Source organism: Pezoporus occidentalis, unplaced genomic scaffold (genome assembly GCF_034315485.1).
Source record: "Pezoporus occidentalis ecotype Australia unplaced genomic scaffold, CSIRO_AGI_Poc_V1 ctg11, whole genome shotgun sequence".
NCBI lineage: Eukaryota > Metazoa > Chordata > Aves > Psittaciformes > Psittacidae > Pezoporus > Pezoporus occidentalis.
The window spans coordinates 10,346,329-10,411,571 of NW_026912886.1; the positions used below are offsets into that span (position 1 = coordinate 10,346,329).

The 65,243-nt window shown below is 51.9% G+C and overlaps 4 protein-coding genes across 7 annotated transcripts; 2 read left to right on the top strand and 2 right to left on the bottom strand.

Annotated features, from left to right (window-relative positions):
• Positions 1 to 8,490: 8,490 nt before the first annotated feature.
• AEN (apoptosis enhancing nuclease) lies at positions 8,491 to 27,052 on the bottom strand. The gene is given in 5 exon segments (XM_062630627.1): positions 8,491 to 9,282; positions 9,623 to 9,823; positions 10,080 to 10,741; positions 26,793 to 26,907; positions 26,909 to 27,052. Coding segments are annotated over 5 exon segments (1,326 nt in total). The 3' UTR covers positions 8,491 to 9,078.
• A 1,250-nt stretch (positions 27,053 to 28,302) lies between these two features.
• Positions 28,303 to 47,074, top strand: DET1 (DET1 partner of COP1 E3 ubiquitin ligase). 3 transcript variants are annotated; one of them, XM_062630722.1, is made up of 5 exons: positions 28,303 to 28,763; positions 31,438 to 32,546; positions 36,730 to 36,920; positions 38,511 to 38,702; positions 42,450 to 47,074. In XM_062630722.1, exons 2-5 carry the CDS (start codon positions 31,464 to 31,466, stop codon positions 42,637 to 42,639), a joined length of 1,656 nt encoding a protein of 551 aa, XP_062486706.1. In that variant the 5' UTR covers positions 28,303 to 28,763; positions 31,438 to 31,463; the 3' UTR covers positions 42,640 to 47,074. The 3 variants fall into 3 exon arrangements, with proteins under 3 accessions (XP_062486706.1, XP_062486716.1, XP_062486700.1); XM_062630732.1 differs by lacking the exon at positions 28,303 to 28,763 and adding an exon at positions 30,698 to 30,777 and having other exon boundaries at positions 45,638 to 47,074; XM_062630716.1 differs by lacking the exon at positions 28,303 to 28,763 and adding an exon at positions 30,700 to 30,777.
• A 6,729-nt stretch (positions 47,075 to 53,803) lies between these two features.
• On the bottom strand, positions 53,804 to 57,244 carry MRPS11 (mitochondrial ribosomal protein S11). Of its 2 annotated transcripts, XM_062630763.1 has the most exons (6): positions 57,127 to 57,244; positions 56,576 to 56,680; positions 55,973 to 56,062; positions 55,121 to 55,250; positions 54,414 to 54,479; positions 53,804 to 53,999 (listed from the first exon to the last, which is right to left on the bottom strand). In XM_062630763.1, the coding sequence occupies exons 1-6, from the start codon at positions 57,177 to 57,179 to the stop codon at positions 53,892 to 53,894; spliced, it is 552 nt and encodes a 183-aa protein (XP_062486747.1). In that variant the 5' UTR covers positions 57,180 to 57,244; the 3' UTR covers positions 53,804 to 53,891. The 2 variants fall into 2 exon arrangements, with proteins under 2 accessions (XP_062486747.1, XP_062486740.1); XM_062630756.1 differs by lacking the exon at positions 57,127 to 57,244 and having other exon boundaries at positions 56,576 to 56,765.
• MRPL46 (mitochondrial ribosomal protein L46) lies at positions 57,219 to 59,770 on the top strand. The gene is made up of 4 exons (XM_062630773.1): positions 57,219 to 57,451; positions 57,806 to 57,995; positions 58,490 to 58,663; positions 59,324 to 59,770. The coding sequence occupies exons 1-4, from the start codon at positions 57,242 to 57,244 to the stop codon at positions 59,572 to 59,574; spliced, it is 825 nt and encodes a 274-aa protein (XP_062486757.1). The 5' UTR covers positions 57,219 to 57,241; the 3' UTR covers positions 59,575 to 59,770.
• Positions 59,771 to 65,243: the final 5,473 nt, after the last annotated feature.

Below are 65,243 nucleotides of genomic sequence, written 5' to 3' on the forward strand. Positions count from 1 at the left end.
GCTGGCTAATGATGGAGCTAAAGGCAGGCACCTTGCAGCTCTGATTCCTGATCCTGCTCTGAAAGTTCTTCTCAAATTCTTTCCATTACTTTAGCTCCATCCTCAGCTCAGGCTTTCAAAGCTGCCTCTCACACTGCATCTGAGGGCTGATCTAACATCCCTCTCAATGTGTCTCCTCTCACCCCTGCTTAGTTGCTTTTGCCCTTAGGAAAACAAGGGGGGGAATTGTAAACCCTGTAAGTGAGGATCTCGGAGCAGTTTGCAAACCCCACTGTGATGCTGCTTGTTCTGGTGGTGGGAAAATTGCGTCAGGAAGCAATAATGGGGTCATGCGCACTTCTAGCATCAAAAGCATCTGCTGGAGCAGAACCCCCAGGACTTCTGGTGCACATCCTGCCTTTCTACCTGCCTGCTTTACCCCCTCAATACAGAACGGGCTGTGGTTGGCAGCTTTGCACTGGAGCCTTGTGGGGCCAACCCCTGGGATGCTGAGGGATGGTTCAGGCGGGGAGGGGGGACACAAAGTGAGGAGGAAGCTCTTAAAATGCTGTGGGGGGAGGTTGGCACAAGGCAAAGAAACGCAGCAGCGAGAAGGCTCTTTTCCAAACTTCTATATATGATTTAAGGAATAAAACCCCGCTAAAATCAACCCCAAAAGCTGGAGCTAAAAGGAACGAAGCTGCTGGAGTTTTCCGAGAAGGCTCCCAAGATGCACAATGGGAACATCTGTACCTCGGCCGGCGCCTTGGAAGGGTCTCAGGCCGCAGAGCGGGGCTGGCGTCAGCCGGCTACAGCCCTGCCTTGGTGCCGTGCTCTTCCCCCCGCAAGCCCTGCCTCGGCACGGCTCCTCCTGCCGCCTCGCAGCAAGCCGTAAATCCCCCCCTTCCCACCTCTCCTCCTCCGCGGCTCTGCGGGTTTAGAGCAGCCGCGCATCCCGGGGCCGGAGCCGGGGAGAGGTTGGCCCTGGGAACAACCGTGCTCTGTGCTGCCCGTGAAAGGCAGCTTCATGAGGCTCCGGCTCAAAACAGCCTCTTATCGGGGTCGGCCCGGCTCCTGGGGACCAGGAGAGGCCAAATAGGTGCACACACGGGTAGTAGCTTGGTCCTGGCACGGGTGCGTTCCAGCCTCGGGGGATGCAGCTGGGATGGATCCTGATCCTGGGCTGTGAAGGCTGTCAGGGAGTTGGGAGATGGCCGAGTATCCCCTTGCCTTCATACCTGGTGCTTGCTCCCAGCAAAGGGGTGAGCCTGTGTACCCAAATCCCTTGGCGAAGCCCGTGGGTTTCTGCTACAGCAATTCCCATGCATGGAGCTGTAGGGAGATGAAATGAGCCCCCTAGGGAAGACAGAAGTAGCTTGAGATGTGGGATGCATTTTGAGGCAAGTCAAGGGAAAACTCCCTTGCCTTAAGCCCATTCACCATCAACTGCTTCATCTTTCTCTCTCCCTGGACCCAGTGCCTGGTCTCCTCCCAAGGGGCTCAGCGCTTGCCTGGTGCCAACAAAGGATCTTTGAGAGGAGACAGAACCTGCCTGTGCCAGGTTTAGCCCATTTCCTGGCTAGCATCTATGCAGGACAACCTGGGGCAGGGGAGGCTTGGGGACAGAGGAGGGACAACCTTCTGGATGCTCCCCTCTTTGTGCCCATATTCCTTCACCAGAATATGAATTATTCTTTGTTAAATTCTTTGTGGACTTGGGAAACGTGCTGAGACGTGTCAAAACCAAACACCTTTTGTGTCCTGAGCTGCAAGGAAAGATGGAGAACACGTTCATGCTCAATATAACATGGGCTACAAAAATAACTCCTTCATAAGGGAATATTCTGATCTTACACAATGGTAAATCATGGAGATGACAGGGTGTGTAGCTTTAATGCAGTGTTCTTCCTTACACTGGGCTTTTGTGCTAACATGGGTTTTTATTTGCAGGGTTGAAGGCTGTGGATTGTCAGGTCCCTGGGAATGAAGGGGAAGGTCTGTCTCCTCAGAGGTAAAGGTTTCCATTGGGAGGATTCAGCAGGGAGAAAAGGGCCGTTCCTAGAGGTGGGATGAGCATGCGTCTGTCCAAGGCAGGAGCATCATTGAAGAACAGACCCCAGAGAGGTACCTGGGATTGGATTCCCAATATAATGGGTTGGCTTGGCCAAGCTTTTCTCTGATGAGGGTGACCTGGAAGATCAAAAGCAGGCTCTGTAGGCAGTAGCTGTGTTCATGTGCTCATTCTCCACATTCATCCCCCAAAAGAGAGATGCTCTGGAGGCCTCTGAGTGTCATTTTGCCCTCTATTACATCTTTTTATTAATGCCAACGATGCCAGAGGCCAAGAGGATGATTCTTGCCTCCTCTTGATGTTAGCAACTCGAGACTCATTGGCAGAAAGTCCTCCAGGACATTTGGGCTGCTGATGCTGAAAGCAAACATGATTTCTCCCATGTTATTTCCAGGTCAGTCTGCCCGGTATAGATATATGTGTGTGTATATATATATAAAATATAAAAATGAAAAATGAAAATATAAAAATAACAAAATTAGAAGCAGCCCCTGGCCTTTGTGGCTCAGAGCCTGACATCTGGACAGCTCTGCAGGACCTGCAGCAGCATGAGTCCCTGCGCATGGGCAGGACTCAGGGTTTGCCTGGGGCCAAGCAGAGATGAGCAGCAACAAGAAACCATTTTTGAAGCATTTTCCACCCAGAACTGCATATTAATGCCATTTTCAAGGGACAACAAACGCTGCTCTGTGTAGCTCTGCTTTGATCTTTTCCATCATTCTGTTATTTTAAGTTAAGGGGGACACTGGCATGCATGCCCTTGTGTGACTTGGCCCCTGAAGTTGCCACTCGGGGATCCCCATGTTATAAAGGCAGAAGTGGTTTCTAATAAAAGCTAAGTCTCCATGCTGACCAGGTGATGGCCAAATGCAAACAGTGATCTCCTAGGATGGCAGATGGAGCCTGGTGCTGACCTGTAGCAGCACCAGCTGTTCCTGTCCCATTGCATCCTCCTGCCCATGGCAGGGCTTCTGCCTAATGGGGGCAGCTAATGCTGCTTTCTGCCCATTGATTTACATTTCTAAATGAATACATATCCTCCTAGTAATACTCATTTGTGTCTTCCTCCTCTTCCCCCCTGCACCAGAGCTGCAGAGCTGTGTTTGTACATGGGTTGTTAGTGATGGTTGTGGGTGGTTAGTTGCTATTTTACTCAGATGCATTCATTATGGAATTGTCTTTTTGTCCTTCCTATCTTCTCTTCCTGTCTTGGGGATGGAAACCACCTTCACAGTGGTAGAAATATAAAATCCTGCGGGATTCCGAGAGAGCTGGGTTACAGGAGGGAGGCCAGTGCTTGCATTATGTTACCAGATGAGGACCCCAGAACGCTCAGGGATTTAGCTGAGCGATGTAAATGGCTTTCACACCCCTTCTGTGAGTGTGACCTGCCTGAAATACACGCAGGAACCCGGGTCAGGGCCTGGCCCCATCCCGTCGCCAGCCTGCGAGGGGAAACCAGCAGCCCGAGGGCACCATCTAGTGAACAGCCGGGACGAACAGACCTGGAATGGGCAGGAATGGAGTGAAAACCTTGGTCAGAGCAGAGGAATGGAGAGACGCGTTTTGTGCTTTCCCTCCACTCCAGCTACTTTTTAGTGCTCTCCATCAGGTTCCAGAGAAGCGCCTTTTGTGTGCTCCATCCATCGCAGCAGAGATGTTGGCCTGGGGCATAGCATGCTTGCTGCTCTGTGCTGGTCAGGTAGCATTGGAAACATGACCTGATTTTGTTTTGTTGGTTGGGGAAAAAGGTATTAAAGGGTTTATTACTGAGGGCTCTGGGGGTGTGAGCGTGACTGGGTCAGGCAGGTCTGAGCTATAGGCCAGGGCTGTGCTTTCAGCTTCTGAATTAGAGAGTTTAAACCTCACCATAGGTGCTCTACATCTCCCCATCATCCTCAGAGTGAGCTGGTAGGGGGAAAACAGGCTGAAAGACCACAGGTTTGATGCAGAGCTTTAAGCTCCCTGAGATGATGCAGCACCTAGGGATGAAGGCAGCATGGTGCCATGCCACACTGCTGCTGAGCTCAGGCCTCTCCCCACATTGCCTTACTGGATATAGTGCCTTTTCGTCAGCAGAGAGCTGGCCAGAAGTCTGTTCCTCAAGGAAAAGGAATTCCTGCAGCTCAGAAGCTGTACCTCGGTATGCTCTGCCATTGTCCGCAGCTCCCAGCCTGCCTCCTGCAACGTGTCCCATGCTCACTGACCCTCAAACCAGCCCCTTGTCCCCCCAGCCATAAGATCAGTGGCTGCGTTGTGATCTGGCTCGTAAAGGGCTATCGATAAGGCATAGGCTTACGCTCACACGTGTGATCCTACTGTTCTCTGAGCTCTTTCCCTGGGCAGCTGTTGGAGGAGAGAATCCCAGGGCAGGAACAAGGGCAGGTGACATCTCTGAGCGATACCACAGCAGTGACCAACCCCTCAGCTCCTCCTTTACCCGTGTGTCCCCAGCACTGCACCCACAAACCCCTCCTGCCCTAAAGGCGGCATCTTCAGCAGGTCATGATCCCCATGGCCCCCTGGCATCCGCCATCCAGCTCAGGGCAGAATGTATGGTGCCTGTGTCAGGGTCCCCTTGCCATGCATGGGGGTGAGCCTGGCACCCAGGCTGACTGCACAGTGGGATGCAGTCACAGCCGAGTGGGAATAGGGTTCTCCCCAGGGGCTTCCTTGTGTTGTGCCTGCAGCAAACCCTTCCTGAGTATCCAACACATCCGTGGAGCAGGGACCAAGGGGTACTCGAGTCAGGCCACCCCACCCCATCCAGCTCATCCTTTGCATCCCCCTTTGGGGCCAGCTCCCCAGGGAGGATGGAGCGTACCAGGAATTGTGGCTCTTCCTCTCCTATGCAGACAGTCACGATGGTTAAGTGGCTTGTTTTTCATTAGGAAAAGGCTGTTGCTAGGCCACCCTGGTCCCCAGCATTGGTCGGGAAGGGGTTTTGCAGCCAATCCGGGAGGCTGTGCTGGCGGTTCCGCACATATGCACACATGCACACGCACACCCCTCCTGCAGCCGAAGTGCTAAGCGGCTGCCAGATGTGCCTATTCATCCCCACATCACACCTATTCTCTTCTCCTGGCCAAGCAGGTTATTAAGGCTCCTGAGCTTTTAATTGTTAGCTGGCTGTGAGTTTTCTGCCTTCTAATTCAGGCTCGGGTTTTAGAGCAGAGAGTGATGGTGAGTGGGGGTACTGATGGGTGCAGAGAGGCTGGTTATTCCCTGCACTACAACCAGTTCGGTCTCTGATGAGCAAAGCCTCTGGTGTCCGCATGCAAACAAGGTGAATGGTCCCTCTGGATCCCCACAGCGAGGGGACAGACTGCCCCGGGTTAGGGACTTGCTGCAGGCTGGTATTAGGTACCAGCATTGTTCTACCCCAAGACATTTGGGGTTTATGTGGTGCTTCAACCACATGTATTGTGATAACCAGAGCCAGCAGCAAAGCAAACTGGGTGCTTAATATAAGGATGCTGCTCTAAGCAGTGGTGCATGTGCAAATAGCCCCCAGCAGCTGGGAATCAGTGCTGGACCATGCCAGGAGCTGGTGATGCAGGGCAGGAGGGTCAAACACATCTCCTGGTACAGCTGTTGTGTTATGGTGTTATCTCAAGCACCCTATGGGTGTCTGACACCCACCCAGCAGAAGCAGAGCTCTGCGTGCACGGGTAAGGCAGGGTGTGAGCAGAGCCTAGGATGGGAGCAGGATGGGAGCATGCATCCATTCACTTTTCCAGCTACTGATAGGAACAGACACCAAAACATGTGGAAAACCATGAACAATCCACATGAAACCCAGTTTCTGAGTGTCCCACATGAAAACCCCCTTGTAGCAGGAAGGAAGCTCAATAAAAGCAAGGGACAGCATTGAATTCCCATCTGCTGCTCAAGGAGAAGCTGTTGCTAGACAGAAGTAGAAGCCGTCGCCATCAGCTCCCATTGGCTCAGCTCTACTCGAATAATGGGCTTATCAGTTACCTGCTCTTGCAGCTGGCTGGGAAAAAAAAAAACTCATTTGACAATGTTTTCCCTCTGATAAAAAAAGCCCATTGCTGGATTCGTGGGTTTGGGTTAATCATTACCAAGGGTTGGGGAGATAACGGACCAGGTTTCTCCTGATTCTCCCATAATCAGGACATACAGCGTAAATGGTGAGCCAGCCCCGTGCTCCTTTGCCCACCTAAGGATGCTCAGCTTCCTAGCATGAGTGATGGCCCAGGGAGAAGATTGGCTGCTCTCAGCCATAGCCCGTAGGTGAATATTCAGAGCCACCTGTGAGAATCCTGATTAGTTCTTAAAGAGCTCATTGGGTGCAAACAGGGGAATGTGGCTGTTCAGGTTATTCCGAGCAAACTTCATTTCATTGGCAGGAAGCAGACTGACACTACCCCTCATCATCCATCCATCCATCCATCCATCCATCCATCCATCCATCCATCCATCCATCCATCCATCCATCCATCCATCCAGGGGTTTGCTCACCAGTAGCCCTGCTGTGGGGGACTGCAGTGCACAATGTCAGGGGTTTTCCAGCCCCTCAGATCCGATATAAACAGGGATTGACTCCCCAGATTTATTTCAGCTGACCCAAGAGCTGGTGACCATGGCACAGAAGCAAAGCTTGCAGAGCATGAGAGCACCAAAGAGCAGCTGCCCTTTGGGTGCCTTGAAATTCACCCTTAAAACAGAGAGGGTATTTAAACAGACGGGTTAAATCAGTGTGGTGGCAATGGGAACAATCTCTCAGAGGCAGCCTGGGGCTTTCCAAGCATCTCATTCCACTGTGCAAGCCCAGGAGCTCCATCAAGGGAGAAAGCTGCCCTGGCTCACAGGGGATGAGCGCTTGGAGCCCAGCCCAGGTTTCCTTTTGGAAGCAGGTCTCCTGGAGTGTTTGGATGGTCAAGACTTCAGAAATGAGGTGGGGTTTGTCCTCAACCACACCTTCCCTTTTGGCTGGCTGACGGCAAGGCAGGCTCAGTCATGGCCTGATAAAGCCTCCTGGCCTTCTGTAGCTTTCTCCAGCCTCACCCCAATGCCCATGTCACATCGAGCCACCGATGATGGCTCAGGGCAAGTCAGTGCTACGTGGTGGCAACACAGGGTGGGTTGGGGGGACATCAAGGGGGACTCAGATGGAGCTGTGGGGTGCCCTGTACAAGCTCCCTATATACATACCCCCAAGGGGGTGCACTGATAGTAAAGCATCCCTCTGCTGCGCTCTTCCTCTGGGTTTGTTTTCCCAGGAGCAGAAGACAGTGCCTTGGGATGCCACCATGTTCTGATGGCAGGTCTGCTGAGCTTTCACCTTTCCGACAGCTCTGCCTCCCTCCTGCCACCCAGGGAGAGGTGAAACCAGAAGAGATGAGGAAAGAGAGAGAAACCTGTGCCAGCTCTGCTCCTCCTGCACACCCTGGCCTCACGTCCCTCCCATACCCCACCAGGTCCTGCTGGCATTGCACGGCATCGTGCTGGGGCTTGCACAGGGGGTGGTGGTGTGTTTTGCAGCCTGTTGGATCAGGAATGTGTCTGGAACAAACTGCCACAAGCAGGAGTCAAAGACCTTCCACGGAACCATGTTTCCTACCAGGTCTGCTGCAGTGCCTGGACCACAAGCTCACAGCACAGCCGAGGTTACTGCTATTTCTGTTGCAGGATGGTTGTCCTTGGAGGACAGAGCTTTTCAGACACATCCAACATCATTTGAAGCATTTCTGAGCCACCACCAGCTTCCCCAGCCGGGCAGGGAGGAGTTAAGATGGGAAGTGCAAGTGTGTCTTACAATGGCACTGATGTGTGCGTCAGGTGTGCCTGCGTCACCCAGCTCCTTGGCCGCTTCCCAAGGCTGAGGCTGAGCTCTCCTTCCCTCCCTATGGATGCTGGGAAAAGCTTGGGAGCGGTCTATCCTGGCCATGGGGGACATAGGCTCCATTTCAATGCTGACTGCTGGACCGTGGCTGTCCAGTGCCTCCCCATATCCAACCCCAAACCCCACTTTGGTGCTCCCACAGATACATTTGTGTACCTACATGTGTCACCCATGGAGCATCACCCTGTCCCCACACTGTTACAGCAGCTCACACTGCAGCTCAGCATCATTCCCACCCACTCCTAACCCCTGCGTGCAGGGGTATGGATGTGCAGGCTGGGCAAATCCCAGTACTGCTTCCCCCTTCAGACTGGGAGCTCCCTGAGCTGGGACAGCCCAGCTGCTGCAGGGTGACGACACAGCAGGATGCTTCCTCTTACACTGGGCTTTCTGTAAGCTGAGCCTATTCCCTGCTCCTCCAACCTTTGTAGGGATGCCCTCACAGCAGAGGGCACCAGCCCATACCCCAGAGAGCTGCCACCATGGTACACAGGCAGGTTTCCCAACCTCATCCCTGCCCTCTCCCTCCTGGAGAGCTGCTGGATCAGAACACGCAGCACATACACAAAGGTTTAGCAAGACCACTTTTTTATTCAGAATTGGACAATTACGTGAACAGTCCATTTAAATGAAGTGCATCCTATCCTCTTGTCCAGGCTGGATTAGACCCAGACTTCTCAGGCTTCACTGTGCAAAAAAGTGAGGAGGAAACTGGCTCCGAGCTGTTTGCAGCCTTTGGGCATCAGCAAGGCACCTCAGTCCTCCCACAGGAGGACCTGCCCACCATGGAGTGCCCCTTCCCAGAGGGCACAGGAGGTGCCCTGGCAGCCACAGCCACCACCACAGCCATTGCATGCCCATGGGGGCTCCTCCAGGCTCACACCAGGACCCTGCTCATCCCCGAGCACTAAGTGCCAGATGAACACAGCACAGCCACAGTAAGAGGCCTCAGTGGTTTTGGGAGTTGCTGGTGTCCAAGTGTCACTGTTTCTCTGTTGCAGGGCAGGGCCGGGCTGGGGGTGTCTGAGCCCCCTGTGCAGAGATGGGTACCAGGCAGAACCCATGGGCCACAAGCCCCAGGTAAGGAGATCAGCAGCCACCTCTATCTTGAATAGGCACCAGGATTGCCTGAACCACATGGAGGAGGCGCTGTCCCTCATCATAAGCTGCTTGCCATCAGGTCTGTGGGCCAGTACTGGTCATCCATGTACTGGTTGCTGTCTGCGGTGGGGTCTGTGATGGGGCTGGGGGGCCGGGGGGGCAGGCTACGGGCCAGCTCCGTCTCCCATTGCACCTCCACCAGTCTGTACAGCTCCATGGCTGTCCGAGCATCCTCCACTGACGAGTGCCCTTTGCAGCCAACCTGAGCAAAGGGGAAAAACAACTCATTAGATATAGGGGATGGCAAAAATCCCACGTCATGTTGTCTGCTTGCTTGGAAGGATACAGGTGCTGGGGGTTTGGAGACAGAAAAGGTTTGATGCAGCCATGAAGATGCAGGAATCTCTTAAGCACTTTCTGGAGGGCACAGGTCCTCTCCCTGCTTTTCTGGTCAGTTTGTGAGGTCCTGCACTCCCCCAGCCTGATCCAGCGAGGAGCACAGCATGAACAAGGTTCATCTCCATCTCCCAGACAGCACCCATGGAGATGAGGCCCATGCTGACCACACAGGATGCTTCCATCTCCAGGTTCCTGGTGCTTACCTGGATCTTTTTGTGGAGCAGGTGCCTGGCCAAGGTCTTGAGTGAGACACTGGCCCTGCCAGGCAGCCCTGCCCTCTCGTTCAGCACTGGGATCTGGCTGGTGTCCCGGGTCCTGTCTTTGGGGTGGAAGTACTTCAGGGCTTGGAAGTCATTGTGGATGGCGTGTCCTACCACAACCTTGTCTTTCAAGATCTTCAGGATCTGGAAGCATCAGAAAGGGTCAGACAGGCAGTGCAGCTGAGGAAACACTCCCAACAATTAAGCACAAAATTAACCATTTTGCATTCAATTCAATTCCTTCACTTCTAGTTTTTAAGGTTCCCAGAATGGAGCAGTAACAAGCAAACCAACCCACCACAAAGGCTTGTGCCTCAGAGCAGCTTGGCTCAGACCACCAAACAGCTTAAGGTGTATCTGGCAGGTAACACAAAGACTTTTAATTTCTCTTCCTCCTCACCTCCGCCTGGGCAGCCTTGAAGGGAATCGCTCTCTTCATGTGCTGCTTGGTGATGCCGCTCCAGCGTGTCCGGTAATCCACGATGGGGAGCTCTGGCTGGACGTACTTGTCATAGATGACATCCCCCTCGTAGCTCACCACAGAGCACCGTGCCAGCTCGCTCAGCCTGCCCTGAGGACCAGTACCCACCATCTCACAGTCGATGGCCACGTACTTGCTCGGGCGCAGGAGCGGGGAGGACGTCCGCACCTTCTTGGAGCTGCCATTCCCCTGGGACAGCAGCACGGAGTGGTGCCTGGCTATGCTGTCCGGAGAGGCGGATGGGGACAGGGATGTGGAGACAGCCTGTTCTGGCTTGGGGACCTTCCCACAGTGCGGTGCTGTGGTGCCATCCACCTTGGTGAGCATGCTGTGTGCCTCCAGCCCTGCCATGGGGGTCTGGCTGCCCGGGTGCTTGGGGGGGCTCAGCAGCCCCTTCTGCTCCAGTAGTGCCCGGCGCTCCATGAACCGCTGGTGCTTACGGCTCTTCTTCTTGCTGCGACCCTCGGGGGGCCGAGCGTGGCCCCCTGCAGCGGGGCCATGGGTGCTGCGTGGGGTGGGTGCCGTGGCCTTTGGGGTGGGCAGCAGCGGGATCATCTGCCCTTTGCCAGGAGGCATCCCTGCTGGATGTGCACAGGGGGGGTATGAGCGACACTGCAGCTCCCATACCCCTGTCAAATAAGACTCACACACCATCACCCCCCCTACGGTGTGGGCTGGCATACGGAGTCCAAGCAGGAGCTATGGAGCAGCGGGAACACAGACACGTTGTCACATCCTGTCCCCATGCCCTTGCCTCACTGCCTGGGCCCTGCCTGCCCCATTCCAGATCCCGGGGCCATGCACACCCCCTCCCCGGTCCGCAGCCCCCTGCGCACCCCACTACACACCCCTTAAGGCCCCGTCTGCCCATTACCAGGGCCCTCTCTGCCTCACTCCCGGCCTCAGCGCTCTGCCCACCCCATTCCCGGCCTCAGCCCTCTGCCCGCCCCATTCCCGACCCTTGCCCACCCCATTGCTCGCCCCACTGCCCGTCCCAGGCCCCATTTCCGACCCCGGTCTCCCTCCGGGACGCACCGGGCCCGGTCCCGCTCCCACGTGTCCCGTCCGGAAGCAGCCGTGCTCACATGCCCGGGCAAGTCCCGGCGTGGCCACGCCCTTCACGTCTCCCATTGGCTGAGCGGCGGGTGATTTGCATACAAGGGGGCGTGGCGGTGCCGCTTAAGGAGCCCCGGTTACAGTGCGGGGAGGGCTGGTTGCGCATCTGGGGCTCCACATCTGGTGGTGCACATCTGGTTCTCGCATCCCGGACCTGAGCGCTGCTCAAGGCTTCCACCTCTGGCCCTGGAGGGAAGGGCCCCTGCTGGGTGGTGGGTTTGGGGTGGGGTGGATGCTCACCGGGGAACCCAGCACCAATATACTGTGGTGTCGCTGTGTGTTTGCTGGGGTATACTGCTGACCCAGTTAAGTCGTGCTCAGGCAGCCAAAAAGGCCGGTGGCATCCTGGGTTGTATCAGAAATAGCGTGGCCAGGAGGATCAGGGCAGTGATTACCCTGTGCTCCGCACTGGTGAGGGTGCAGCTTGAATCCTCTGTTCAGTTTTGGACTCATTGCTATCAGAGAGACATCGAGGTGCTGGAGCGGGTCCAGAGAAGGGCAACGAAGCTGGTCAAGGGCCTGGAGTACAAGTGTGATGAGGAACAGCTGAGAGAACTGGGGAGGGTTTAGTGTGGAGAAGAGAAGGCTGGGGGGGACCTTATTGCTCGCTACAACTACCTGAAAGGAGGTTGTAGTGAGGTGGTGTTGGTCTCTTCTCCAGAATAATAAGCGATAGGACAAGAGGAAACAGCCTCAAGCTTCACCAGGGAAGGTTTAGGCTGGATGTTAGGAAAAATTTCTTCAGGCATAGAAACAGGCTGCCCAGGGCAGTGCTGGAGTCACTGTCCCTTGAAGTGTTCAAACATCATGAGATGAGGCCCTCAGTGGCATGGGTTAATGGTGGACTTGGCAGTCCTGGGGTAACGGTTGGGCTTGATGAGCTTGAAGCTCTTTTCCGACCTGGTTGATTCTATGATTCTATGACCCTGTGGATGTGGACATCCCTTCTCCTGCTGGCAACACCTGCTGGCTAGGGTAGCACCACTCCTTGGGGTGTGCTGAGGCCTTGGAGCTTGGGGTTTGCCCCCTCCAGGCTCTCCCATGGTGCTCTGTGGGGGCAGCTCTGGCTGGGACATGGGTGCAGATGGGGTTTCAGACCAGCCCCTCGTTGCTTCACTCTCAAGACTCACAAAAGCAACAGCTGAGGTGGTCAGAAGTGCAGGGCCACGGCAGCCCCAGCCACCAGCTTGTCCCTGTGCCTCCAGCATGGCGAAGAGGCCGTGCGCCCTAGGGCAGACTGTGACTTGTTGTGGTGGGATGAGCCATACAACAACAAAATCACTAGTCTTCCAGAGGGAGCCAGGCACCACGTCGTCCCACGGGGCCCTGTGCTGAGCATCCCCTCTCCCTGCCACCGAAGGGGGGGGGGGTGTGTGCAGGGTAGCAGGACAAGTGTTTTCATGCTCCATCATTCCCCCTTTTCACCACCCATCAGCTGCTTCAGCCTAGGCAGAAAGAAATGGCTTAGATCACCCTGTGATTTATATTTTCCTATTCCTTTAATGTTTTTCTTCAGGCTAGTAAGCCTCTTCCTTAAATCTGTTGCTCTGTGGTTTGCATCTATTGCTTCCGTTCCTGCTGTTCAGCTAATTAATCCCTCCTGTAATGAGAGTCCTTCAAGTGTCCCACAATACCTTGCTAGGGAGCCCTGGCAGGTCTCTGTATAGGAATTTATACCTTTTTCTGGTATTTTTGATGAAACTGGGCATTCCAGCTCTTGAGGGTGTAATGATGTAAACCTCATTGGAGGTTCCTGGGCCTCTTTGCCCCGTTTTTCACCCCTTTTCAAGGTGTGAGTGACTGTCACCACACAAATGGGAGCAAACTCAAGCTCTGGTGTGAGGGAGATGGGCTTGCATTGCTGGTGGCATTTCTCTGCCAGCTCTGAGGAGGTAGCATTGCTGGCTGCTCTTCTCCCTCACACCTTGCAGTGGGACAGGAGGTTCAAGTGCCTGGACCATTCAGTGCTTCTTGGTTGGTAGCTTCTCCCCAGGCACACTTGTTGCACTCATGGGTCTGGTCACTCTTGGTTTGTCCACAACTGACCCATCTATCTCCTCCCAGCTTTGCTTGTAACTCCTTTCTTCCCAGGCTGCATGTTTAGCAAGAGACAAAAGATTCTTTCTGGCAGGACAAAGCTGTGCCCTTATGGTTCCTTGACAGGAGAAATTATGGGCACATAGCGGGGAAAGGAGAAGCTTTTACCCATTTCCCAAGGCCATGGTAGCCCAAGGAAACAGTGGTGTCATTTTTCTTCCTTACCCCAGACTCAAGGATGGAGGTGGGAAAAAGAATAGCTTTGAATGGGTCCATCAGTGTGCCATGGCCTCCTCCGATCCCACCCTCTGCATTGTCAATAGACAGTTCTCACATGGTAGAGGGCTCTCCCTTTGGCGGAAGCCTGGTGCTGAACAGTGATGCCACTCATCTCCAAAGGGTCCTGTGTCCTCTCTGGGGATAGAGGTTTGGTCAGCAGATGGTTGAAATCCTGTTTCAGATGTGGCAGATGAGCCGAGAGCTGAGACGAAGCCAGAGCCCGGGAGAGGTTTCTGTGGTGTTTGCACAATTTGAAATAATGATGAAATCTGTAAAACTCTGGGCAGAGCACGACTACAATAACAGGCTAAATTTGTCAGATGAATAATTTACTAGAAGCAATTGGCCTTGCTCCAAGCGAGACGAGCACCAGGCTGATCTCAGGCTGAGCAGCCCGGCTGGATCTGTCCTGGGAGCTGGTCCCTCTCCGGCCACCTCGTCATTGATCCTGCAATAGAAACAGGTCTCCAGCCAAGGTGCCTGTCCCCAGGTCATCACTGCTGGGGCTACAGAGCATCCTGCATTGCTCCCCTCAAGAAGGAGTCTGTGGTTTGGTTTCAATGCACTGCTTTGCAGAGCAGAGTGGTGGCAGCGGGTGTCTGTTGCCAGCTCCAGGCTCATGGACTCACCCATCCTCTGCCTCTTCCCCTTCTCTAACCACTTCCCTGTCCTTAACCAGGCGGGTGTAGGAGCAGACACACGGTGACATTTGGGATGGGGAGGGAGATGCAGTCCCAGCGCAGGGAGGAGATGGAGGCTGCAGCCACGACAGCCAATTAACGTGATCATGCTGATGAATGCGGATCAGTGATTCCAGGTAAGCTCCCTGTGAGCAGTGCTGCGGGTGAGCCGAGGCTCCTGCACACCCTGAAGCCCGGCAGTGATCCCCAACAATGCCAGCACGTTCCTGCTGTGACTCTAAACCACTTCATTTCCCAGTCCCAGCCTGGACATGGCTTATTTTGTCTCCTATTACTGCTGGTCTTTGCAGGACTGGTTGCACCTCCTGGACATCTCTGCTCCTGCCCTACCCTGGTGTGAATGAGGACCTCAAGGATAAATTTACCCATAGAAGGCAGCAAGGCCCCAGCTTTGCCTCAATAGGTAATGAGGGTCCACTTCACCATCCTGGGCTCTGCAGGCTGCATGGTGCCTCCTCATCACCCACCCCACCAGAGCTCTCCTGAGCTGTTCCCATCACTCCAAATAGGCTTGTGGCAGTGCTGGTTTATGTCCACCAGCATCTAGAAGATCAGATAGGAGCTACAGAAGTAGGTCAGGGCTGTGACCAGTCCTTTGCTTGACCTGGTTTCTTTAGAGAAGTAAAGACTTATGAAGGGAGCACCTGGGAACACCATGACCATCGTTTGGTGCAAGGGACCAGACAGCTGGTGCTGCCTGGCTGCTGTTGTCACCAGCACGAGGACATCAGAACAGACAGGCACCATGTCGCTTCCTGGCCTTTGCCATGATGCGGCTCAGAGCTCTGCAGCCCTCTTGATCCATAGCAGAGGTCCAGCACAGGGCTCCCTGCAGGACCTTCTCCTTTGCCATGCCTCAGTCCCCTCTGAAGAGGGCAAAGTAGTCCTTCCTTCAACACTCAGCCAGTCTTTGGCTCCTCTGCTGAGGGGAGCTGGCCTGGGACTGGGCATGTGTTTCAGCTCAACCACTTTAAACCTGAAGGGCTGCAAGGCAAGATGTCAACATCAGCCACAGACACCAAGGGTTTCTGCAGCTCCCGTTAGCAAGGACCTTTGGAAAGAAGTGAGGAGCGTCCGTAGGGTGTCAGTCAATGAGTGCTTTCCTCATTCCTGCTTTACACATGATTCAGCTGTAGCTGGTCTTGTGAGTTCCTCATCCTGAGCCCACTTGCCCAAAACCTCTGGGAGAACACCCCCATCCTGGCTAAGGACAGGGACGGACTCAGTATAACAGCACCCACCCAGCTTTGAAGCCTTCTCAGTGCTGGAAACTCCTGTTTGGAAGGCAAAAAAACCTTTTCCTTTCCCTTCTGACACCTCCTCCACCACTCTGTGGGAACTGCCTGCATCCCTCCTCCTCAACCATAGCCTGGTGGGTGCTGATGCTCCGGGGATGCTGCTGGGGATAAGGAAGGCTGCTCCCAAAGCAGGAGATGAGGGCTGCTGCTGCCGCCGCACATCTCTCTTCTCACTCCCTGTTTTCTGGCTCGCCCCCAGGAGAGCAGTGAGCAATTATGGGCCATGCGGAAGCTTCATTATCGCCCTGTCGTGGCCTCGTTTGACGAGATGTTTTATTGCCAAACTTATTAAAAGTGAAACGTGCGGTTTCTGCGCAGCAATTTCCTGTCTGCAGCGATAAGCAGGGCTGTGCCCGCTGTGTAATAAACAGTTATTTTTATGTACGGCTCTGGCTGGGGCTATGAAGAGGAGAGAGGGCCTGGCTCGTGTTAATTGCGATGGTTGATGAGATCTATTCTGGGAGCAATGCGGGAGGAGGTTCGTGCCCTCCCCCTGCCATCACTGCGGCAGAGGTGGCCTCAAGTGGCTTCCTGCTTTGGGTGCAGGGTGTCCTCCCTGCAATGCATTGAGGGGGTTTAGTCCAAAACCCACTTGAAACTCCCTTGACACCCCTTTGCCTGCCTCATCCCAACCCTTCATCACAGCTGGGCCTGCTGCACATCCCCACAGTGTGAAACTCCATCCTCTACAAGGGATGTCCTCCCGTGATACGGCCCCAAACCCCATTCAGCCTCCCCAAATCCTCCCATCAGCCTGAGAACCACCGCATCTACAGCAGCATTTGGAGGCAATGCTGGTGTGCAAAGCCCATGTCACTGTCCCTCCTTGGGTGCCTGCAGCAGGCAAGTGCTGGAGAAGAGATAAATAATAACAGCAATAAATTCCAAAGGCAAACTAATGTCACAGCAAACCCGCGTCGCTGCTGGGCTGGGACCAGCAAAAATCTGATGGGTATCAGCAAAGCTGATAAAAATGGTTTCATTTTGTCAGAAACGAACTGCCCTCGTTAGGTGTGCAGTCTGTATTTGGGTTTAATTGTATCTTTTTAATGCATTTCAAAAAGAAACAGCTTTTTTAAATGCACCATGTCAACACTGCATTTCCATAAACCCTGATTGCTTTCTTTTCCCCCTACCCCATACCTGGCCAGGGCTTTTTGTTGAACTCCACCTGAAACTGCATAACTTTTCCCAATAAAGCATCTGTCAGAAAAATTCCTCTTGGCTCTGGGAGACCTCGTAGTTATTTGTCAGCACTCAAAAACCCTGTTGGGCATTTCCCATCTGACTTCTTTTCTTAACAGCAGCTTTATTGGTCTGGGAATTAACGGCGGCAGATGCGATACTTGCTATTCATTGCAGTCATCCCAAATGCCACTCATCTCAGCAGGCCACGGCTCTGCAAAGCAAAAACCCTTCTCTTTCCTCTCATCCACCTCCTTTTTTTTTTTTCTTTTTTGGCAACCATGGGGTATTTTACCCTAAATTTGCTCCCTGCATCCTCCCAGTCCTGCAGCGCACACCGTTAACCCCAGGCTTGGAGCCACATCGCATCCCCGCATCCCATCCCCATCCCCATCCCAGCCTCTCGCTGGGTGAAGACCCCTCTGTCGCCCTCGTTAATCTGTCTTGCAGCGTGTGTCACGGGCTGACGTGTAATTAGAGCTCCTGAAGCCTGTCTCATGCTGTAATTGCCATGACAGGGGCCACAGCATATCCGCTTGTTAATTAGTAAACCACAATATCCCGGGGGCACGTTGAGAGCTGCCTTAATTGTATTTCAGCTGGAACAGAGGGATAATTACCCGGTGGGAGCGATGCCACTTTTTAATTCCTCCGAAAAAAAAAAAAAGAAAAAAGGGAAAAAAAGAAAGAAATCCCCAAATTGAGCTCCTGTTCCACTCGGTGGCCACTGCCTCGGCCACCCAGGGGACTGGGTTTGTCCCTGCGTTGAAGGGGAATGCCTGTGGAGCTCAGGATGCCAAGAGATTTACACAGGGACACGCTCTTGGTCCATCCTTCAAACCAGTGGTGGTGGAGATGCGCCGGCTCTGAGGGTGATTCCTGTGTCGCTGCACATGGAACTCCACCAGAACCCCTGTTTGCAGATGCAGGTTGGTTTGCTGGGAGTCCTGTTTGCTGGGGAGCACATCCTGGATGGTGGGCAGCCCCTGGGCATCGCCACCAGCAACAGCCTGGGTCCAGGGAGGAGAGAGCCAAAGCCTCCAGGCTTCCCATGGGACAGAGGGGCTGAAGTCCCCTTGAAATGCAAGTGTGAGTTGCAGGGAGGAGGCTGTGGATCTGCCAGGAGTGCTCTTGTATTTCACGTCCCCAACACACTCAGAGCACCAGCCTTGGAAGGGATTTCAGTGAGCTTCATGCTGGAGGTCTCTCCTCCTACAAACCCTGCAAAGCATGCCCTCAGCCCGCTTGGCTTTTAAGGACCCTCAAGTGGATCATCTTCCTTCTCAATTCACTTCCTGGCAAAACCTCATCTCATCGGGAAACCAGGAATCTGGGGCCCAGTTAAAAGCTTTTCCCTCCACAGGAATTATGCCCCTGAAGGGTATGAGTGTGCCTGTGTCTCTCATACTGGTCATGGGGGGACTGCAAAGCTTTGGTGTGAGATGACGGAGATGCTAAAGCTCAGCATCACCCTATTACGGGCACCACAGGTTCCAGAGCCCCTCTGTACAGTGCCGCAGGGGAGCTATTGGGTGGTCCAGGATCTTGGGGGAAGGTTAACCTGGGAAGAGACGCACAACATCCATCCCTTTTCCTATGCTTCTCCCTGAACCGACACTAAGAGCTCGGCCACCATCATCCCTGCAGATTCCTGCTGTTCAAAAGATCATATAATGGACAACTGGCCCTTGGGAGCTGGTTTGTGAATTGGTTTAAATAGCAGGCCAGGCTCTCTCTTGGGAAGCTACATGAAGGTCAGCCTTGAAGAAAAGATCAGTGCAGCGGCTGCAAGCATTAGCAAAAAGAAATAACCGAAGCAAAGAGCCTTGAACATAATTACAGCCCTAAGAGCTGCGGTGGGAACTCGGTGACCTGAAGCCATCTCCTGGACTTTAGTGCAATCAACAGATTGACACTGCTGGGTCCTCCAGGCTGGTTTTTTGGAGCCGAGCACCAGGGTTGAATGCCAGAGCAGGCAGAGAAAGCAGCATGGATGCCCATTCCAAAGTCTGGAGCTAGGGAAGTGTCTCAAATGCCATGGAAGAACCAGATGGAGGCAACCACCGGAACGCTCCATGTGTAATTGAGGGCAGCTTCAAGGGTGAGCATAGGTGGCTGCTCACCTCCAGGATGCTCTCCTCTGCTGCCATGCAAGTCAGTGTCATTAGAGCTGGGGATGGAATTTATAGCTGAGTAACCACAACAACTTTACACAAATTAAACAACATACTGCAGGTTAATTAGATTTCTTACCACTGCCTCCATTAACTCAGCCCTGTGGTCTGCTGTCAGAAGTGGATGGAGCCCCTTTGAAATTCACAGGCATTATCCCTGGGAGATGTGGATGGCTAAACCTCTCCCTGGGCAGCCAAACCCGTGTGGGCACGGGTGGGAGATGCCACCTTCTCTTCTCGGAAACCCCTTGGTGCAGCAGACAAGACCGAGTGGAGATGCAGTTGTCCTCCACCAGCACAGGGGCCGGGCTGGATTTCCCCATCATTTCAAACCCACCTTCTCCAAAGATGATCTTTAAGGAAAACCAGGTATTTTTGCAGCAGTCTCTCTCTCATTATTCCACTGGGCGCCGTGTGAATATGAATAAGCACAGAAGACCCCTTCAACAACATCTGAGGACTCGGCTTCATAGTTTTAAACCAATTTCCTTCGACGGTGTCAGGGCCTGTTTTGTGTTTGCCAGGCAATTACGTGGCTAATGAGGACAGCCACGGTTACACCAGGCGGGATTAGGAAGAATAAGGCTACAAATGTTGCAGTGCTTAAGACAACTGCTAACTAATGGGGGCTTGGAGGACATGCCCCAGGGGCAGGCGGCTCCTCGCAGGGCTCCTGGTGCTGTGTTGAAGGAGCCGGAGCAGGCAGCAGGTAGGTTGGGCAGAACATGAGGAAGGCTTCTGGTCCCTGCTGGTGCCCATGGGAAATGAGAGTATTTGTTGGTAATTAGGAGTATTTAGGGAAAGCCGTGCTGAGTGTGTGACCCTGGACTTGTCCCACGGAGGCAGAGCCAGACATGGCTCTGATGGAGCAGCCAGCACCAGCCCTGCGGGCTCAGCACAATGCATTGAAAAGCAACAGGGGAACTAAGCCTTGCAACTGAGATCACTGAGAAACTGGTGTTTCAGTTGGAGCCTTCCCGTCCTGACTCTCTTAAGGTCAGCACGGAGCTTGGTGCAGTGTTTCTGTAGTGAGACCCTGCTCCCCGGATCACCCGGGAGACAGGAGCAGCCAGCAGTGGCTTTCAGATGCCTCCTCCCCGCCACCTCTCCACTGGCTCTCCGGCTTCCCATTCCACCACATGCTGGCTTTCCCAGCAATCCCATCCTGAGAGTCCCACTCTATGGTGCACCACTGTGCCAGTGCTCCCTGCATAAATCACATTCAATGAATTCTTACAACCACAGCATCCCACGAGCTCCACTGGGTGAGTAGCCAGTGTGTCCCTGCCACTGCCCAGGGAGGCTTTGCTTGCTCCCCTTTGAACCTTCCTCCTCCTAAGCTCTTATCCCACATTTCAGCTGCATCTTCTAGAAGACCCTCTTGGCTAAAGCTAACCAGGAGAGGTTCACCTGCAGATGGGTGAACACACAGCCATGACCGCAGCAGAGCTCCATCTTTAGACCTGAGCAGGAGACTATCCAGACCAAACAACTTCAAGATCAAGATGTCAACCACCCTTAAGCCACATTTCTGTGCTGACACTGGTGCACCCTCAGCTTGGATGCTGTCACAGAAGGGCGCAATGCTGAGCATCTCATGTTCAGATCCCTCTTCCTCCCTGTCAGGGAGCTCCTGGCTTTCCTCCTCGGTGTGTGGGCTCAATCCTCCAAGGCTGGAGGAATTCCCTGTCCTCTCTCAGCCTTCCTGCCACAGAGCACAGGCAGATGGTGAGGTCCCTGCAGAAGGACTTGGGGAGCAGCTGGCTCCTTGCTCTTCCTCACACCCTTTCTGTTCCCATTCTTTTGCCACGTGCAGATTATGCAGCATTTAGTCCCAGTGCTTAGTCTCAGAGTCCAGCAGCTCACCAAGTCATGCCAAGGCCGAGCAGGCAAGGAGAAGCACACACAGCTCATGGAGATACCCTAAGCCCTCTTGTTGACTCTGTCCATGTCCAGCCCAGCCCTGTGCTGTTATCACCAGCCACAGACCTCAGCACCCCAAGGACCATGCTTGCCCCTTCCCTGTCCCTGCCATGGTCACCCTGCCTGTCCCTGACACCACCTTTCTGGAAGAAGATGGCACATGTGCTGGAGAGCCTCCCTTGAGCACAGCCACTGAACTGCACTCCTGATGACTAATTTGCACCCTAATTGGTGTGGAAATGAATGCCAGAAAGCGCTGGAATGAAGCTCTCCATCTTGGCTTCCTTCAGGAAAATGGTCTTAATTAAGTGTCTGCCTTGCAAAGAGAGATAATTTCCAGCTACGCCTGTGGCAGGAGAGTTGGAACTAGATGGTCTTTAAGCTCCCTTCCAACCCAAACCATTCTGTGATTCTATGAACCAGGGGTGGAGATTGCGGCTGAGACCAGCATCTTCTCACTGAGTGTACTTGGTTGTTGCAAAGCAGATCTGGGGTGCAGGTTCCTCGGACCTTTTCAGAGCACCTTCCCATGCTTATCCACACATTGGGCCCCACCGGCAGCGGGTCCCATCAGAACTGGTTGCATTAATTGCAGGAGGTCATTTCACCAGCCCAGGCCATACTGGCTGTGGTGGGGTTGGTTCCATGCCTATGATATCCACCGGGATTGCATTATGGTTGTTCAAACTTCATGTCTCTCATTGATTAACCTTGGGCTTTCCATTGAGGCTTCTCCCTGGTGTATTTGCTCTAGGCAAACAGTCGCATACTTGCTCGCCATGGCAGCTGGTCTTGGTGATCCCACACATAGAATCATACAATGGTTTGGGCTGGAAAGGACCTTAAGATCATCTAATTCCAATCCCTGTCTGTCAGCCCTTCCTGCCCTGGCCAACGGGATCATGCCAAGAGGGGTTGCACATGGCAAGCAAACTGGATTGGCCTTGTGCTGCTTTGCTGGAGCTCATTGCACCATGCTGGCACTGTGGGAGACACCCTTGAGCCCTGTCACTGGTGGGAAGGGGACCCTGGAGATACAGGCTGCCATGCCGAGCCACTGGACCTGCCTTGAGCGCACGCCTGGCACAGAGATGCCCCAACCTCTTCCCCTTCCCCATGGCCTCACCGTGCACAGCTGTTCCCTTAGAAATAGCTGTTGCCATGGTTTTTCCCAAAGAAAACACATTCCCCCCCCCCCCCCATTCCCCACCACCACCACTCCTCACCGCCTTAACCTTGTGACAGCAGTGATGACGCGGCTCCCTGAGAAAGGCCACTTCACGTAACTATGGTAACAATTAGCTTTTCCTTGATTTTACCTCCCGGGGTGGGGGGGATGCTGGGGAGAGGGACCCAGAGATGCTCTCCCAGAGGAGCGGGTGCTTCCCTCGGCCTTGAGCCGGATGCCGCACTTGGACATAGGGATGTCTGCAAATCCCCTTTATCTCAGGTGGTAGGGACAAGCCCCCTGTGTCCTGTATAGTGGATGCCCTAAGCATCTTCTGCTGGCCTCCAGCAGCAGGGAGCAGCAGGGGAGCATCCCTCAAGGCATGGGGAAGGGTGGGAGCATCTGCATCCCTCACACCAGAAACATGGGAAAAGGAGGAAGGGAAGCAGCTGGGTGTGCTGGAGAAGGGTTGGGAGCCAGCCAGGATGGGGTTGGGAGCACGGAGGGGACATCCATAGCCTGGATAAGTGGTCTGCAACGGTGCCTCTGCTCCCAGTAGCGGGTGAGTAAACACGGTGTGAAGCAGCTCCTTGGGTACATCAGAGCCACAGCTGCCGACTGCAGCGACTAAAATAAGCATTTGCCTGCTTTTTATTCCTCCGAGCCCAGCAGAGCCCACTCAGCGCCAGGAGCGGAGCTGGAGTCTATTCTTAGCCCTGCAGGGAAGGGAGTGGGAGTCCCTGCGCTGCCACCGCACAAGGATGGAGGCTGCTGGGTCCCATCCCTTCATGGTCACCAGGAGCCTGTCCCGACCGCAGGTGGGCATCAAGGCAGGAGGGACTGTGCCCCAATGGGGACAAAGTCCTACTTTTTGGCCAAGGAGACAGTGGGAGGGGGGGGATGTCCCAGCATCTCTCTCAGCATCACTGTAGGATTCGGCATCCCTAGGGAGAGGCTTCGGCAGGGGTCCCCCCTCTTGTAAAGCTGCTTTTCTGCTTGGGGGAGGGGGAGACCTTGACTCACAGCTCCCATTGCCTCCAGGGATGGGAGGTTTAAAGGGGAGTTAAGGCGTGTGAGCTGAGTCACCCTTTGCCCCATGCTGTGCTGGTTTCTGCTTTACCCAGCCCCAGCCATGAGATGCTGCTGCTGCTGCTGCGCATCCCAACGCTTCCCAGCAGTTCCAATGTGTGCCGTAGACCAGGGAGCTACTGTCCACCAGCATCACACCATCCCCACACTGCACTGGGGATCCAGGTCTGAAATGTGGGGAGATTTGGGGTGACCTTCAAACAAGTCTGGGTAAGGAACAGGAACAGTGCGGGGATGAGCACACCATGGCCAACCCAGCGCTCAGTGCTACTCTCCATCCCACCCCTGTGAAGATGAGGGCAGGATGGGGCTCAAGCAGGGATACAGCCGTGCACGGGGGGCTGTGGGGAAGAAGCCCCAGCTCCATAGCAACAGGTCCTTGCCACGTAATGGAGTCCCTTTGCTCGGCCTCCGCAGCAGGCAGCCTTATTCGCATGGCCATAAATAATTCAATTTTCTCATTCACACACATGAATGCTGCGGGCCGGGGCTCCGGGTGTGCTCAGCCTCCATCTGTCCAGGGGGGAAGGGGGAGGCAGGGCCTGATAATAGACTCCAGCATTTGTTTAACATGGATGAGTGTGGCCAGATGGCCTGGGGACAGGAGGTGGGGATGGTGAGGTGGGAGGTGAGGGATGCTCCAGGGGTGTTCTCGGCACCCTGAAGCCTCCCTCGGATGAGGAGGGGGACAGGTGTGGGGATGAGCTCTTGTACCTCCAAATCAACTCTGGCAGCTCCAAAACAGCCTTGGAGATGTGGATGTAGGTGAGTGGGTTAGGTGAGATAGGTCAGCCCTTCCTCGCACTGCACCTTTGGTGCCTTCCTGATAGGGAAGACAGAATGGGAGAAGCACTGCGCTGTGCTGAGGATCACCACCATCCCTGGTGACACCCCATCTCAGTGTGGGCTGGGAGCAAGGGAGTCGATCAAAGATTGACATCTTTCATACGGAGATGGTGAAGGGGAAAGGGCAAATAGTGCTGCTGCTCACATCCCAAGGGCAGCAGTCCCAAAACAACCCCAGAGAAAAGGTCCCCAGTGATGGTGAGACACTAAGCTCACTAGTGCAATTAGCAGGCTCCGGGACACCCCCTGGCAGGGGCACAGCGGACCTGGCAGGAGAAAACAAGGGAATTAGCAGGGTTAAGAGGCCACGCTGGAAAAGCCTCTGTGTCGCTGCTGAGAAACCAGTGCCTGCTGTGTGCACAGTCCGAGCGGGGATGCTGGACACTGCCTGGTGGCATCGGTTCCTCCCCTTCTCCCCATGGCTTGGACACAGTCCAGCCCAAAGCGTGACAAGGGTGGGACGAAAGCCACCTTCATCCCCTCTTTGTGTTTGACTGCTCCAGCACACAGTAACAGCCTGAGCCTTGGGTGGGCTTGGAGCCTGATGAGAAAACACAGCCCAGGGAGGAGCCTTGAAGGTGGAATTGGTCACTTCACCTTAACTCTGCCTCTCACAGGGGAAGGATTGGGCTCCTTGCTGCTGGATCGAGGTCCCAACCTCATTCCCCACCTGAACAAACCTCTGTTGGAGACCCTATCCCTGCTTATTACAGCAGCAAGCAGGTGATTAGCCTTGAGCTCAGGCACCGTTTGGAACTGGAGCCTACAAAGCCAGCAAAGGGAACTCGGATGCTGCCAGAAGGAGGGTCAGGAGAAGAGCCCGTGCTCCGGTGGTGTTATCCATCACCAGCACTGGAAGAGTTTTCCCTGAGGGATCAGGGGGAGGTGGAATCGCCTGCCGGGGGGAGCTGGGAGTGTAACCAGCTTGCGCGCTGGTGTTCCCCAGTGCCGCGACGTATTTGGGTACGACACGTGTGTCTGAATGTATATTTGGGTGTCCCCACACACAGGCATCAGTTCCCTTCTGGTTACGTGTTCTCACAGGATTATGAAGCAGCAAAAGGTGCTCAGGCAGACAGCACATCCCTGGACCACCAGGCACAGCCAGCCGCTACTCTACAACTCCTCCTGTGTGTTGTATGTCTCCTGCCTGCTCCGTGTGTCCATGCACATGGACCAGAGCCAGACGCTACACCCCGAGTTTATTCAGCTCGACTTTTAGCCCCACTGGAACAACAGGCAGCCCTCACCTGTGCTCATCTAGGACTAAACTGACTCCTGATTTCTGTGGCTGCTGCTCAAGCAGCCACTGCCCCATACACAGTGCAGGGAGGGGATAGGGATGCCCCCCGCCCCAGCAGGTATCAACCACAGGTCTCCAAGCATCCCCTTGGAAACTGGCCATGGAGCAGCCTCCCCAGAGTCCCCCAAAGCAAGGTGGGTCCAGCCAGGGCTGCCCCATCCCATGCCGGAGCCAGAGCTCCCCATTTTGTCCCCAGTGTCCCCCTATGAGGACAGTGAGGAGGACAAAGACTGAGCATCACAGGGGATTGCAGGCATTCCCCCAGATCTCCCAGGCCATGTGCAGCAAGGTGCGGGTTGTGTCCCTGCACTTCAGCTGCTACCAAGTGGGTAGATGCCAAACCCACCCAGGCAGAGATTTCCACCTATCACACAGTCTGCATTTTGCCTCTTCCACCCCAAAACTGGGCAGCTGCATCCTTGGATCTGCCCAGCTCCTCCAGGATGGACCACACAGTCCCCTTCCCCTCCTGCCCCACATCTTCCTCCTGAAGGGGCAGCCCAGGCTACTAGCCATGAGGTTTACTCTGATTGCCTTGCTCCCACCACAGCCACCCCTGTGGGACCAGTGGCTCTGTAGCTGATGGGAGTTAAGTGGATCCGGATCTTAGGAAGACCCTCAAGGGATGCCCGCTGGGATCCACCAAGGAGTTTGGTGACTTGCTCATTCATTGCTGGATTATATCCTGTGGGAAGGGACATCACCTTCCTCTTGCCGGGATTATGCACACTCCGGTCCCTACACACACATCTCCACCCTGCTCTTCTCCGAGCCTCTCCCAGGTCCCAGATCCCTTTCCGACCCAGCTCCCTGCCTGCACATCCGAGTGACGCCGAGCAGAGGCACTTACCTGCTGCTCATCCCATCGGAGCTGGAAGGACAGTGGGACAAAGCCCTGAGGACCGGGCAGAGATGGTCCTTTTCCCCCATCCAAGATGAGGAGTGCTCCTCACCCCTGCCTCTACCTGCTCCTGCAGCATCACCCATGTCTTCCTGGCATCACCTGTATCCCCTCAGGGCTTGGCCGTGGTGGGTTTCAGATACCGGGCATAGTATCAGCTCTAAGGGTCTCCTTGATGAGGACCACAACAGGGACAAGGAGATGCCCAAGGCTCTTGCCTGGGGGGTGTCATAGAAGATACCCAGTGGTGAGCACCTTCCAAAGTGGTTTAGGAATGCCAGAAGGGATGAAGAACACTGGAGATCCCCCACATCCCGGTGCTACCCCAGGCAGGAGCATCCCAACCCCTTTATGTGAGTAGGGACCTGCCACCCCAGGGGTTTTGTTGTCCTGTCTTCTGGAATGAGCCCCATGTCCTGTTTGGAGGTGTGGGGAAGGTGGCAGCGTCCCAATAGAGGATAGAAGTGACTGGTCCCAGCTGGGGATGCCTCGTATGGGGTTTGGATTATGAGGGGATCCCAATGGGCTGCGGCTCCGAACGCAGCGGCGTTCGGAGCCGCAGCCCATCGGGATCCCCACTGGGATATGGGATACCACGGAGCGCAGCCTTACCTTGGAAAAGCCTCCATAGAGAAGGGATACAGGACTCAGCTTGGGATGCCCGGGTCCCGGGAGAGAGCCGCAGTGATGAAGGCAAGGGGGGATGCAGGGATAGAGTGGGACTGGATGCGATGGTTGTAAGGATGTTGCTCTGGGTCGTCCCTGCTCTCAGGTGAGGAGACAATAGCCGGGGCTCCTGTTGGAGCTGCAGACTGTCTCTTTAAACCCCTCACCAGCCCACAGGTGGCCCTGTCACCATCGTGGTCATCCATGACGTCATCGGAAGGGAGGGAAGGGGAGGAGGAGAAGGATGAAGGAGAAGGGGGGGGGGGGGGGGGGGGGGGGAAGAGGAACGCGATTCCCCTCCACAGCAAAAGTCCCCGAGCGCCCATGGCAACAGATTGCAAATGTCACTGCGCATCAGACGGGCTGCACCCCCCTCCATCATCGGGTAACACGGGAGGGGACACGCGGTGTCACATTATGGTGGGTTACGGTGGGTATAGGGCTGTCACCCCATGGGTGACACGAGGGGGGGGGTGACAAGGCTGTCACCCTGTGATGGGTGTACGGTGGGGTATAGGGCTGGGGGGGCGGGACGACACACACAGGGGTGTCATCCCGTGGTGGTGGGTGCATTGTGGGGGGACAGGGCTGTCACGCCATGCACGGAGCTGGCTGTGGGCTAAGCTTATCGAGCTCTTACCATGGGATAGCTTGGACACCCTGCTGCAGTGGGTGATGCTGTCTCTCTGCCTGTCCCCTGTGCTTAGGGGATCCCCATTATCCAGTAGTGGCACCCCTATGTGAGCAACCCAGGAAGATGGGGCACTCCAGTGAGCCCCCACCTCCTGCCCCTGGAGTTCTGCCTGCACTGTGCAAAGGCCAGGAGAGTTTTGGGAGGTGTTTGAAGCAGATCTTGCCTTCAAGCAGAGAAATGACAAACCCAAGAACAGGAAACCCATGGACTCCAGACCCGCAGACCCCATTCTGATGGTGGTGATCACATTGGAGCCCCTCAGTCCCACTTCAAAAACAGCCTCTGATGCCAGTTAAAACCAGCGCAGGTTTTAAGGACAGGACCTTTTCATCCCATTTATAAAGCCATGTGTATGTGGTTCCCCATCCAAAACTCTGCAAACATGAACAGAGTCACTGCCCAGTCTTGGGGAAGATCTAAATATGGAATTGCATCCTTTTTTTTCCTTGGGAAAATGGGAGACATCCAAGGTCTCCTTCTGTTCCCTTTGCTCTTTTCTCACACCAGCAGGAGTTTCCCCCTCTGAAGTTTGTTGCTACCACTGCTAGGATGCTTCACCCTAAAAACACCCCATGGAAGCAGCCAGTTCCTGCAGAGTGGCCATGGGGATGCACAGGCAGGGCTTGGGGAGGACTCAAGGCTGAAGCCTTCCTCCCCACACTGGGCTCTTGTACATATTTCACCCTCATTTTATTATCTTAAAAGCAACTGGGTTTTATTTTCCCCACCCTTGGCACAGTGGGGAAGTCAACAGCAACCAAGCTCTGTGGCCATGGGAGGGGAATAGTGATGCTCAGGACATGGAGGGTTTTTCTTCCTCCACAAGCATCCCTGCAAGGGGACAATCCAGCTTTTCCCCACAGTGATTTCATGCTGGGGGTTGTATCTGGCTGACGGTGCATCACCCTCCATGTGATCTCCCCAGCACTGTTGTCCTTACACACCCTCTCCAATCCTGGGAAAACAGCCATGGGATCCAGAGCTGGGAGGCTCTTGGGAAACAGCCAAGGAACAGCAGAAGGGTCCTGGCTTCAGGAATGGCAGAAATCCTCCAAACCAGCCTGAATGGGCTGAGATTTATTGTTTTCCTTTTTAACCCACTTTCTGCCTCTGGAATAACGGGCTGGATGTGGATGTGGCACTGGCAGAGGGTGTTGCGGCTCGTGATACCCTCCAGTGCTGAGGCTCATTGTGAAGGCACAGAGCATGCTGCTGCAGTGGAGGTAAGGGACTTCCACCAAAACCAACCCAATGAGACCCAAAGCCATTGACCTGTGAGGCTGGAGGAGCCCAGTAACCCTCATATCCATCCCAGCAACCTCTGGACCAACCCCACTAACCCCTGTGCCAGTGCTCTGGGCTGGGGTTTGCCATCTCCCCCTGGCCTGGGGGTTTGCAAAGGGACACCCCACTGTCCCCTAGCAGACAGTGATGGGGACAGTGATGTGTCCCCCACTGCTGGGCCCCCAAGGGGTGGCACAAAACACTGCAGAGGTGGGAAATAGCAGCTGGTGAAGTATCCCAGGAGCTCTGAGCCTTCAGCATCCACCTCAATGGATGCTCCCCAGGGAGCCAGGACTAACTTCGCCCCCAGCCTCATGCCCACAATGAGCTTTATTGCATGTGATGCAAACCCTGCTAAGGGATGAAACCGCTTCAAGTGAGGGTCCCCGGGCCCCCTCCTCAGCACCGTGGGGGCTGTGGCTGTGGGGATACTCTGGTAATGAAGTTATTAGCTCCGGAAGCGTTAATTGCAGGTGTGTTAATGGCTCTTTTGTCCAGCGAGTTGTCTTTCACTGTGTGTGCGTGCGCCGGGCGGTTGTTTTGCTGCCAGCTGCTGTGTGGTTGGATGCTCTTTGGTATTTAGTTTGATCCTATTAAGGTGGATCTCAATTAATTAGGCAGCAGGCAGAGACAAAGAGAGGCGCTGGGGCCATTCATTTTAGTCTTGTCATCGCGCCTCCTGCCACTGGGAGAGAGGAAATGGATGCAGGGTATGGCTGGTGGGCATGAAAATGTGGGAGATGGGAATGGGGCAGGCAGGTGGGGTGGCAGCCACAAGGATCCCCCAGGGACCCCTTCCTGCTGCATGGAAATGCCAGGCAGGCTGCCTTCCCTATCCCTGCGGAAGGCAGTTGGGGACATCCAAGCCACATCCCCTGGGATATAGGAGTCCTGCTCCACCCCAATACCCTGAATCATCCCATGAAACACATGGAGGATCCCTGGGAATTTCAACAGCTTCGGTGCAGCAGGAGCACCCCTCTCCATCCTGATGCTATTAGTGCTGTGTCCCTGTGGGGCCACCCGCCCCACAGGAAGGAGATGCACCCATCAGGCTCTCTGGCATCCCGGTTTGAGCATCCCACCCCCTGCTCCCTGCTCCCAGCTCCTGCACCCGCTGATGGAATGGCTCCAGGTGCTAGCGTGGCAGCTCAACCCCTGTGAGAGGCCAGCTAATGGATCTCAAGGGCCCCCCTGACATTCCTCCTCCCTTCCCTTTGAAGGACAAAATGCCCCTCGGAGCTGTTCTCGCTGCCGGCTGCTAATGCGGGGGGCGCAAAGGGGGATGCTGCTGAAAGCCTGGGAGAGCAGAAAGCTTTCAAGCTCCTTGGAAAGCCTGAAGGGGTGCCCAGGGGTGACCCCAATCTCTGCCGCTGGTGCTGGGGGCGAGGTGTCGGGGTGCTGATACCCTGGAGTGCTCCAGTGCAGGGATTCGGGGTGCCTGGGGATGGAGAGGTTTGGGATGCTCAAGGCATGGGGGGTGTCAGGGGGCATTGGGGTGTGGGATAGGGGTGAGGGATGGTGCAGGGGGCTTTGGGATGGTTGGATGGGGATTCAGGGAGTACTGGGATGGGGTGGAGGATGGGTGCAGGGTCGGTGACCGGGGTGCAGGGAGAGGGGTGAAGGATGAGTGCAGGGAGTTGATCAGGCTGCTGAGTGGGTGCTGGGTTTCAGGGGGTGCCAGATGGGTGCAGGGTGGGTTCTGGATGAATGCGGGATGGGTGCAGCGTGGGTTCTGGATGGGTGTCCGGGCTCGCCCCGCAGTGTTCCCTCCTTCCCGCTAGGGGGCAGAGGCTCCCCGTTCCGCTGACACTCTGGCCAGCTGCGGCCCGCCTCGCTGTTCCGGAAGCGGAAGTCGGGCGGGTGATCCCCTCTCGCTGCCGTAGTCGTGCGGTGGCGGGAAGATGGCGGCGGCCATGGCGTGAGCGGCGGGACCCAGCGCTGGGCCCGGCGGTGAGCGCGGTGCGGCCTGGCCTTCTGCCGGCCCGGGGACCCCCTCTGCTCTCCCGGCCAGCGGGAGGGCGGCTGGGAGCCCCGAGGGGGTTCCCTGGAGCTCGGGGTCCCCCCAGAGCCGCCGGGACTCGGAGCTCCCTGTGGGCCCCTGGCAAGCAGGCCCGCTCGCCTCCCGGTGCCCTCGCCTGTGCCCCAGCACCCTCCGTGCTCTCCAGGCAGCCCTCTCCCGGTGCCTGTCAGCCAGTAGGTCTGTGGGTTATCCGCGGCTCTCTGGATACCCTCCCCCTTGCCTGCGGGCTCCCTTCATTCCCTTAGTGCTCCCCTGTGCCTGTCCCGTGCATCTGTCCCGTTCCAGTTCCCCCTGTGTTTTGCTCTTCATTAGGCAGGTTTGCAGGTACTATCACCCCTCAGTGCACTGGGGTCACCTCTGTGCTCCTCCCCATTTCCCCTGCCATTGAGGTCTTTTTCCCAGATTCTCCCCTTAGTGTCTTCCTGTTTCATCTCTCCCTTCCCCAAAGTGGGACTGTATCTCTCAGCCAACTCCACTGGGTGCTATAGGGCTTTCCACCAGCCTATCCATGCAAGCAGGTCCCCAGCACCGTGCATTCTACCCCCATTTCTGTGTGGTTCCGCAGCACATGTGTGCTCTCTTCCCTTCAGGGTGAAGATGAAGTAGAGCTCTGACCATGGACCATGATGCCCCCACAATCAGGCCCCGCCGCATCCAGAACCAGAACGTCATCCACCGCCTGGAGCGCCGCCGGATCAGCTCGGGGAAAGCCGGCACCCACTGGCACCAGGTCCGTGTCTTCCACCAGAACGTCTTCCCCAACTTCACCGTGGTCAACGTGGAGAAGCCGCCCTGCTTCTTGCGCAAGTTCTCCCCTGATGGCCGCTACTTCATCGCCTTCTCCTCTGACCAGACCTCTCTGGAGATCTATGAGTATCAGGGCTGCCAGGCAGCAGAAGACCTCCTGCAGGGCTATGAGGGGGAGATCCTGGCCAACGGCAACGACCAAAGATCTGTCAACATCCGCGGGCGGCTCTTCGAGCGCTTCTTTGTCCTGCTCCACATCACCAATGTGGCCTCCAACGGGGAGCACTTGAACCGGGAGTGCAGCTTGTTCACTGACGACTGCCGGTACGTGATCGTGGGCTCTGCCGCGTACCTCCCCGAGGAGCCTCACCCTCCCTTCTTCGAGGTCTACCGCAACAGCGAGTCCGTGACCCCTAATCCCCGCTCCCCCCTGGAGGATTATTCCCTGCATATCATAGACCTCCACACGGGCAGACTTTGTGACACACGGACTTTCAAATGTGACAAAGTCATCCTGTCTCACAACCAGGGGCTGTACCTCTATAAGAACATCTTGGCCATTCTCTCTGTGCAGCAACAGACGATTCATGTCTTTCAAGTCACACCTGAGGGTACGTTCATCGACGTACGGACGATTGGCCGCTTCTGCTACGAGGATGATCTCCTAACGCTGTCTGCGGTGTATCCCGAGGTGCAGCGGGACACTCAGACGGGGATGGCCAACCCCTACAAAGAGCCCTTCATAAACTCTTTGAAGCACAGACTGCTGGTATACCTGTGGAGAAGGGCCGAGCAGGATGGAAGCGCCATAGCAAAAAGAAGGTTCTTCCAGTACTTCGATCAGCTGAGGCAGCTCCGCATGTGGAAGATGCAGCTTTTGGATGAGAACCATCTCTTCATCAAATACACCAGTGAAGATGTGGTCACGCTGCGGGTGACAGACCCTTCCCAGGTACTGCAGCCTCTTCAGGCTGCTTGTTGCTTTGAGCAGCTCAAGTGTGTGCAGTGCTGTGGGTTGTGCTTCATAGCTGAGCGTGTGAGTGTTGTTTAGGCTACTCAGTACTTCATTCTTGTGTGAACATCTGATACCTCTGATACTGAACAACTTTCATAGCTTTTGCTCTCATAATTGCACTGCTTCCTTCTCAACTAAAAATGAGAGAGAAGACATTTGATGTGTCGTGGAGTCCCCTTTCTCCAGGGATTGTTCCCCTTGCTCACAGATGCAGTACAAGCCTCTTCCCCTCCCAGATCCCCAGCTGATTAATTTTTTAGCTGGTGTTTCAGGTAGTACACTTTGGTTGCAGAGGCAGCCTCTCTGTTCTCTCATGTATCTTCAGGCATGTTTTTCAAATAGAATAGTCTTCATTTTTCCCCAGTAGAATTCCCTTTTCTGTTCTGCCTACGCGCTCACTCTTTCAAGCTTCAGTGAGTTAGTATTTATCTCTCCAAATTGGAGTATCAGCTTTTAGATCTATTTAATGTGCCAATTGCTTCTCCTTTCAGCTTAGTACTAAAAAAGTCAAATCAGGGCACATGTAGCTCAGTCAGTGCTGGGTCCCTCCAGACCTTTCACCATGCCCCAGGCTGATCATCTCTTTCACTACTGTTAGAGCTCTGGTCAGGTTTTGAGCTCTGTGAAGCTCAGAAGCATGGTTTATTAGCTTGTTCTGTTCCTTTAATCCACTTGGTTTTGATTCTGTTGAGGGTATTTAGTAAGAATTCATAATAAATCTGCAGTGCTGCATGTAGGTCTGACTGTTCCCAGATGTTTGGTTTTATTTCATACCCTTTTCTCCCTTCCTGTCTTTGCCAGATCCAGGATTTAGCTCCTAGAAGAAACAAACAGTAGTTCTTTGTGTGTTGTCATAATCTCATTCTTCCTGGAAGATAATTGGCTCTCTTTATTTTTCTCTTATGTGGTGTTTGGGAGAGCTGCTTTGGGAGGGAATAGGTTACGGTGTAATCTGTTCAGCTTTACACATTGTGTAAAACTGTGCATCTGCCTCAAAAACATTAAAGCTTTGTGGAAGTGGCCTGCAGCTTTGTGCTCTTTGCTGGTATGTGGAACAGTGCTCCTCACCTGACGTCTGTGGCTGGCTCAGCTCTGCCCTGCACTGTGGTTACCAGGGCTGCTGCGCCCAGTTTGCTGGAGCTCCAGACTCTCTTCACCCAAAGGTTACTTGAAGGTGCAGATTGTGGTTGGTTTGTGGTGTTCTCGGGCAGTGTGTTTTATGCTGGAGGAAGGAACCTCAGTTCTTTCAGGAGATAATTCCAGATGTAGAGCAGGCTCCACAGACCTGCCTGAACGTAGGCTTTGTGTTAGGACATCCTGAACAAAGAAAACCTGGCTCACAATATACCGAAAGCTCCAATTTTTCTTTTGTCTGTCAGAGAAGAACATGAGGTTTCATCCAGTTTCAGGCTCCTCTCTTCTCTCTGGCTTCTCTACCAAGAAGGTTGAAGAAGGTGCTGTTTGTGCTTTATATTGTCAGGGTCTGTATGGAATCCTTCAGGATTGCTTGTGTATGTAGCTTGGGGTTTGGTTGTTCCAGGCTTGTGTTGATAGACTTGGCAGCCTTGCTGTGTAATTTCTGCCACTTGATTTCTGCTGCCTCTGCTGTGATGATGGTTTTTGCCTGTGTTGCAGGTGCTGCTAAAGAGCAGTTGAAGGTAGTTTCTCTGGTCAGGGGCATCCTGCGGATGTGTCTATGTGTTAACCTGGCAAAGGAACTTTTTATTTAAGGTTATCCCTGCAATCTCCAATGATGTAAATAGTTTTTTCTTCTGCTGTCTCCTCTTATTTTGTCTCTTCTGCAGCCCTGTATTTCAGAAGGGCTTTCCTTTCCTCAGGCAGTAGTTGAGTGAGTAACCTCATGTAGAGCTCTTCATTTGGATGTGTGGGGGCTGGATTGTATTAGCACAAGTTATTTTGGGGCTGTAAACCAAACAAACCTTGGGAGATTTGCAGGTGGGAGGGTGGGCAGAGTGCCTGTATCATCCCTGAGCACTTCTTGGGAGCGGAAGGTGAAGCAGTTAGATAATTGTCTTTATTGACAGAAGATTTAACCAGGTATGTGTGCAGGTACCATGGGAATTGGTTACCTTTGAAGTCGGGGCAGGTTCTTGCTTTAGGGTGCTGGGTTGTTAGCACTCGTGTCTCTAATGAATGCTACATTTGATCAAGGATTAAATGTGCCCTGTGCCAATGGGATGGGAACCTTGTCTCCCTTTGATGTACCTTCAGTAATGCAATGTCACCGTCTTCATAGAATCACAGAATAGTTCGGGTTGGAAGGGAAATTAAAAATCTTCAAGTTCCAATCCCTGCTGCTGGCAGGAACACCTTCCACTAGAGCAGGTTGCTCCAAGCCCCTGTGTCCAACCTGGCCTTGGACACTGCCAGGGATAGGGCAGCCACAGCTTCTCTGGGCACCCTGTGCCAGTGCCTCAGCACCCTCCCAGGGAGGAGCTTCTGCCTAAGAGCTCATCTCAGTCTCCCCTCTGTCAGAATCACAGAATCAGAATCACAGAATCACTGGGGTTGGAAGGGACCTCTGGAGATCATCTAGTCCAACCCACTGTCAAGATTCACTTCTTGAAGTATAGTAAGGTGTCATGTCAAGGCTTCTGGGATTCAGAGAAAAATTTCCCCCTATTCCATCTTCCCTATTCGTATGCTTTGTACTAGGGCAGTCAAAAAAGTTATTGTGCTGTGAATTCCCAAAATCCAGCCTAATGTTACAGCTTCTCTTTTTGCAATGTTTAGGCAGATGCCCGTATGAAATCGTGCAACTCTGATGGGATGATGCTGGACAAGGTGCTTTGACATCTAGTCTAGGTCATTCATTGCCTGGAAAGATTGGACGAGATGATCTTTCAGGGCCCTTCCAACCTGCTACTCTATGGTTCTATGACCCTGTGTGTGTAAACTACACCGCCTCTGTGCAGATGCGGTACGCCGAGGGGCAGAGTAGGTGCGATGGCAGTGTAACGTACAGGCAGCGCAATTGGATGACTAAGAAATAACAGAAGGTTAAAGCCATTCCCCTTGTCCTGTCCCTACAGGCCCTTGTAAAAAGATCCTTCTCCAGATTTCTTTTGGGCTCCCATTAGGTACTGGAAGACTGTCATAAGGTGTCCTCGGAGCCTTCTCTTCTCCAGGCTGAACAAGCTCAGCTCTCAGCCTGGCTCCAGAGCAGAGCTGCTCCGGCCCTTGGAGCATCTTCATAGCCTCCTCTGGACTTGCTCCAACATCTCCATGTCCCTCTTGTGTTGGAGTCCCCAGAGCTGGACACAGGACTGCATGGGGGGGTGGATCTCAGAGGGGAGTAGAGGGGAGAAAAACAGCTCCTTTGACCTGTTGCTCATGCTCCTTTTGATGCAGCACAGCACATGCGGGGTTTTGGGGCTGTGAGTGCACATTGCTGGGACATGCAGAGCTTCTCGTCAACCAGCACCCCTTCTCCTCAGGGCTGCTCTCAATCTATTCTCTGCCCAGTCTATTTATGCTTGGGATTGTCCTGACCCAGGTGCAGGACTTTGCCTTGTTGCCATGAAACACTGCCATTGCCAATCTGCAGCATGGTTCCGGAGCCTTCTTGCACAAGAATGTTGTCATTAAAAAGAAGCCATTAATGTCTTTCAGTTTTTAATTTCTGTACTGGCAGAGCATGGAGGTCACAACTCCTTGTGGGCAGTGCTTTAGTGCACAGTACACTAAAAATGCTCATCTCTGTGGGATGGAAATATTAAAAAGAGGAAGAAAATGTATGTCTGAAAAACTAATTTGTGGCCAGCTAGCTCTGGATTTAAGATCATTTTGTCAGCAGGAAAGTTAAATTTGGCACTTTAGAAAGCATTTTGCGTTTGGTGGAGGGCAGAGGAAGAGAAAACAGGAGCATTGACATCCAATTCAAGTTGAAAATTGGAAGTCCATTAAGTTTTCTTCATAAATAATCACAGTTAAAGGTGGATAATTTGGTACCTGTGGAGGCATGGATGAAGGCAGAATGGATTAGTGTGGGGATGTGGGATTCTCCTGCCCTGCAAAGACATTTGGGTAGGGTCTGTGGTGTCAGGTGGGGATAAGGAGGGGACAGCTTCCCCTGGGTAACCTCTGCCTCTCTTCCCAGCCTTCGTTCTTCGTTGTGTACAACATGGTGACCACAGAGGTTATTGCTGTCTTCGAGAACACATCTGACGAGCTGCTGGAGCTGTTTGAGAACTTCTGTGACCTGTTCAGGAACGCCACCCTGCACAGCGAGGCCGTCCAGTTCCCCTGCTCAGCCTCCAGCAACAACTTTGCCAGGCAGATCCAGCGCCGGTGAGCCTATTCGGAGCATGCTTTATCCCACATAGACATGCGCTCAACCCCATCAGCTGAAGGCCAGTATCAAATAACAACAGCAACCCTGAGAAAACCAGTTCCTTTAGTTGCATGGGTGTTGCTTGGACATGGCTCATCTTGCAGCCTTGTGCATCTGGTTTGATATTCCACAGCATCTGTCTCATTGCATTAAGGAGCAAAGCAGCGGCAATCCAGTGCATAGAAGAAGGAAGGGGAGTTTTGAGGGAAAAATATTTCAGGCCCTCCTGGAGCAGTAACTTCTGGAGGTTATTAAAGCCCAGTAGCTTAGGTCCCTGAAGATAAGATTTGTCAAGATGCTAATTGCCAAGTGGCATTCTCTGAATTTAGTGTGTATCAAACTGTTCTGTAGCATTTTCTACAACATCAGCCCACAGGACTGTGGCTCTCATCAAACTGTTAGGAGAAAGGAAGCTCCTCTGATTAGGCCTATTGTGGGAGCTGAGCAAAACATCAAAATAACCTGGATTTCTAGAATGTACTTCAGTTGTCGGATGTGGTTTTAATGAGGCAGAGTGTGTTATTTCTCTTGGAATATATTTTTATGTGACTCAGGGTGTTTTGTTCTTCCAGTGGCTTGTTTCACATCATCCAAAGTACTTGGCAACCACTTCTGGGCACGAAGCTTCTGTTGATTTTAGGTTGACGTCACATAAGTTAGAGGAAGTTGACTGTGTCTGTAACTTTCTAAAGCTGCCTGTCAGGAAATCCATAGTGCTTAGTGGGAGAGGAGAGAATGAGAGAGCCCACTGCAGACACCCAAAGAGCAACTCCTGCCTTCTGTTAAAATAGAGAGGAGAATCTTTTCATCCTCTTAGCTACAAGGGTCTTTAACAGGAGTGCTTATCTTCCACAGCAGAGTATAATAGAGCATAGGCCACAGTGAGGTGGCTTTTGGCTGTGTGTTTCTGGCCAAGTGGAAGTGTTTTACCCTCCTTGATGTATGACATCTGTGCAGCCGATCTGATTGTTCTTGCACATAGAAAGCTCCAATTTTACTTGGAAAGGAAATCCAGCCTCTGTTCATCTCTCCACCAGGAAGAACTTTCAGCTCAGTGGAGTTTCTGAAGAGCTTTAGGTTTCCTCTCAGGGTTCTTCCTCATCTCAGGTTTTTCCCTTTATGCATTTCAGACATAGTGGCTATGTCAACATTAAGGGCTCAACTGTTACTGTGAAACCCTCTGGCTTTTGCTTATGCTGTTTCCAGGCTTCATGGTAGAACTTGGATTGGCTGATAAGCTGCTAATCCATCTCTCTCTGTTTCTGATCCTGTTCATTTCCTGCACTGCAGAGCAGCTGGGGCCAGGCACAGTCTTCTGCTTCTGTCAGTTTGGACTTTCAGAGCAGAAACAGTAATGATGAGAGAGGATAAAAAGGTCACCAGGTCTGTGTGCTTGAATCCCTGTGATACATCTTTGGAAATGAGCTGGTTTAGTTCTTACACTGCTGCTGCTTTTCCTTCCCTATCAGTTTTCCTCCTTGTTTATTTGAGCTGTGCTGTTCACCTGTGGCCTTTGTGAGTAAAACCTGTTCCTTGGCTTGCTCCAGGTTCAAAGACACTATCGTGAATGCCAAGTACGGAGGGCACACGGAGGCCGTTCGGAGGCTGCTGGGCCAGCTCCCCATCAGCGCCCAGTCCTACAGTGGCAGCCCATACCTCGACCTCTCTCTTTTCAGCTATGATGACAAGTGGGTGTCAGTCATGGAGCGGCCCAAGACCTGCGGGGATCACCCTATAAGGTATGTAACAAGTCAAGAGGCTGTGTGTGAGGAGACCAGAGCCAGTAAATCACTGCCATGCAGCATCATATGTGCAGAGAACTGGGTAGACTGAGGCCTTTCTCTCATGACATCCTTTTACCAGAGGGTTTATTTAGCACAAAGCTTGGCCTCTCTCCTTGTGACAACTGTTTTATCCTGTATATGTAGGAGGGCTCTTCAGGTCTTCTCCATGAGCTGCCTTGGGGAAGGGCTGGGTAGTGAAGCCTGAACCTTTTCCATACGAATGCTCTTGTTCCTCCTCCTCTTCTTGCACTCCTGCTGTTGTGTTTGGGCTGCAGTGTGATATATATGGTTCTGGGTGCCTGCTTTCCTGTGCTGGAAGGATCCTTTTTGAGCACGTGGGTTTAGCTGGCAAGGATGATCTGGTTTATCCTGTGAATAAAATAGTAGCTGGGTTAGGTGATTCTCAGAATGCTCATGGTATTGATTTAGCTATTTTCAGACTTGCCTTATTTACAGTTCTCACGCTGGGAGCTGTACTCCTCTTCATACCCCCCTTCTTTGTGTGGTCTGGAGGAAATCTGCTTCCCTACTAGGAGTTTTAGCCAGGTGTAAGACCATTCTGTGCCTCTTACATCTGAGCCTTTGATACAGGAGTAAGCCCGAGCTTGGGCATAAGGAGGTTTGCAATGCTTCTTGTAGAAACGTACTTATTTTCCTTGGCTGCAGCCATGGCTGCAAGTAGTAGTGGTTAAAAACCCAGTATCTCTGGCCTGAGAGGCACAAAGAGGCTGAGTTCCCCAGGCAAGAATAGTCTTTCCACTTATAGTACTGCCAAAGCAAACCTGTGCTCTGAAAACAAGCGAGCCTTCAATGCCCAAGTGCTTTGTTTAGCAGCTGCACACATGGTGGGGGCTCAGGCAGACTGGGGAGCCCATGCTGGCCGGTTTCCCAACTTTACTTTCATCCATGCATTCTCTAACAGCGGTTTCATGTCTCACCTGGCCCTGACTCAGGTGCTGGGGAACCTCTGCTTATTCCTGCACGCTCAGTTCCCAAATTATGTATATTTAATCGCTTTTTCTGCCCGTATGAGTTGGTTTGATCTCATGCTCCCCTGTTATCTGCAGAGAAAAGCCTGCCCTTTTCCCCCTTGTCATGCCTGATGTTGGGAAAACTTGCAGGGCTGCAGTTGTCTGCCAGCGCCAACCTGTGTATGGCTCCAGCAGACAAAAGAGAGCAAAACCGCAGTCGCAGTCGTTTGCTGTGGTTAAGTCTTTGTAGTAAACAAAGCCAAGTGCCACCTTCCCTCCCTCCCCTGAGCAAACTGGCCCTTCAGAGCCAGAGCTTTTAAAGCTCAAAGCTATGCAGAGTCAATTAGGACTTGAATAGAGGCTCTGAGCTGTGGGGCTCCTGGTTTTTGGCAAGTAAGCAGAAGATGAGGCTCTAACCTTAACCATTCAGGAGCTGAAATGATGCCGCTGTGCTTCTCACATGCAAAACAAAGGGATTAATAAAGTAATGCTGCTGCCTGTTGTGGTTTGAGGGCTTGGAAATGAGGGGCCACCGGATTTGTAATGTAAGGCCTGTAATTGTCTGCAGTGGAAAACCCTTCAGCAGCTCAGGGTGTTAGAATCCATGTGCAGTTTCCTGGCACTGTGTACCAGATAAGAAGGCCTCCATACCTTTTACACGTCGGCTTCAGTACCTCTGTGCACTGTAGCACTTTGACCCTTAGTGCCTTTAGTGCCTTTCTGCATCCCTGAAGGTTCAATTCTCAGCTCGGGCTACTTGAGGGACCAGTGGCTGTTTGCTCCTAGGCAAGAAGGGCTTTAGGTTCTCCATCACTGCCATCTTCCAATATCTTTCCAGGAGACTTTAAGAGATATTCAGTGGGCAAAATGATGGCACTTGTGAGGAAGAGGCTCTAACGTAGCCTTGCCTATAGTAGGGGGTCTCTCAAATCCATCTGGATGGTTAATAAGGAGCCATTTAACCAAAAAAAAATCGGTCTGCAGATGAATCCTCCATTTTCATACAGTCTGAAAAGGCTGGTCTTGCTGTTTCTGTTGACATACAATTTTATATTGCAGTGCCTAATTTATCCCCAGAGTGAGAGCCCATGGAAATGGCCTCTGATTGCAGAGCGCTTTTAAAACTACATTTAAAAATACCAAACTGAGGCCATCTTTGAGATTACAGGGAGCTTCATCTCGAGTAGTAAATTGTTGTGAATTGGGGAGAGAGAGGAGCAGACGGGGGACTGTGCTTTATTTAAAGAATGACCCTCTGCATACCCAGCCTTGTGTAGGAGGGAAAGGGCTTTTTGAAAAGCCAAATACCAAGATTGTGACTCTCTTGCTGGGTTCTTGTGTGCAATTTTCAGGCAGGGCTGGCTGGCACTTTGATTCAGAGGAAGGGAGAGGAGAGTGGCCCTCCAGGAAGAACATGAGGTTCTCAATAGGCTCTGTTGTTAAAATGTGGAGTATTTCTGCTTCTGAAACAGCATTGCCTCTATCTGTCATCACCCGTTCTTCCAGGCTGAAAGCCGACTGCATTGTATTGGTGGCGGGGCGGGGGGGGAATGTGCTCTGAGATTAAAAGCATTCTCGGAGTGAAAACCAGACGAAAAATGCAAAATACTCACATGTACTAAGTGATGATAGAAAAGGAGGCAGCTGGGAGGTGAAATTGCAATGCTGGGAGAGCAGAGAAAATGGGTCTAACGTACTGAGACAACTTCAGGCTGAGGACTTGAGTTAGAGCCCAGCTGCGTGGTGAAGGTACCGCATCCGGAAACCTCCATCACCGCATCCGGAAACCTCCATCACCGCATCCGAAACCTCCACCACAGCCTTGGGGAGTGTGGGGTCATCGCAGAGTCCTGTGTTCCCACAGCAACACAGGATCCTGGTGTTACTTGGGCTCATGTCGGTTACACAGAGAAGGCTCAAGAAGCAGAGAGCTTCTCAGACTCACCTGTCTCTTCAGCAGTGTTTGCCTCATCCACTTGGCAGTGTTTGCTGCGTGCTGAAGCTGTGTTCCAGAGCTCTGCTGTTTGGAGACGTAAATGAGCCTGAGCCACTGGCAGGTTTGTGAGTGACAAGGATGCTAGGCTTCCCTTGACCGCTTCCCTTGCTCTGATTGTTGGATGCAATCCACTAGGTGCTTTCTGCCCAGCCTATTTTGTTAATGCTTTTTATTCTTGATGGAAATCTAAAAGGAACTGCAAAACCCTGGCTGAGCTGCACAGTTCATCTTGGCACCCCTGAGCAGAACTGGATCAAGCTGTTCACCTTCCTTGGCTGAAAGGGAGTGTAGCAGCAGCAAAAAGCCTACCTGGCAGCACTGGGAGAGGGAAGGGGTGCCCTTACATTCACAGTGAAGGCTATTACTAAGGGAAGTAAGCTCAGTTCAGTACAGTATATCTGCCTTAAGGATGAAGGGGAGCAGCTTGCACTAAGTGGATGGAGAGCCAGCACAAGTGGGTTCTGGCCCAAGCTTATTCCCTCTTGTGAAGTCAGTTTTGTCCACCAACATGACAGGCACTGATGATACTAAAATGAAATCAGGCTTCTCTAGACAGTGGAAAACTAGCTGCCCTGAGAGGGACTTGCTGGCCAAGAGCCAGACACCCAGCTGAGGACTTCCTGCCCCTGAGGGAGTACCAGAGCTTGAACAAGGTATTTGTCTCTGTGTATGAAGAGCCCAGATGGCAAAGTCAATAGTTGGGAACAGCCATAATTGACTTTCTCTTCCTTTCAGATTTTACGCTCGTGATTCTGGCCTCCTGAAGTTTGAGATCCAGGCGGGTCTCCTGGGGCGCCCCATCAATCACACCGTGCGGCGCCTGGTTGCGTTCACCTTCCACCCCTTCGAGCCCTTCGCCATCTCGGTGCAGCGCACTAACGCTGAGTACGTGGTGAACTTCCACATGAGGCACAGCTGCACGTAGCATGGCTTGGCTGCTCTTCCTGGGGCTGGGGCTCTGCCACAGGCACACCAAAGCCAGGCACTCGCGCCTTCTAGGAAACCAAACCATCGCTCCTGTCAAGCATCCTGACCTGGGAGCTCTGACCGGCCGGCATCTCGCAGGGCTTCATCTGCCCTAACTCAAGTTAGGCATGGGAATGATTCTTCTCACCCTGTTTGTACCATGGAGGTCCCGCTGCATTAAGCACTGCTGCTGTTCCCTGTTCCTGTTGATGAACAAAGTGTAGCTGAGGTTCCTTTCCTGGTTTCCCAGAGATGCATCCGTTTTCTCTCCTGTTGTAGGTCTCAGGATGGCAAAGCTGGAGTTTTGCACTGCATGTGTGGAGTGCTTCCGTCTGCACCGGTGCTTTGCTGCTTTGTTGAGACAAACATCATAGAGGGAATGGATGGGAGCCATGGGGAGGGCTTAGAAATGCAGCTATCCGTGTTTGTGTCTTCAGTATTAGCAGGGAAATGAAATCCTGTTTTCATCCACACAATCCACTTGTGATTTTAATATGCAAGAGATCAGAAAAAAAATGGTGAGAGAAATCACTGCAACCGAGAGACATGAGGTGCGTTCCTGACTCTTATGCAAGTCACTTAATCTTTGTGCCTTAGTATCTGAAAGCTCCTAAGTGAAAAGTGGTGTGTTAATACCATTAAGCCAGGGCAGCTGCCTGTGTCTCTAATGCATGAGGAGGTGGGCACAGAAGGAAGATCAGTGTCTGGGAAGCATGTGGGGAGCAACAGCAGCTCCTTGCTCACATCAGAAGGGCTTTTCTGCAGCATGGGGGTGAATCCTCACAGCCATTTGCTGCTGAGAGCAAGGGAGACCCAGCTGCTGGCACCCTCCTGTGTGATGGAGTACCAGTGTGGAGAATTAGTAGTATTTGGGTTTGCCCAAAAGAGAGAGAGGAAACCTGAATTAATGTGCATTGCTGCAGGTTTGCAGTTAGGAGATGAGCTTGTTGACTTAGGAGATGAGCTTGTTGATTTAGGTTGCTTACCTATCGCTGTCTGATATGCTGTTCTCTGTGAGAACCTGATTTGCTGTTCCCAGGCTTCAAAGCACAGTTGACTGGTGCATCAGTACTGATTGAACCACTGTGGTGTTTATGCTGCTGATAAAATAAGATCCTGGGTATAGTATTACCTGCCAGCGTGGGCTGGTGAGGATGCTGGCCTGACCTTCTCTTTTAAACATGTTTTTAGTTCTAGGCCAACATTTGGGCTTTCCTGCACACAGGCTTGTTTATGGCTTTGTGCTGCCAGGCACTACACCCATCCCTCTGCATCCATCACGAGCCTGTGGTTGTCCCATTCCTATAGGAGGTATAGAGGGGCATTACAAAATTGGTGCTTATACATGGGAGACCCTCCTACTTTAAAGGACCCTTGGGGATGTCTTGTTTGGACCAAACTGAGATGTGGGTGATGTGTTGTGAAGAACAACATTGAAGTCATGCATGCATTTTGCATGGTGCTGCATAGGAAGAGAACCATGTGGGTTGTTGGTGCTTGCTTAGTATCAAGAGTGGACCTTGTAATGGAGGGTGCTCTGGGCTTCCCTGAATCAGCCTTTACTCTATCTCATGGTACTTCTCTCCTCTCCTGGGTTGCTAAACGTATTTCTAGGGTAAGATACTGTATTTCACCGCTCTCTTCCTTGTGTTTGCACTGTTGGTTTCTCAGGTCTGTCAGGAGCAACTTCAGGGCAGAAGCCTGCTAATAGAGGAGGCGTCAGGCCATGTGTGCTTCAGCTCCAGGTTCCTCTCCATCTAATAACACTATTTGCCAAGGTTTAGGTTTTTATCCTGTGATTTGTTCCTCAAACATTTAGTTAAAGCTCCAAGTGGAGAATCATTTGCACATTGTAGATCGTGGATTTACCTCCTCCTGCACCACTCTCTTATTTGTTCACATTTCCAGTATGAAACTTTTTCTTTTCCAAAGCTTTCAGCAGCTCCATCCAAGACTGAGTTTTCTCCTTGGCATCACAGCCTTGGGAAATCAGTGCTTCCTAAAAGAGCTGTCAGATCCCCATTTAGACTTCTATTTGGTGGCAAAAACACAAACCACTTCATTTCTGAAACCAGAGCTTTTGCCAAATTCAGGCTGTCCTGTGTGAAGCAGAGAGCATGGCATGGATTGTGAGATGCTGAGACATAGAGATCTGTTCTTAGCTCAGCTAGTAAATTGTTCTGTGACTGGGGCAAATCTCCTCCTGCTCCAGCTGGTGTTTTCTTCTCTGTAATGAGGCCAAAAAACCATATTTTTCAGCTTTTGTAAAACCACTTTGAGATTCATGGATAAAAAGTGCTGCCTAAGTGCGAAGTATTTTCTTACTCTGTTTGCAGACAAACTGATTGATCATTCTGGGTACTAATTGCCTGGGAGTAGCACAGCAGATCCTCTGGTCTTGGCTGCTGCCTTTTATATCTACCACAGAGTTAATTTTATTACTGAGATGTATTGAACGAAAAGCTTCTCATGCTTGAAATTTGGATTCTTTTATTGAAGAAACAAGAAGCGTGTGTGGTGGGGAGGGTGGGAGCAAAGGGGAGATCTTTTCTACCTGCTATTTTTTTCCTAGGCTAGGATGAAGATTTGTTAGCAACACAAAAGACAGAAATTGAATAAACACAATTTGTTTTAAGAGCCTCATTTATTGTCTTTGTCTTCCAAAATGTTTAATGGTGCAGATGGGAATTCCTTTGCTAAGAAGGAAATTAGCAGAGGTGTGCCTTGGACTACACAGGCATGTCACATGCACCTCTTCCTGGCATTTGGGATACAAGTGTGCTCAAGGATATTCCTGTCTTTGGGAACATTCCTTTGGTTACTGCAGATTTCTCAAGCTCTTGTTTACGTGAGCTAATGCTGCAGGAGGCATTCTTGGCCTTCAGTTATGTTTTCCCTTTGTATATTATTGCTAGCCCAATTTGTATTTACAGACTCTTCCTTTATTCCATTTATAGCATTTGTCTAACCCTGGGGCTGTTTTCTGCTGATGGTTCATGACCAGAAGATGCCAGCTGAACACACCTTGCTCGGCAGAAGAGCCATCATCTCTCCATGGCTTCTAGGTTGGGCTGAGGCACTCAGATTTCCCACTGTGCACTGCTCCCAGCTTTGCAGAACAACATGTGAATGGCACCTTCCCAGTGTCTGGAATCCCTTTTAAGCTGCTCTGTAACAAGCTTGCAGCATCCCTGTTTGTGTTAGTTCCTCTGAACATCCACATCTGGGACAAGAAATCCACTTTATTTTGAGCCCCACCTCCACTTTCATGTGTGCAGAGCTCTGATGCTTTCCTTTGGAGACCTTGAGCATATCAGAAAGCACTTGAGCCTGTGGCTTTTCAGACAGGCACTAAGTGACGAGGTGATGCTTGACTTGGGAGCCATGTTTGACTGGCAGTAGAATCTATCTTTTGTTACTTCTTGTGCTGCCTTTGCTTTTAAAAAGAAGCAGTAAAAGCAGGACACTTGCAATATTTCTTATATAAACTGCATTGGACAGTGAGCTGCAGAAATCCCATTAGACTCAAACCTCTGTATCCTGTAATGGTGTGTCCCTGCTAAAGACTCCTTTCAATTAACCTTCCAGCACTGAGTGACTGGCCCTGATTTAGCTCCTGATGTTCTCAGTGCACCTGTATGACCTTCCTTTTGCTCAGGTGCTGGTGCTTGTTCTGCTTCCCTTGGTCCTTCTGACCCAGCCAGCACAATCAGATTTCTGATGCTTTAAGAAGTCTATTTGTCTGTCTTCTGTCTGTCCCCTGTCTTGCTGCTTTTCTGCCAGCTTTTCCTGCAGGATCTGGGGGCTATGGGCAGAGAGATGGTAAAGGCTGGATGGCAACGGGAAATGTGGCACTCCAGCAGCTTTCATCCTGTGAACCAGGTGGGTGCATGCTGCAGAGCACATTGATGGTTTTGTGGGCAGGCAACAGGACAGGATTTTGTGGGTTTGCTTTTGCCTTGCTTCCCAAGTTTCAGAGCCCTGGTGATCAATGCATCTGAACCCTCGTGCTTCCCTGTCTTGTTACATGGTTGTAAAAGCTTTTCTGGCCAAGCACTCCTCAGCAGAATGGTGAGGTGACTTTGATTTCTTCAACTTTTCCCCTTGCTCCAGGGCTGCAGGACATGGGCTGAGCTGTGCAAGGTCGGTCAGTGTAGCAGTAACAGCCTGGCACTACCTGCCCACCAGGCTGACACCTCATCAGGCAGCAGCATCTCCTGCTCGAGCCATTTGCTGGCAAAGGTCTGATTTGCCTTTGTTTCTCCCAGGGAAGAGCTATAATGACTGTATAAGGAAAGGAGCTCTCAAGAAAACACCTATGTGGGGAAACCCTGAATTGCGCATTCTTCTTCTAATGTTTTGACATAAAAATACCACACTGGTTTTAGACTGGCTTTTTCCCTCACAGAAATCAAATCCTTTCCTAGGGCACCTTTTATCTGTTGCATCTTGCTGCCGGGGTGGATTGATGTGTATTCTTGGATTTGTGAGGGTGCCAAGGGCACTGAAAGGACTGTTTTAAAGGAGCATGGTAGGAGATGCTCAGTGAGTGCCCAGGGCCCTTGGCAGGTTTTAGGGAGGAGGACCACAGAGAGAGGTGCCTTCTGGGGCAGCTTTGCCAGAGGAGCAGCAGCACTACTACATTTGGCCACTGTAGATGAAATTCCTATAAAACTGCAACAAGGCAATGGCAATTTGTGGGTAACACTGCAAAGCCCTCAGTGTTTTCTGCATTCTGCTTTGTCCAGGTTTGAATGGGAGCTTTTGGAGGAGTTTATTTTCTGTGGGTGACAGAACTAGTGTGAATTCAGCCTTCTTAAAGCAAGGAACATGTTACTTATGCTCTCCATGGCTATCCTCCTCTTTCTCCCCAGTGGCTTTGCAACATGCCAGGCATTGGCTTTGCCTGGAGGACTCCCTGAGCCCCTGCTCTTGGCAGTGCACCATCTGCCTCTGAAAGCTGCACTTGCACAGGTTTCTCTTGCCTTCCAGTGTCCTTCCTCCATTTGGGCATGTTGTGATAGCCTTAGGTACGAAGTCAGAGTGGTGCAAGACAGAGGTGGGTGACCCAGCACCTCATGAACAGGACATTAAAGTTATGTTGGATGAGGATTGTGAGGATGCACTAGTGGGGCTGATACCTGACCCTGGGCCTGAGCTCCAGGGGGATGTGTGGGACTGGCTCTGTGATGGGGGTCACAGGGATGAGAGCCAGGTAAGTGCTAGAGCCGTCCAGCTGCTGTTCAACCTGATTTCAGGGTGTTAATGGGAGCAGCGGGCAGTGCTGCATCGCCCCCAGCATTGCTCCCTGCCTCCCAGCCGGTCATTTGATAGCTCCTCCATGCTTCTCAAAGGCGTAAAATGGAGCGATGCTGGATTAGATGTACCTGCTGCCCTTGGAGCGCTCCGGGAGCTTCGGTCCTCGGCCCTCCCGCCTCCGGCCTGCTGGCGCTGTCGCCACGGCAACGGTGAGAAACAGCCATCCGCATGGAAACGGCCTTGCTGAGCCCAGCAACCAATCTGGGGGGATAATGGATCAAATGGTGAGTTAGGAGAGGTGAGGGGCGCTGGCGGGGAGCCCTAGTCTGTGTCACTGTGCTGAGCCCTCATCCTGTGGGCTACTGCAGCATCGGCACCATCCCCATTGCTGGGGTGCCCCTCCTGAAGCATTCTCCCCCTTGCACTGCCAGTGTCTGGCCCTGAAGAATGGTTTTCATTGCTGCTGCCCTATTTTTTTTAGGGCTAAGTCCTGAGGTCAGGGTAAGGTCCTGATAAGGTGTGCTGTTACCTGCAGCAGTGTAGGTAGGTCACTGGTTCAGTCCTGACAGGTGAGTCCTTAATGCTGGTGAAATCCCTCTCTGTAAAGGAGAAGTGGCAGCTGGCAGCCAAACAGGTCTCCTGTAACATAGGGCAGACAAATGTGTGTCGTGCAGCCCATCTGGCTTCAGGCAGCGAAGTCTGAGTTAATCTCTCCCCATCCTGCCTCCTACCTCTTAAACCCTCGGACAATTACTCTGCCCACGCTGGCTCCTTCCCCAGAGAGAGCTCAGATTTGGAGGTGATGTTAGTGCTCTGATAAGGGCTTCAGACCCAGCAGGGTTTGTCCCACTTTTACACTGGCCGTTTTGGTGACAGCGGTACTGCTGTTGGCTGCAGGATTATTAGGGGATGGGATCTCCCCAGCTGGGTGCACTGCTTCCCCTGCAGGGATTTTGGTAAACGGGGTTGTTTTTACAGCCATGTCCAAGGGCAGATTGTTCCAGAGCATCTCCCAGCTGCTTCCCACCTTTACCATTACAGAGAAGCCCAGACAACTGGCTCATCTCAAATAGTATGCATTCCTTGGTCAGGTTGACCCTGGCAACTCAGGAGATTGATAAATTCCTTCTGTGGGTTCAATAGGAACACAATGATAGGCAGCATTCAGGCCTGGGCAAGGGGCTGTGTGAAACCTACCGGTGGAAATTAGGAGAGCAAGTTGTTTGCCTACAGGCTGGTGCATGAAGAAACCAGTCCTGTTTCACCACCTCACCTTGGGACCTGCTGAAGGGGCTGGGGGATGAAACACATGTCTTTATCCTGCCTGGGGCCTCAGGTTCTGTTTATTACCTGGAGTCCTGTGTGTGATGTGAAGCTTGGTCTGCTCCTGCACTGAGGAGCAAGCACAGGGATGAAGGGCCAAAAGCTGCAGTCTCGAGCGGTGTGCCTGGGAGGTACAGCAGCTATCAGTCCCAGCCCTGCCGGCTTAGTTTGGCTTTGCAAAGTGAATTGTTAAGCGTAAAGGCATAGAGAAAGGATTTCAGAGCCAGTTCTGAGGACTGCCATTGCACCTTGAAAAGGCTTTGGAGCAGTTTCTAAATACAGCTTTGGGATGGCCTTTGTGCCTTCTTTACAATAGTGAAGTGAAAGCCTTTAAGAGCAAGTCATGCTGGCAAGGTGCTCCTAAGCAAGGCCACCCTGTGCTTCTGATGTGGGGGTCTGGCTGTGGGAACAGCAAAAAGCAGCACATCTAGCCTGGTTCTGGAGAGCCCTTTCCTGCATGCCTCTCCTCATCTATGCTGACTCTTGGACCACCAGCTGGGAGACTTTAGCCTTATGAAAGTATTTTGGGGGGGGGGGGATATGTTCTATTTTCTCTTCCTGCATTATTTTCCTTCTGTGGTCCCTCTCTTTCCTCATCATCACCTAGCATCCAGCCCCTCCCACCCAACCCTTTCTCCCTCCTGCCTACTTTAGAAGCACAAGCTTTGAAGCCTCTGTTGGGAGCAGCAACAGCTGTCAGGGCTCCGTGGCTGCGGGGAGGTTTGGGTCCCCGGGCACAGCCTCCAGCCCTCCACAGATGGGGCATAGGAAGAGAGTTATGAACTCCTGAGTGATGAAGGGGCCATGACAAGTGCCACTGGCTGGGGAAGCTTGGAAAGCACAGAAGAGGAAGCATGAATCAAACACAAAGGAATAGTGTTGAAGCTTGGCTTCTTCTGCAGCTACCCACCGTGGCCCAGCTTCACCATCATCACGGGAACTTGGATGCTATTAGGCAGTTCATTAGTAAAACCTCTGAGCAGTTCCCACTGCTGTTAAGTACCCATTAATGCCTCTAGAGGGGAGAGGAGAGCACTGGAAAAGCACAAAAACAATCTGAGGGTCCTTGATCTCTTTTTTTGGTCTGAAAGGTTATGGGCTGAGCTTAGAGGGGCAGCTGTGAGGGGAAGAGGGGCCAGGCAAGGACAGTAGGAAGGAAAGCAGCATCCTGATTATCTGCAAAAACATCACCTAACTTGAACTGTTTCTTCTCCAGAGGCTCCTGAGCCTTTAAGAGCTCTATTCACCACCCTGCTTTGTGCACTTCTCCAGCCAGATATCCCTACAGCAGAGGGAACGCTAGCAAGACCTACAGATATCCCCAGCAATGAGGCTGTGGTTAACCACCCCTGCTGCTCCAAGCTATTAGCTGCTCCAGATTATTAGTCGCCCTCCCCTCACTGGCCTGTACATGCAATCAGCTGTTGAAGGACACTGACATCGCTTACTGCTCTAATTGAATCTCAAAGGAATTGAAATTGGTTGTCCAAGTCCTGTTGTTGAAATACTCACATAAGAAATAGTAAATCACCAATTCAGTACATAAAGCTGCAGCTCTGGTAGAAAGTCCTTGTTTCTGGGGTTAGGGAAATAATTCCTCTTTGCAGAATAATGTACTATTAGGGAGAAGGCTGGGGGCTATTTTTCCAAGCTACCAGGTGCTATCCCTGTCCAAGGGTAGGGTAACCGAGTTACACCAACTCCCCAAGATGGAATGGAGCTTATTACAGGATAAACAGACCTGAGGCAGCATTGTACCTGTAAATCAGAAGACTCATTTGTATTTCACCCCCTATATGATGAGAAAGGTCCATGTGGTGTTTTGGAGGTCAAAACCCCAGAAAGAGCAGGGTTGAACCAGTGTGAAGCTTTGCAGTCAGTAGCAGTTTCTGAGCTTGTTTCACAGAAAAAGGCTTATTTGAGGGTAGGGACTCAAAAGTTAGGAGGGAGTGGGGAGAAAACGTCCCAAAGCAAAGGGGAAGCCCAAAGGGAGAAGATGTGACCCTAATGAGGGTTCTCATGCTGTGGCTGTGCTACTGACAAGCGAAGTAGTGCTGCTCAGGCAGAATGTGAGCCAGTCAAAAACAGGATTCCACACAGGCACTAAGAAAAGCAATTGGAACTGGTGAACAGCAGTGGCTGACTAAAACCAGACCCTTCATAAGTTTTATCTCAAGGGTAGGGAAATCATGAAGTGCTGTTGTTGTCTATTCGTCCCCTGCAAGACAAACAATAGAGAATACAGTGTGTGCAGGAAGGAGCGGCATAGAGCTTGTGGAGGGTGGGAGAGCTTGCCTTGAGTGCTGTGCTCTCCCTCTTTCCTGCCCACTGCCCCAGAGGCCCAGGATGTGTTGCAGAATCAACAGCTCAGACTGAGAATTGAGGATTTGGCTTTGGGGGTGCTCCAAGAGGGCAGATAGGTGGGAAGTGTGACTTCTATGGAAAGCTGCACAACTGGAGCACCATGCTGGAGAGCTGAGGATACGGTGCTGGGGACTTGGAAAGCAAATATTGCATGATACTGCACAGACCCAGCCACCGAACCATGCAGAAGTATCAGCCTCTTCTCTCCAGCTCAGAGTGCTGTGTGTCAGAGGAGGAAACGGGAGCTACCAGAACTAGGTAGGGAGATAAAACTTAGCACTGTGTAAGCAGTGCAGTGTATTGGTAGATTTCATGGAATGTTCACAAATACTCAGAAACCAAGAGTGGCCTTTACAAAGGGCACAGCCTTGAGCCTGGATAAGGCAGAGCTTTATCCTCTCTCATTGCTTTCTGACTCTCGAGTCACCCACCTCCTCTTCTCTGAATTTCAGAGACTGCAAATCTCTTCCCAATCTTATTTTTCCATTTGTTCTCTCATCTTTACCTGATGTGGGCACTTCTGCATTGATGCAATGAGCAGCTTGTGGTGGAGACGGGTAGTGTTCGGTTTTCTCAGTGTGTTAGTACATCACTGACAAGCCTGCCAGTGCGCACTGGTGCTCCTCCCTTCCAGGGCTGGCCACTGTGCTTGGCACAGAAGCCTACCCAGCCTTGTTTAAGGCACATCAGTGCTCACATGTGCCCTCCCTATCCAGCTATCTGGGTACTGGGAGGTTTGATCTTTGCAGTTTATAGCTGACCTGAATATCTTCTCCTTTAAAAGAGGAATATGAAGTCACTTTAAGCTCAGCCATATTTCTGGAATGAGGGGGAAGCTTTTAGTGTGTCAAACATCTATGGAAGAGCCTCTCTTCTTTGCTGTCAGATCTGTGACAGCTCAAGGAACTTCCCTTTAAGATAACCTACCCTCTAATCAAATTGAGATAGCAAGAATAAGGTAGGGGATTCACCTGAATCTTGTTTTCTTCTCTTCTGTCAAATGCAACTCAACAGGCTCTTCTAAGCAGGCAGATTTCTTTCAAAACCTGCTGTATGCCATTCAGCCCCATGAAGGAGGTTCACTGACTCGTTGCCATGGTAGCCCTTCTCTAAAGAGGAAGAGAATAGTTAATTATGCAATTTAAGAAGCTAAGGAGGAACGACAGAAAGAGAAATAACAGAAAAGAAGATGCTGGGTTTGTGATAGAACTGCTGCCTTCACCAAAATACACTGTTTACAGCTGAAATGCTTGCCCAGCGTGTGCTGGATGTGGCCAGGGCTTCTCTAGCAGCAGGATTTTGGGGAGATGCCCTTTACCTCTGCTATCCAGGAAAATCAATCCTGTAGTCAGTTACTGCTGTTGCCTTCCCTGCTTAATGCTCCAGAGGGTCTCAGACATATTACCTTGGCAGAAATTCTCTCTGGGTGGAGCTGGGACAGCAATAATACATCACAGCCCCATGACATGCCCATGCTGCCTGTGGCTATAGAGTGGTACAGTTCAACACTTATGTGTTTTAAATCTCCTTTCAGCATTTCATTGTTCCTCAGGCCTGCTTCCCCTCTGCTGGCTTTCCTCAGGACCCCAGAAAACAGAGTTCATGGTGCACAAGGCAGGAGCAAGGAGGCTGTCAGCATCAAAACTGACAAGATCCCAGCCCCTTTAGGACTGGTATTTTCCAGCAGCATTGGCAGCTTGGGTGAAACAAAGCACCACAGCAGCTCTTTTCCAACAGGGGATCCAGACGTGGAGTTGCCTCTTGCATAGCACCCTGACCTCTGCGAGCCAGGGGAAGGGGAAGTGTTACCCCATGCTTTGTTTCCAAATGTGTACAGTAAGAGGGAAGGAAGCTGATGTGACCCCATGCAGTTGTTTACTACACATGATTAGAAGGACATCTACACCTCAAGCTCCCCTTCATCTAACAAGGACAGTAATAGCACAGAGGGTGAGACAAGAGCCACATACGGTGGTAAGAGGAAGAGTGCAGTCGAGAGGCAATAATAATACAGAATACTTCTGGGAACACAGCAGGAATGACTGTCAAAAGACCAACATTTTAATCAACAAACTTTATACACAAGAGGCTTCCCACTAAGGGAGTACACATGTTCCTGCTTTTACCACCTGGGCTTGTAAGGTCCAGGATAGTCTCTCTTCAAGCTTCCCAGAGGGTGGATTCCCAGAATCTATCACAGGAGCAACATTCAGATGCTGTTGCATGAACCAATGTTGGATGCTGTGTGTCTCTTGCGCTCCCCCCTCACATTCTCCTGGCCTTCCGAGGGCGGCAGCCGTTGTGTGGCACTGGGGTGTTGTCAGTGATGGAGATGACCTCCAAACCCCCCATTGTCAACCCCCTGATGGCGGCCTGGAAGAACAAGATAGCACAAGACACGGTGAACAGCAGAGAAGGGAAAAAGCTCAGGGAAAAATAGCTTGATCCCTGTCTGAAAATCAACTTGTTCCAGTGGTTTTACTTTGTAATTATCTTAAACCTAAGTAATTTGTGTCAGAAAACCCAGTTTAAATCTATCTGCTCCTTTCATTGGCATTCCCAGCAATTTTCCTACTTGAAAGAAGTCCCAAATACAGCTTTTGTTCTGCCTCCAAAGTGACAGAACTCTGGAATTCTAAAACTTCATCACTAGGCACTTGAGTGATGAGTTCTTTACATCACCTTCAGAAGAACCAAGTTCACAGGTACAGGCATGAGACCAGCCACAGTTTAAAATCCCTGGATGATGCCTGAGAAAGGAAAATGTATAAAGAAACTGGCACCTACTTTGCGTCCCGGTCCCAGTCCTTTCACCATCACTCGTACGTGCAGCACACCTTTCCCACGGGCTTTCTGCAAGAAGAACTTGTTAGTGTTCTCTGTGATCTAACTACTGCTGCTCTGGCTTCCCTGGGCTCTTCCATTCCTTTCTGACCCACTATCATAGTATTCTTTAAGTAAAGAGTAGGTAGTAGTGGATACAGAAGGCAAATATGGGGATTACTGCACAAAGATGCTAGGAGTAAAGGAACCTGGATATAGCCAGGGCAGCTTCAGAACTGTGCCAGGCTTTCAGGGCTGCATACACAGAAATCAAACTATCTGTGACCTAAAGCCAGGTCAGAAAATCACATATCCATGAATACGTGACTGAACTGGCAAGGGACTAACAAGGCCTAACTTAAAGCTGTTTTCCTTTCTCTAGTGCGGCAACTTCTCTCCTGTGAGCAGTGCATTCCTTCTAGAGGGCAAATGAGAAAAGCAGACAAGCTTTATATTTGCTGTGCAGGAGTCCACACCTTCAGTGCCAAAACGCACACGGGGCTTGCAAATTGAAAATGAGAAATGTGCTGCAAAGCATAGCCGTGCTGCCACCACGTGGAGGCAGCTCCTTTGGATCTCAAGCACTGAGGCGAGGCATGGATGGACCCAGGTTCTGGGGAGGTGGTGGGTGTTCCTGTCCAGGAGGATGAGGGTCACCAGTGCAGACTCACCACTGCTGCTGCCATGGCTGCGGTCTGTGCCGCAATGGCAGTTCCCTTCTTGGCATTCTGGAAGCCTTCTGTGCCACAGGATGTGTGGGCCAATGACATGTTGTCAAAGGTGACCACTTGGACGTGGGTGCTACAGAAAGACAGGGGCAAAAGAAATAAGCTGTAACAAAACTTTATTCTCACTCATCTTACTGGCATAGGCCCTGGGTCCCCTTTCTCCAGGCCACCCTCACTCAGCATTCCCTTTTGAGGTATCCCACCTACATGAACCAACCAGAGACCTCCCAGCATTTGCCTTTCCATCATCCCACAGAATCTGAGCAAGGCGGTACAACCTTCCTGGATAAGGTATACTTTATCCAGGTACACCTCAGACACTGCTTAGCCCTTTCAGACCCACCTCTTGCAACAAGCATTTTACCTCTTCTCGTTATTAAAATAATGCACAAAACATTCCTAGAACTTGAAAGAGAAACAGTAAAATATCACACTATGGATCACTACTGAAACACAACCAATCTCTCATGGAGAATATGTTGCTGTACAGCTGCTGAGAAAACTGCCAGTGCTAGAGCAGGAAGTAACCTGTCATTTAAGCTATCGGCATGTAATTATTCATATCAGAATGTAGTCAAAGTATGTAATAACAGTCTTACTGCCCTTAAAGACACTGTAAGGACAGTTATGCTTCCTGAATAGCACGGGGGTTTGAATTCTTCCTAGTAATGACCACCACTCTGCTGGATTTTTTTCCTTTAAGCCTTTTGGTGAAACACTGACTGACTAAAGCCCAGGTATGTTGTAAGCCTTTGTTTTGCACGCTAGCAGCAGTGCAGCAGCTGATTTGCTTACTTATTGTACGTAGCTTTGATGTGAGCTATCGGGATCTCTTCATAGACCTTTCCATCCCATCTCATGGAGCTCCTCTGCAGGATTAAAGGGCTGAGGAGCAGAACAACAGTTATCAGATACTCACTCTTTGCAAAGTTTTATTTCACATTCATCAGGAGCTGTAGTGACAGAACAAGGGGTAATGGGTCCAAACTGAAAGAGGGGAGATTTAGGCTGGACATAAGGAAGAAATCTTTCACTATGAGGGTGCTGAGGCACTGGCACAGGATGCCCAGAGAAGCTGTGGCTGCCCCATCCCTGGCAGTGCTCAAGACCAGGTCGGATGGGGCTTGGAGCAACCTGGTCTAGTGGAAGGTGTCCCTGCACAGGGCAGGGAGTTGGAACTGGATGATCTTAAAGTACTTTCCAACCCAAACCAGTCTGTAATGGTGTGATTCTGCGACACTGTGCCACTGGGGGAGAAAGAGGTGATCAAGTCTCCAACACACACAAACCGCGTCTGTGACTGAATCAAACCACTCGCTTCCTCAGCTGAGGAAACACCAAAGTCGATAAACGCTCCCATCAAGCTGCAACCGGCGGAACCCTTCCGCTTCACCTCACCTCAGGTCGGCCGCGCTTTGCGTCTCCGCCTCCTTCGAGGCCGCCGCCTCCGCGAGGTCCTGTGGGCCGGTCCGCAGGCCGCGGCACAGGGCGGCAGCGCGGCCCCTGCGGGAAGCAAAGGGCAGTTGGCGGAGAGGACACCGATATCCCCTCACACACCGGGATCCCCTCATACACCGATATCCCCTCACACACCGGGATCCCCTCACACACCGGGACTCCCTCACACACCGATATCCCCTCACACACCGGGATGCCCTCACACACCGGGATCCCCTCACACACAGGGATCCCCTCGCACACAGGGATCCCCTCGCACACCGATATCCCCTCACACACCGGGACCCCCTCACACACCGATATCCCCTCACACACCGGGATCCCCTCACACACCGATATCCCCTCGCACACCGATATCCCCTCGCACACCGGGATCCCCTCACACACCGATATCCCCTCACACACCGATATCCCCTCACACACCGGGATCCCCTCACACACCGGGACCCCCTCACACACACACCGGGTTCCATACCGCCGTCCCCGCTTACCCGCAGGCCGCTCCGCGCAGCCGTTGCCAAGCGACCGCCAGCGCCGCGCTCATGGCGGCTTCCACAGCGCGCCCGGAGAGGTCGCCGCAAAGCACGGCGGGAGCGGGGAGGAAACATGGCGGCGAGCAGCGCGGTGCATTGTGGCCTGCGCCACAGCGCAATGGCAGCGCCCAGGCAGCGGGCGGCGGGCTGGGCACGGGGGGCTTGCACCGCGGCCGCGCCCCGGTCCTGGCGGCTCTTCGGGGCCATGTGCCTGCTGAGGCTGCCCCGCATCACGCAGCCGCTCGAGAAGGAGGAGGAAGAGATGACGGCTCTCATGGGGCAGGTAGAGCGGGGTGTTGGGGCCGTGCAAATGGCTGCTTGGAAGGGGAGCACACGCTGTGGGGCTGGCCAGGGGCCATGGGTTGGGAGGCGATAACAGCGCTGCACGACCAGTCTGGGGCACCTTGGGTGATGTTGTTTCTGACCGTGAAGCCATAGTGAGGACTCTGTGTGAGACTTGGGTATTGTGGGGCTTAATAGTGCTCCCATGTCCTTCCTTGAAGATGTTGATGTCCCTGCTGTGAGCACGGAAATTCCCCTCATCTTTCATTCATTGAGGTAGAACTGGTTTTATTCTATGTGCCGAGTCCAGTCCATAGTGCTGGTGGTTCAAGAGCTCCCTGCATTGCCTTTCTAGATAGAGCTGGAGAAAAGCCACTATTCAGACCATGAAATCCGCAAGCTGGAGGAGGAGGAGCTGATCCGGAGGAGGAAGGAAAGCGCCTACGATGATGAAGTGCCCGGCAAAACGGTCATCATGGCTCGGGACCTGGAGGACAAGTGGGAACAGAAGTTCCTTCGATTCAGAGCTGCTCCACGGATAACAGGTACAGGCTGAAGTTCAGGTGGAGTGAGAACACCCTGATTGTTTGCTGGACACAACTGAGTGCAGCTCAGTAGAGGGAAGGTATTTGCTGAGTCTTTTTGTTTTAAAGAGAGTTGACTCTGTGACAACACTGTTAGCACATGAGGAATTGACTGGCTGACAAGGGAATTGGCGCTCTCATGACGCAAAGATGTTGTTTCCAGACATAGAAATGTTTGGTTTCTTGGTTCACAAGCTCTGCCTAGCTCTCATGTTGAGTTTTGTCAAGGTAGAGGTCCAGGCTTCTTGCTATAAGTTCCTTCTTAAACTGAGTGCAGTCTAACTGTGGGTTCCAGCTGAATCCTGCGATTCTGAAGCATTTCTGTCTAGATCTTGTTCCATGTGTTCCTGTCTGTGTATTATTACTGGGAGGGTGTGAGATGCAGAGGGTTGATCGGGGGATCAGAGCAGTGCTGCTGGGAGACTTTGTTTCCAGCATGTGTTGTTTTTTGGCAGATGCTGATGAAAGCAACAGTCGAACATCACTGAACAGGAAGCTGGACAGAAACCTGATGCTTCTGGTGAAGCAGAAAATCGGCAACCAGGAGCTGTGGCTCCTGCCTCAAGTGGAATGGCAGCCTGGGGAGACGCTGCGAAGCACAGCTGAGCGAGCCATGGCTAACTTCTTAGGTGTGTAATTTGCCCTGTGCCCAGCCCTCCCTCCACTTTGTCCCAGTGGTTTCCTTCTTGTGCCCTGTCTTAGGGATTTTTGCCATCTGCTGTAGTGAAATCACCTCCCATCTGCTGGGAAGAGGTATTTCGCAGCAGAGGGATGGAGCTCAATGGAATGGGTTTGCTGGCAATAGCTGTGATCCTGGCTCTGTAAGTGCTTACTGTCACAGAGCAACCACAGTGTGCAGAGAGCTGATGGGGCTGACAGGATCTCTGCCTGCCACCAGCTGCACTGCTGGGCCTGGTCCTCACTGATGTTGCAGGGGCAGACTGGTGATGCTCTGTGGCTTGCTTCAGGTTTATGGCTTCTCTTTCCCTCTTGTCACCCTGTGGCAGATGAGTGATGGCAAACTCATGTTCTTGCTTTTCCCTGTGGGTTGACAAAGCTCAGTTCCCTCCCTCTGTTACTCTGGGAGGACTTGCTGGACTCCAGACAAGCTTGGTTTTGTCATGAGAAGAGGTTTACAGTTGACTGTTTCTGCTGAGAGGGAGCAGTCAGTCTGAACCAGGCACAGGGAGTGGCTTATGCTGCCTTTTTGTTACTACAGGAGAGCAGTTACTGTTGCTTTGTGTTCTTACCTCTTGTTTTCTTTTTCTTGCATTGCTGGGGTCTTGCAGGAGACCACATTGAAGCCAAAGTCCTGGGGAATGCTCCATACGGGATTTACAAGTATAAATTCCCCAGGGCCATCAGGACTGAAGATAATGTGGGAGCTAAAGTATTCTTCTTCAAAGCCTTCCTCCAGAGCAGTGACTTGTCCCAGACAGAGCTGAAGGGGAATCACCTGTGGGTCACAAAGGATGAGCTGGGAGATTACTTGAAGCCAGAATACCTGAAGAAAGTCAATCGATTCCTTCTGGACTTGTAAGGGATGGGCTGTGCTCCAGCAGATGGGGAGGATGTGGGATGCAACTCCAGGGAGGAGCACAGCTGCTGCTTTGCATGGTCTGTGTGTATGAGATGTTAATGTGGGCTCTGGAGGATAATTTGCCTTTGCCTTATTTGCCACTTCTCTTCACCGGGCCTGTACTGAATAAATATTAAAACTTCTACTTGGAAGTGAAGTTCTCCTGAGGGAATTCTGTGCTCTTGTTGAATCCTCCTCCTCCACTTCTGCTGGAAATGCATGTTGTGATCTTTTCCTCTCCCAAGTGTGTGATTCCCTGGGGCTGTGGTACCCAGGGGGCTTGCTTTCCTCTCTAGGCTTCTGTCATAGTCTCAAACTCAAATGGTTTCTTCTATGCAGTGGCTAATGCTTGTCTCTGGTACCTGATCTTTAAGAGCAGCATTGGGGGTTATCTGTGTGTCCAGGTGGGAACACAAGGCTGAGAAAGGTGGGTTTCTGGGGAGAGATGGAAGCTGGGGTATTCACAGTTTGTTAATGTTTAATCTGTGTTGGAGCTGCCTCTGTCCTAGAGCCCATGATATATGGTGGCTATGGAGCACACAGATGCACAAGGAATAGGCAGCAGCTTTCTTTAGCTGAGTGCTGCTTTCCCACCCACACTGCCCTCCTCTTGAGCCTCAAGTTATAATAACAGACACTGAAGGAGGGTAACACTTGGGCAGCAACATTCTGGGCTGGAAAGGTAGCTTTTCTTGGCTTGGGAAGGCTGCTCTGGCATTTGCTACCTCCTGGGGACAACCCCAAAGGTGGCTCTGGGGAGTTCTTGGCTCCCATTTGTGGTGCATTAGGCCAGCACTGCTAACCCAGGCCAGCTGGGTCTGCCTCAGGTGGCCTTGACACTATTATCCCAATTTCTTTATTAGAAGATCTGTCCTGGGCTTATATGGTGCTGTTTCTTGGAGGGTTTTTCCTGGTTATAAATGTTGCTGTGGGCTCAGGGCTTGCTGGACCTTACAGAGAATCAGTGGCAAGGAAAGAGGGAGGAAATAGCCATCATTAATCACTGGGAGAGAGTTCAGCTTCCAGAGGTGGAACTGGAGATTGCTATATGTATTTTATCAATCCTTTGGGAGCTGTTGAGCTGCAGGCCTCAAAGCTATCCTTAGTCATGCCACAAACCATTGGGGTTGGGGGTAGGACAGCAGCCTTCTATTTTCTAATGCTGGGCATTTTGGGAGGTGCAGGCTTACCATAAATTACCAGCAAAACAAAACTTGGTTTCTTGAAGCACCCTTCCAAGAGGCTGTGTCTGCAACAAAGAGCATTTGAAAAGAGGAAATTAACATGAATATGTGCCTGAAAAACTGCAGATGCTTTGGCTGCTGCCTGAGATCAGCATTGCTGAATGGGATGCTATTGCCTTCTCCAGCACTGAAAGCCCCTGCAGAAGGGAGAGGTGAGTCTTTCTCCTCATCAGCCTAGGGGCCCATGGGTGCAGTCAGCCCTGATTAAGCTTTTCTCTTCCCCTCTGTATCAGGCTGTTGCTGCCTCTGTAGCACACAGCCACTGAGCAGAGCTTTGTGGGCAAAGGCTTAGTGCATCCCCTTTGCCAAGGTCTCTGCCCTGTTTCCCATGCCAAAGGCAGGTTTTGGGTAGCTGGAACAGAACTTTCAAAGCATATAAAATGCTGTTCAATCGTTCTCAAAACCAGGAGCACAGAAGAGAGAAAAGGTTGCAGTGAAAGCTTTCCGATCTTCAAACCCAGGCAGTTCTTGCCCTCTGACTTACTTGAGTGATGAGGCTTTGGGCATTCTCTGTGGTGTGTGAGGCGTAGCTCCCTTCAGCAGTGGGAAGGTCGGAATCAACAGCCTCCACAGCCTTTGTTCTTAACCTGTAGCAGATGTGTGAAAGGCTTGGTCTTTTATGGAAGCTGAAATTGTTTTCTCATCACCTAAAACACAAATTCCTGCTCTCAGCCTGCGTAGGAACAGGCCCTTTTTGAAAAGCCCTTGGCCATTTGCAGCAATCAATCCTAGATCTTGCACCTCAGGTGCTTTTGCTCAGTTCTGTGTGGCCTGTTCCCTCCTCTTTAGCCTGAGAGGGAGAGGATGGTTTGTAGTTGAGTTTGTATTGGTGGTTTGTACTGGGCTGATTATTTTCCTTTGAGAACTTGGTGACTGCAGGCCAAACCTATACCCATACTCCTTGCAGAAGTCTCATCAGGCAGGCTGGTGGGTTATATTTTGCTGGTAATTGCTGGAAGGGTAGCACCTAGTGTTTTCTTCCCGAGTCTGCATGTTGAGGGGAACCTGGAGAGCAGTCAGACTGGGGTGAAGTTTCTGCTCCTCAAAGACTTTCAGCACAGGATACTTCTGTTCATGTGGGTAATACACAAAAGCCAGATCCTTTTTCCCCTCCAAGGGAGAAGGAGGCATATCAAGATGACCTTTCCCTGATGTGATGCAGTCCAGCAGCTATTCCTAAAAGCCTCCAGGAGCAGAAACAAATTGAAGGTGCAGTTGCAGTGTAAGACACCAGCATCTAAGCCATTGCGTTAAGTCACCATGTTAGAAAAGGGAGATGAAGGTTTTCTTTGTGACAAATTGATGCTAGCACAACCCTCCAGTGAAGGAGAGAAAACAAGTCCTGACAAAACCACTTTCCAGCTTCACTGATACAGCTTTCCTCTACTTGCCCTACAAAATACATTCCCTAGCTGATATCCCTCCCTGTCTGGGAGGGTTGGCAATTGGTGCTCCCTAAGCAGAGCCCTGCTAATGTGTTTTGTGATACACTGTGAACTGCTCAGAACTGCATGCTTTCTCACGTGATAGGAAGCTGCTGTTTGCTGCTCCTCCTGGCTGGTTCCAAACAGCCAAAGGCTTTAACATTGGGAAGATAAATATATGCAGAGCCAGGAGAGGCCATTGGAGCCACGGGCTATGCTGCTTCCTGCTCTCTGGAAACTGGGAGGAGGAAAGATGCTGTTGTTCCCAAACACAGCCCTGAGCTTGTTAGAGCAGAGAGCTCTGTTCTGGTGCAGGGAGCACCCAGGGAGGGAAGGAGTTCTGCTGCATGTGGGCTCACTTCCTGTCCTGGAGGATAAGGTGTCTCCAGCAGCATCAGTCACTTTGCTTTTGTTCTGTTCACATTCCCATGCTTGTGTTGGAAGAGATCTGGCTCTTTGGAGGAAGTTTTTCAGGCAGTGACTGGGGTTTCTTGCAAGTGCTGCCTGTTCCTGCTGCTCTCAGCTGCTTGCAGGGGATGCAGCATGGGGAGCATTGCCCATATCAGCCCAGAGACCCACAGCAAATGGTGTGGTTGAGGTCACCAGTGATAGGAGTGGGTTAAGCCTCTTCCTTTTGTTTTGAGGACATCTTTTTCCTCCCTTTTGTGAAAATGCCCCTGTGTTTTGACATGATCAGCGCGTTGGAAGGACACAGGACAGGCAGAAAGGAGCACTTGAGTGAATCTCTGCAAAGGTAAGATGGATATAAAAGAAGGGGTGCTACTGTGAAACTTGAATTCAGGGTAAAACTGCTCCAGAAGCTTTGCTGATCATACCTGATCCTTAACTCCAAGCCCACAAAAAGCAAAGCCAGGAATTTGTGAGAGCAGTACAAAGTGCTGACAGCAGGAAACCGCTTCAGGTAGTTCTAACTACTGCTTTGCTGTTGAGGCTACTTTTCACAAACAGATCTTTTGGGAGGTATAAAATCCTTTGGCAGAACTTCATAGGCAATGCTGGGAGACCCAGGGGCATTCCTCAATTGAAATGTGAAGGATTATTCAGAAACATTAAGATGAATCTTCTTGAAAACATAGGCAATGCAATAAAAATAAAGCCTTTATGCAGTGTACACAGGGCTTTAAGACTTGCCATCACAGCCTCCTCCAGAAACAGGACAGTGTGCTAGCAGGAGCTGGCCTGTTCCCTGGCTTCCATGAACATTCCATCTCATAATGGACTGAGGCAAAAGTTTTGGGAAAGGTTTTACAGCTATCAATGTGCAGCTTAAACTGATCTGTGCTGGAGATGGAGGTGAGAGCTGATGTCTGAGGCAGATCATCTTGTGTCTAAGGGCTGCTGTCCCTCTCAAGCATCAGGGCAGAGGGAAGCTGGGGATGTCGGAGCAAGGCATAGGCCAGTGCTGCTGTTAAGAAGAGGGATGGCAGGGGTGAACGTGTGCTGCTGGCCTGCTCCCACCACGTGCTGCCTGCCTGCTTTGTGCTCTCTTTCAATTATCGAAGTAATTATGCCCATTACATCTCTCCTTTCAGGTTTTACCCTCCCAAATGTTATTCCACAGCATTAAACCTGTGGGGGAAGCAAATTACTGGGGAAAGTAACTAGATATAATCCAGTTTTAATGGGCACATAGAGAAAGCACATGGGGTTGGGAGCATGGCTCAGCCAGCGTCCTCCTTCTGCAGGCAAATAGAAAGTTATCTTGATGTATGTATATATCTAGCTTCGTGATCTGTGAGCTCTTAATAATTGGTTTGGTGACCTGCCGGCAGTGCTCTCTCTCTGTAGAGGTTTCCTCAGTCCCCAGTTAATATAATGGGTCACAAATCCCATTTGCTTTTGAATTCTGAGTTATCCTTTTGTTAATGTCGCCTATTGCTTTTCTGGAAGCACTGGAGGAAATCAGAGCCATGTGCTAATCGGTAAATCTGGTTGTGTGTTTTTGTAAGCTCCTGCTCTACTCTGCCTGCCTTTACCAACTGACCAGGGCAACCCGTTTGTGTCAGACCCAGCACACCCCTCTGCAACACAGCAACTGTTTCCCAAGCAGTGGTACTAGTGAGCAGCACAGGATGGATGAGCTTGAGGAAGGCAGTCAAGTGATAAGGGGTTTGTAGAGGGAGGCTGGGTATCGGGATGTCTGATCCTACCAGTGCCATGTGTGAGGTGCAGTGATCGCTGGAGGTAGCACCCATAGGGACCCAGTTTTCTGCTATGGCTCCTTCAGTGTTCACAGCTCAATGTCCAGCCTTGTCCTCTGTGCAGAGGTAGGGGATGTGGTGCAGGATGGATGTTGCCTGTCCCAGACCCTTCTGGATGTCATATCCCTTGATTTTTCTCTGTCTGGAAAACAGGACTGGGGTGAGCTGTAGCTGTCTTGCCTGCTCTCTCCTGCCTTTGTGGATATCAGAGCCCTTTCAGAGGGGCAAGAAGCTGCCAGATGACCAGCTCCTAAGGCAAGCACAGGTATACATACCCCTATTGAAGGGAGGAAGAGCACCAGCCCCCCCAAATTGCCTGAAGACCTGTAAACTGCTCCACATCACCTGCTGTTGGTGCTAACCCAAAGGCTACAAGTGGCTTGCAGGGACCGTGTTCCTGCTGCAATGGTTGCCCATAGGTTGAACTGGGTGGGAAACTCCAGTAGTGTTTCTAAGTGCCAGAATATGAGTCATGAAGCCAGTGTTTCTAGCTTATTTTTATTTCCTGATTATCTGCAGGGTTTCAGGCTCCTGCACAGCTGACAGAGCCTTACCTTTCGCTCCTTTTCCTCGTGCTTCTATTTGTCTCCCTATTTTTAGCCTGTCTGTGGCATTCTTCACACAATGCCTGTGTGCACTGCTTTGATCAGAGCTGCTGACAATGATGGCAACACGACCTTGAAGGTAACAGCACGCAGTGAAGCAAGATCTGTTGTATTTTGTCTGTATAGTTTGCTGTG

Excerpts from the sequence above, each read along its gene's own strand:
- DET1 (XM_062630722.1), top strand. The coding sequence starts at position 31,464 with ATGGACCATGATGCCCCCACAATCAGGCCCCGCCGCATCCAGAACCAG. Across the intron at positions 32,547-36,729 it reads GGGTGACAGACCCTTCCCAG|CCTTCGTTCTTCGTTGTGTA; the intron begins GTACTGCAGCCT and ends CTCTCTTCCCAG. Across the intron at positions 38,703-42,449 it reads TGCGGGGATCACCCTATAAG|ATTTTACGCTCGTGATTCTG; the intron begins GTATGTAACAAG and ends TCTTCCTTTCAG.
- MRPS11 (XM_062630756.1), bottom strand. The coding sequence starts at position 56,748 with ATGAGGGGATCCCGGTGTGTGAGGGGATATCGGTGTCCTCTCCGCCAA. Across the intron at positions 54,480-55,120 it reads CAGCCATGGCAGCAGCAGTG|AAAGCCCGTGGGAAAGGTGT; the intron begins GTGAGTCTGCAC and ends TTCTTCTTGCAG. Across the intron at positions 54,000-54,413 it reads GACTGGGACCGGGACGCAAA|GCCGCCATCAGGGGGTTGAC; the intron begins GTAGGTGCCAGT and ends TTGTTCTTCCAG.
- MRPL46 (XM_062630773.1), top strand. The coding sequence starts at position 57,242 with ATGGCGGCGAGCAGCGCGGTGCATTGTGGCCTGCGCCACAGCGCAATG. Across the intron at positions 57,996-58,489 it reads AGCTGCTCCACGGATAACAG|ATGCTGATGAAAGCAACAGT; the intron begins GTACAGGCTGAA and ends GTTTTTTGGCAG. Across the intron at positions 58,664-59,323 it reads AGCCATGGCTAACTTCTTAG|GAGACCACATTGAAGCCAAA; the intron begins GTGTGTAATTTG and ends GGGGTCTTGCAG.